This window comes from Helianthus annuus, chromosome 10, assembly GCF_002127325.2.
Source record: "Helianthus annuus cultivar XRQ/B chromosome 10, HanXRQr2.0-SUNRISE, whole genome shotgun sequence".
In the NCBI taxonomy this organism is placed as follows: domain Eukaryota; kingdom Viridiplantae; phylum Streptophyta; class Magnoliopsida; order Asterales; family Asteraceae; genus Helianthus; species Helianthus annuus.
The window spans coordinates 114,461,363-114,533,451 of NC_035442.2; the positions used below are offsets into that span (position 1 = coordinate 114,461,363).

General features: G+C 39.0%; 4 protein-coding genes across 4 annotated transcripts; 2 read left to right on the top strand and 2 right to left on the bottom strand.

Annotated features, from left to right (window-relative positions):
• Positions 1-18,465: 18,465 nt before the first annotated feature.
• LOC118482680 (serine/arginine-rich splicing factor 12-like) lies at positions 18,466-21,737 on the bottom strand. Its single transcript, XM_035978275.1, has 2 exons — positions 21,305-21,737; positions 18,466-18,530 (listed from the first exon to the last, which is right to left on the bottom strand). Exons 1-2 carry the CDS (start codon positions 21,735-21,737, stop codon positions 18,466-18,468), a joined length of 498 nt encoding a protein of 165 aa, XP_035834168.1.
• Positions 21,738-26,429: 4,692 nt separating this feature from the next.
• Positions 26,430-29,029, top strand: LOC118482872 (transmembrane emp24 domain-containing protein p24delta3-like). Its single transcript, XM_035978507.1, has 4 exons — positions 26,430-26,740; positions 27,575-27,784; positions 28,669-28,745; positions 28,820-29,029. Exons 1-4 carry the CDS (start codon positions 26,540-26,542, stop codon positions 28,962-28,964), a joined length of 633 nt encoding a protein of 210 aa, XP_035834400.1. The 5' UTR covers positions 26,430-26,539; the 3' UTR covers positions 28,965-29,029.
• An 806-nt stretch (positions 29,030-29,835) lies between these two features.
• On the bottom strand, positions 29,836-33,875 carry LOC118482871 (RHOMBOID-like protein 10, chloroplastic). The gene is made up of 9 exons (XM_035978506.1): positions 33,590-33,875; positions 32,002-32,255; positions 31,875-31,929; positions 31,722-31,802; positions 31,538-31,634; positions 31,396-31,463; positions 31,156-31,254; positions 31,001-31,042; positions 29,836-30,217 (listed from the first exon to the last, which is right to left on the bottom strand). The coding sequence occupies exons 1-9, from the start codon at positions 33,764-33,766 to the stop codon at positions 30,071-30,073; spliced, it is 1,020 nt and encodes a 339-aa protein (XP_035834399.1). The 5' UTR covers positions 33,767-33,875; the 3' UTR covers positions 29,836-30,070.
• A 1,538-nt stretch (positions 33,876-35,413) lies between these two features.
• Positions 35,414-36,447, top strand: LOC110884716 (elongation of fatty acids protein 3-like). Its single transcript, XM_022132432.2, has one exon. The coding sequence runs from the start codon at positions 35,544-35,546 to the stop codon at positions 36,345-36,347; it is 804 nt and encodes a 267-aa protein (XP_021988124.1). The 5' UTR covers positions 35,414-35,543; the 3' UTR covers positions 36,348-36,447.
• Positions 36,448-72,089: the final 35,642 nt, after the last annotated feature.

Genomic DNA, 72,089 nt, shown 5'->3' on the forward strand with positions numbered 1-72,089 from the left:
AATAACTGATTTCAATAATTCATATCAATAATTTTTTTATTATATATTTTATGTTTTCATCACTATTGCAAACATCCAATTAAAAAATGGCAGATCTACCAACATCCTCTTCTTCTTCTGAACCAAGTATCAAGCAGGTTTTGAAGAAAAGGATTCAGCAACAAATTCAAGAGGATCAATGTTGTCAAGAGATGTTGGAGGCCAACATTTCTCGTGTAACGAAAAACATGAAGAGAAGACAAGAAATTCTAAACTTGCTATCCCAGATGCAAGTGAGTAGTCTTAAAGAAATTGCAGTTATGTTTATGGTGGATTTGGGTGAGAGGGATGAGAAACAGTTGAAAGAGTTGGCCGGTGCAATAACTGTATTAAGATGCTCAATGAAGATGAAAATAGAGTTTGCATGTTTTGTTATGTAATGGACTTGTATTTCGCAAAATTTTATAATTCAATTCAAACATGCGATTTTCAAACAAAACACATGCGAAATAAAAACACCATTGCCAATTCAGAAACACCAATATATGCGAAATTAATAAGGGAACTAAAGCAGTTGAAATATGTAACATAAGTACATCATCAAATGAAGTTTAGTTTCCCCTTCCAAAATATGTACTCATCCTATTTGGGATTATCTCATCCAGATCTTTCAGATACTTCTCTTTGTCTGGCCTTTTGTCGAAAGCATTGGCCATTTTAATTATTTTTTGACGATGCATATTGTGTTCTGATAGAATGATTTTACTGAATATCTGTGCCTTAGGAGATGAAGTTGTGATTTCTGTCTGTTGTTTACTTCATCTTCTTTCACAAATCCAGTCACCCATGGTATTTGGTCTCCTTTGTACGTTTCCATGTGACGCATCGTAAACACTCCACAGTCTACGTCGTTATTCTTCGTCCTCCAATCCATCTTTTTTCTTTCTATCACTGAGGTTGCAAGTTCTTCTATAGCCGGTGTTGGTTTTAAAGCATTTTGTAGGTATAAAACCAATACCCTTCTCTGTAACATTGTGTTAGTAGCTTTTACATAATATATAACATGTATATGTATAAGTTTTTGTATTACCAGTGTGTCTGAAAGCCCCTTGTATCTTTCCTCAAACTCTTGTTCTGCTGCTGAATTGTCAATCAGCTCAATTTTGCCGGATTTAAAGTTGAAGCACAAGACATAGAAGTGGTCACCTTGAAGTACCGGAATAAACACCAGGTCAACCGATTCAAGTTTTTTAACCTCATATCTAAGTAACATGTCTTCAAAATTCAAGGCAAATATTTTGAGTCGTTGGTTGTCTGTGTATTTCTTCTTGTCGTAACATATATTCGGCTGTATGTTATGTAACTAGAGTCAAATCCATGCAAACAATGGTTTTTCTTTCACATGCAAAGAGTGTATGTACCAAATGCGAAATTACAACAGTATGAGAAATGCAAACAATGGATTTTTTTTTCACATGCGAATAGTATATATAACACATGCGAAATTACAACAGTATGAAAATGTTTCAAAAGCAAAATTTCTGCCATAATACATGCGATTTAGAGATAACTAGTTTTGCGAAATCATTTAATATGCATTTACTTTTAGAATTTCAAATGACAAAATGTATATGAAAACATACCATCATTGTGGAATACAAGAAGAATCTGCGTGGTGATGATTTTCTATCCCTTTTCTTCTCTTCAAGGTTTAGAATATCTACAAATGCATCTATTCCGTTCGATGCTACGTATTGTTCCCTGTAGAAGCTTTCAAACACAGCTTTGAATGTTGCAACCTCAGTTTTTGATCGGTAAAATTCTTCTCTGTAAGTCATAAAATAAATAATTAGTTTTTGTTTTGTGTATATTTTTTTAAATGTTTGTTTGTTGATATATGTTTTTTTACTTACTGCAAGCCTGCAAATGTAGCAAATGTGAAGCGGATCACACTCAATTCTTGGTTCAAGAGTGCTTCATGCATGTTTACCACTCTATTGCAGTAAGGGGAACAAAATTTGTCTCCAAGCTCTGCACATCTTTTCTCAGCTCTTATTTTTTCTTGTTCTATTGTCTTATAAAGCAGTTCATTTAACCCTTTTGGCATAACTTGTTTTGGAACTTGCTTTGTCCTTGAGGTTTTTCTCCCCTTAGTTTGCTTTTTTTCTTTATCTTCTCCCAACATGGGTCCTAGGCTCAAAACCAACTCAACTGAATGCAATTCTTCAGCAGTTACCTGAGGGCATTCAGGTTCCTTTTCCTTCTCAACTTCAATGTCCGTATCGAGTTGTTGAGGGTCTTTTTCTGGCACTTCTTCCTGGACTTTTTGTTGAATGTTATGTGTAGATTCTGCCAAGTTCACTGTTTCTTCGATAACAGTCTCATTTTCACCAGTTTCTGCATGCCCGAGTAATTTAAGATATACAATAATTTATGATGTTTAATTTTTCTCCTAAAATAAAGGTTTTCTTACCCTTGGCAGTTGTTTGGTAAGCATATACACCCGGTTCCACAGTTTGAATGTTTGCAATAAGGGTGTCTGTGACTCCTCCATCATCTGGTTGCAGTATACCTATAGATACAAAATATTTAACTTAATACAGTAGAATCAAAATCGCAGGGTTATACATGACATATTGTGCGAAATCAAACTTTGAAGTGTTTTTAACAAAATCGCATGTGTTTTTGTAGGGTTTCGCATGTGCATAAATGTAGTGAATTTTTACATGATATCGCATGTGTTAATATTGAGTTTGCATGTTTTACCTTCTGATGCCATTTGTACCAAAACAGTGGATATTACTTTTTGAGCTTCTTCATCCTCTCTACCTTCTTCGTTTGTAGTAACTTCATGATGAACTTCACAAGCTGGGTTTTCAGGTTCTTGATGAACAGGAGAGGTTGTAGTTTCATGCTCTTGAACCGAATCAGGTGGCACACATATAGGATTATTCTGAAGCGTCTGATCCCACTCCTTACAAGCATTCATAACCTCCGGATCCCAAAAACACTTAGTTTTAGCTTCTGAAACTAAGTTGTTCATCACTTGAACATCTTGAACCATTTTAAGGTATTTTTTGACATTTGCTTTCATTTTTTTCAACAGATTTTGTAATATTTTTCAAGTTAAGATACTATCAATCTAGAAGTTAAATATAATTGATTAAGTTAAATAAGTTAAATTAATATTTTTTACGCTTACCTTTTTGTTTGCTCTCGAAGCCTCTAGTTGTTGTTCGTGGGTTGTGTCATAGAATACCGATGGTGAAAGTTGAGCTGGAGTGTTGCAATAATCCATCATTTTCTGTGTCTGCGTTCCAACTTCAAACTCAAGGTTCAACTGAGACATTTCATGGATTTCAAAACTGAAATCCATGAAATCATCAATGTTCTCGTTATCTTTTGGCTCTGCCCCGGTTTCTTTGTTTTGTACTGCACGCGCAGTCCTTCTTTTGTAGCTTATCGTGGTGTCAACCGGTGGTCGTAGTGTATAATCATCCATCGAAGGACCCTCTTCTTCTTCATTTTTTTCTTCATTTTCTTCTTCATTTTCTTCTTCTTCTTCACTCTCACTTGATATCCATAGAGGTCCGTTATCCGAAATATGATCTTCGACTTTATCAATCTCCGAAGATGTTATATAACGAATAACCGGTATCTCCACGGCTTTCTCAAATAGGTTAAGCCTTTTGTTGTACTCATGCGTGTATAGAAGCTGTATAAATCGCAAGATCATCTAATTATATAAAAGAACAAACTGGTATTTTAAATATGTTATTAAATGTAGTAATGTATACCGTAAGAAAGGCAACAGGTCCCACGAACTGTATCTTATAGTTCTTCCAGCCCGCTCGTGTCCGAAGCAAGGTTTCGAGTAGATATGAGCACCAATCTAGATTTTTTATTTCCTCAACATCTTCTAAACCGAGCAAACATCTATCATTTGCAAGTGTTTCCTTTGTAATTTCTGCAAAGAAGGTCATCCAGTATACAAGGAAATTTAATTTAAACAGACTCCCTCCGTCTCTTTGATTTTCCATTGTATTTGCAATTAAGCCATGGGTAATTCTCGCGTTTTGCCCCCACTGGCGGATGAATGTATCCCGGACAGCGTTTCCCGGTTCTTGACTTTTTTCAATTTTCTCTTGCTTTTTGATTTTTCTCTTATTGGCTATTATTTCAACCTTCTTTGGACCCTTTGGTATTCCAAATACCTCGTAAACTGTGTCTGATGTTATTTTTATTTGGTGTTTTCCTACATTTAGCTTATCGAACTTCTCATCAAAGTTTCTCGCTAGCCAATATGCCAATCGTGTTGAAATATGGTTAATATTGATATCCAGAATAAATCCAAACCCCATATCCCTCACATCATCAATCTGTTTTTTTTTTTTTTTTTGAAAATCTTCTAACAGTATCCATATATGAGTTAGGTTGGCATCTCAGCAGTATTGCTTCATTGCTGTATTTGAAGAACTCCCTATGTTCTGTTTAGGTTGTTGCACCTTTTTTGAATGTTTTTTTGTCTTTATATTTGATTTCCTCTTATCTTCTTTCTTCTCAACTTTTTTCTTTTTGGGGGGTGGCTTAACAAAGTCATCATCTTCTGAACTTTCTTCAACCACCAGTCTCTTTCTATTCTTGCTAACTTTTATCAGAGTTGATATTGGTCCTTCAAAGTCATCATTAGATTCTATTTCTACAAAATCGCATGCTATAGTTAAAAACACTTACAAAATCGCATTTATTAGTTAATCATGTACAACAAGTCATCAATTCGCATGTGTTAGGTATCAATTCGCATGTGTTAGTTATCAATTCGCATATATGAGTTATGAATTCGCATTTGTTACATAAGCATTACCTAAACCAGTCAATCATTATAAATCATAAACACTACAACTAACTTATGATATAAAATCGCATGTTCCTTTATATCAATTCGCAAGTTTAATCTAACCTAAAACAAAAAACCTTCGACATAGTATTTTTTTTATCATATGAAATCGCAAATGTCATAAAAACCACCACAAAACCCTATATGATATCGCACATCTATCAGTTATCATTAAGAAAACTGCATAAAAAATGCAAAACCTAATAAATAACCATACCAGTAATAAACCCTAGCAAAATTAAAGTTGTTATCAATATGTAATGTTATAAAACTATACGTTTCAGTTAAAACGTTAATAAACAAACAAAATCGCATTTGACTTTAAAGCCCCTGTATATTCCACTATAAAATCGCAAATGTCAATCGATACCTGGATTCATCTTCTTCGCTTGTGGTCTGTCGTTGTTTGCTTTGCTTCTTTTCTCAATATTTATGAATCCTAGTTGAAATCGCAATGGAGAGTAGCAGAGAACGTTTGGAGAAGGAGAATGCAATGTTTTGATTTTGGGTTTACGGTATGATTGTGAGTTATTGTGTGCTGATTATCAGGGGTTTTGTTCTCGTTATGGACGATTTTAACCTTGGCGGTTTCTTTTATTAATTTTAATTTGATTAATTTAATTGTTAAACACGCGCTTTAAATGAGATGATCGGACGGTTGTTGTAGCGTACATAATGTACGATTAGTGTATTTGTATGTTAACCAGCCTCTATATATATATATATATATATATATATATATATATATATATATATATATATATACCCCCTCGGGCGCGCCGTTTGAACCCAAAATTTACACCCGGTCTTAAAATATACGGATCTAGGTGTAAAAAAAATTTCGTGGTCAACGGCCACCCGCGGGTCGCGGTTCTCGTGGTTTTTACAACTCGTGGTGGTTCTCATTCTAGCGGTCCCCTATATATATATATATATATATATATATATATATATATATATATATATATATATATATATAGTGGAGGGTTCAAATGAGAAGAAAATTTTTGTAAGAATAAAAAAGAACAAACTTCAACCAATAAGAATGTTTTATTTTTACTTCATTTAATTTTTGTATTTAATATGGGTGTAAGGGTATATTGGTAAAATTAGATAGGTCATTAATTGTTAGTCTTCCTTTTTAATAGCTAATTAATTAAATTTGTAACTTATTTTCAAAAAAATATATATTTTCAAAGAAGAAAAAAAATTAATTTAAGGTGTAGGATAAGTTATGAGGTGTGTAGGATGAATTACGAGTTGTGTAGGATAAATTTCAATATGTGTAGGATAAATTTCTCCCCACTTCCGTCTGCCTGAAAATTCTTTGCAATATTGTCTTCCCCATTTTCATCGATTGCATCATTATCAACTGGCCGGGTTTCATTATCCTCATCTACCATGTTTTCAACCGGAATATTAACAAACACCGATTCATCGTTTACAAATTTCGGTGACCAACTCCCCAGGACTTCTGATACCCAACACTTAAACATTGTTTCCTTATACTTAACTTTAATTTCGGTGTTGATCAGCTTGCTATTATTAACAATAATTCCTATGTGAGCAATAGACAAATTCCCATCTTCCTTGCTAACCTTTCCCACTTCTACCACCTTCCCAATTTGTCTTGCAATATTGTTGATGTTATGACTATTCCTTAAACTAACCGGCACCCTATAGATAGTAACCCATGTAATTCTTTCGTAATGATTCACGTCTTCCTTCCACATCCTCCCGTTACTAAAGAACTCTCCCCACTCTTTATTGTAATTCCTCAGAAAGTCTGTTGTCACCATTTGAGATCCAAAAGTAACTAAAATACTCAATCCCCCAAGGTATCTAATTTCCATCGTGTCTGGAAATAGATTACTAATTATCTCTTTTGCTCTACATAAGATCTTCACTGATTTTGCTTCCATCTTTACCGTCCTCTTGCACCATTCTGCTGTGTACTCCGACGTATGATCCGTTAAAATAACCATATCTCCCCTATCTCTGTTCCTTCCACCTGCAACGATTTCTGAATAAGACCAACCTCTCATGTCATTATCCCATCCGTCTTGTGGTTTAGATGCCTTTAGTTGTTCCTGTTCATTTTTCATGCTTACTTTCCTGCTATCTGTTCCTTCATACCTTCCCCCCAGTTTTCTGCCTTACTCGGTGTAACACCTCGAAAAAATTCGTCCAATAATGTCTTGACACGTGTCATAAGGTTCCGTTATGTGAAAACATACTTTAGAGGGACTAAAAGTGACAAACAGTGAAAACTATGGAACGTAAGGGTTCAAAGTGTCAACAATGGATAAATAGGCTCTATGATAACCCCACATAATGTTTATAACATTTAACGGATGGTTCATGGATCATACGACGCGGAAATTGCCCAAAAGTGAAGTATCGTAAACTATAGGGGCCAAAAGTGTCAACATGTTTAATTTATACCTCTGAGTGAACTTTTGGCAGACCCGAAGCTTGGTATAGCTAAAATATACTCACTAGAATATGTGGTAAAAATTTCATGAAGTTTCGTCAACGTATGAGAAAGTTATGGCCAAAACCGTACTTAAGGGACTAGAAGCGTCAACGTCGAATTTCAGGGCTTTTCGGTTGAGCGCAAAGTTATCCGAGGGCATTACCATGTTGGTAAAAGTCCTAAGGTTCTTAAAAACCAAGTTTGGGGGTTTACGGGTCGAGAAAAGTAGCCGAAACGGCACGTTCAAGCTCAGGGACCAATTCTGTCAATACACGAAAGTTGTTTGGCTGAACCAGAGGCCAGGCGACCCGCCTGGGAAAGCCCAAGCGGGCCGCATGGGGCTGCCAGCGACCAGATTGTGAGTTTGGGTCATTTTGAGTCCGATTCCAAGTGCATAACAGCTGGTCTTGCCTCCAATTAAGCCAATAAACTTTCATGCAAGCCTACCATCAACAGTAACCTCAAATCCCTGCTTTAAATCAGATTGAAGGGCCAATTCTTGATCATATTTCATAGTAACCAAAGTGCTCAAGAACACATTCTCTCAAGAACTCTCAAGGCAAGCTTTCTGGAGCATTTCTGAAGATCAAGGCCGACTCCTAGTTATCATATAACATCTATAGGACTATTGTAAGCCTTCAATTCGTTATTTAATCCATTCATGTTGTGTTAATTGCTAGAAGTCAAACTGGGGGTTCATAACCTTTGACTTTCTGATTAAACGAGTTTCTTTCAGTAATTTCTCGAATTGAAACTTGTTATAGATTGGTATTTATGTGGGAAACAAACCCTCTAAAGGGTACTAACTGATTCCCACTACATGCATGCTTAATGTCGAGTCAAATCTAATTTTAAAAAGTCAACAGAAGTGATTTTTGCGAAAAATGACATGATTAATGATATAGATGACATGCAACCTGATTGATCATTGAAAATAACTTGTAACATATATATGAATGTGTTTTAATCATCATCAACTCGACAATCTATAGTATAGCCACGAATCGGAACCGAAAGTCTTGTAAAACGATTAATTCGTGGACTATCGACTCGGATTCATACATGCATGTACAAGATCTGTATTGGGAAGTATTTTTGACTACTTTTATTATAGTTAAACTTTCTGGAATTTTCGTTGATTGAGTCTATGTTTAGCCTATTCGAATGCTTGTTTCCGGTTTATGCATAAAGTTGACTATTTTGCCCTTTTTGATTTAAAACGGGATTTTTGGAAAAGTGAAAGGATAGAAATCTTTATTTTTATTATATAAACTTGCACCGAAAGTTTCGGATCAGTTGGTGGTCCAGATTGTGAGTTATGGCCATTAGCGTAAACTATGTTATAAATTTACATAAACGGTCCTTTTTGCGTAGAACCCGTTTCTGGCCACGTTTTGGTACAAAACTTTTTACCAACTGATTATATATAATATTCTGGGAATTTTGATGATTTTTAAGTAATTTTTGGCTGAACGGATCCTCGATCACCTAGCCATTTCGGCTTATGTCGGTTTTGACCGTTTTCGCCATAAAATGAGTTTTACACATCCTTTTGACCCGAAACCTTTTTCTACTGATTTTGTATGATGAATAAATTATTATAAGACTTCTGGAAATATAAAAATCTCAGAATTACTGTGAAAACCCGAAAACGCCCTTAAATCGTATTTTTAGCGTTTTAAGCGCATAAGTAAGCGTTGTACTTGTTTTAAACCTATAAAACTTATGCCTACTGATGTAAATCACATATTTTCATATAATAACAGTAAGTATGATATTTTAAACTCAGGTTTCCAGTTTTGGCATTTTTAGCCCTTGTGAAATTACTAAATTGCCCCTACGGTGCATAGTTTGGTTTTAAATGATATATTTGGTATAAGGGTCATACCCTACTGATATAATAAGTTATATTAAGTATATTTACTGTATGAACCAGACCCGAAACTCAGATTTCTAATTTTATCCTTTTATTATCTTTTAAATGACCAAAATGCCCTTCTAAGGCATAAATTGAGTTTAAAATTATCCCGGGCAATATAGAACATAACTTACTGATATAATATCATATTCTAAGCATATTAATTCAGGGAACTTGCATTTGAATCTTTTGGCTACCCGTATCGCCCTTTTCGCGTTCGGTTCGGTTTACGTAACTAGTTTGCGTAAATTGACCGAAACAGGTCAAACGATATCGTTTTTGCTTCAAAATCCAGAATGTATTCAGTATACCCGTATTATACAAGTATTCAAACTTGTCGGGTCTAAATCACATTCTATCCGGTCTTTCGCTTAATCGTGCGTAAACCGTATCACTCCTAAAACTAACCGGTCAAAGCTTAAGCTTAAATAAAAGGCCGTTAGGAATCTAATAGGTTAATTATAAACCTTTGTTCCAGATTAGGAAGCCCGGTAAAAGCTACCACCACTTACCGTTTGTGACTTATACTTGCTCAGGTAAATACATTTTGACTTATTTTCCCTATACGGGCTTGGGGTACGGTATTTAAAATACCGCTTGATCGGGCGCACAAGTCCTGCTCCCTATGGGTGTTCAGTCTTGAATAGCTTGTGTGATTTCGTTTAAACAGTTTTGTCTTACTTAAAGGCTTTGGGGGGTTTTTGACCGTGTCCCGGATATCCTTGGCATTATCTTACGAGATGGCCACGACCAGAGCACGGGGTGTAGGCGTACACCCGTCGTGTATAACTCTTTGATGTGGTGTGTCAATTAAATCTCTAGCCCGGACAGTAGATCCCGGGCCACCAGAGATATAAGTGCATGTAAATCGTTCACAAGTTTATATTATATAATTATCCCAAGTTAATAAAATATTTATGCCTTGTGCATTTAAATAAATTTTAAATCATTTTCAAAATGAGTCGGTCGATTTGTATTTACCAGTGTAAACTGACGTATTTTTCCCAAAAGATTAAGTGCAGGTACTATACGGAAATAGGCTGGCTGTTTCCTAGAGAGCGTCCACAATAGTCTCGCAAACTCGGACGACATTTATCTGTTGAACTATTATTTTATCGTATTTTATTGATCCGCCTGTGGATCCATTTCAACGACTGTGATATTTATTATTGCACTTTAATTAAAGTTGAAATGTTTCTATTCTGCTTCCGCTGTGCATTATTATATTGTGTTGATTGTCTATGACGATGCCAACTACGTCACTGTACCCCACACCGGGCCCACCGGTGACACGTGGAATTTGGGGGTGTGACAGGTTGGTATCAGAGCCAACGTTGAGTGAATTAAACACTATCCTAATGTGTTTAATCTCAGTTACACAATTGCACATCCTCGATTTTCGAGTCTAGACAAAGAACTTAGGAAATGTTCAACATTTCGTTTAATTTATTTTTAATTATTATTGCATTGTCTTATATATATGTTGTGCAACTTGTTTGATTTTTGACAGGATCAGGATGCCGCCAAGGATGAGAGGTCGTGGAGGATTTCCTACATCGCACGATCATGAGGCTGGTCCCTCGCATAGGCGGGCCCCATCTGCTACACATCACACAGCCGCCAACGACCTTTGGAGGTCTATTGCCGAGCCTGCTAGGCATTCGGTTTCCGCGAGCACTTCTCCGTCATTACCCCACTCGTTTGGGCCCCATTCGGAGAACGGGCCCCATGATTCGCTTGGATCATACATACCGTTGCACCAGTCACCGCACCAACATCCAGCGTCAGCCTACCAGGGTTTGTATAACCCTAATGCTTATGTGGAGGAGCCAGTGGGCCATAACCCACTTGGACAGGAGGACCACTTTTCTGGTGGTCACGGGATGGACGTAGACGAGGAGACGGACCCCTCGCTACCACCATCAGGTACACCAAACCACCCGATTGAGATATCGGATGGGTCGCCATACACAGGATCACCATTTAATGGTGTGGACAGCTTCCAGGAGAGGTTCAAGCAGCATGATTGGTACTTCACCCCTAGCCACAATTCTCCTATGCTGCAATCACTCCATGGTACCCCGATGCTTCAATCGCTCCATGGTTCGCCGGTGCACTCACAGCACCACTCGCAGCAGCAGCAGCTCCAGCAGCAGCCGCCTCTACCGCAGGACCTATCTGAGGCCCTGTGGCGTGACGTGATCACTCCGTCACCACCGCCGCCACCAGTCTTACCTCCTCCGCCTCAGAGGCCGAGGAGGAATGCGCGCATGTCGACGCGCGGAGGGATTCGCATAGGCACCCCTCCACGTGTTAGTAGCAGCCGCTACACGTCCCTACCCGGGGAGTCTGAGACAGGGGAGTCTCAGCATCCCGTATCGGAGGTTACTTCTGTTCCGATTCCGCCTCTGCCGCCGCAGAATTTTGGAGAGCCGATTCCGGCTTATGCTAATGCCGCTCAGTTCAACCCGTTCGAGCAAGTATTCCCTCAGGGTTATGATTACACGGGAGACCCTTATTGGCAAGCTGTGAACTACAGCTCACTCCCACATAGTGGTCCACTTGGAGACCCTTGGGCTGCTGGCCCATCTACTTTTGGTTACCCTCCGGGTTACCAGCAGCCACCGCAGCCGCAGCCTTACCAGCCGCCGCAGCCGCAGCACTACCAGCCACCACCACCGGCGCCTATGATGTCGCCGCCGCAGGTTCAGGAGATCCTGCAGGGGATTGATAGTATGCGACGCGAGTTTCAGCACAATATGCGAGAGGATCGCCGACGCACCAGTGGCTTGTTTAAGAAGGTATTCGATTTACTCAAGGGTAAGAGCAAGAAGGATCGTTGATCCTTCGATTATTATTTCATGTACTCATGTCCCTGCGTGGACATTTATTCCAGTACTCTGCCCCTGCGTGGGTATATTTATCTATCTTTCTCTACCCCTGTGTGGGTATGTTATCCTGTTAACCCCTGCGTGGGTTTGTTTTATTTTATTTGGTTATTGTTGTACTTGTTTAGCCCCTGCGCGGGCATGTTATTCATGCTAGTTATGTTATTTCAAAGTCCCGTTTAGGGCAATTATGTACTAGTATTTTATTTGAAATTTGAAATGATTAATTTGAATTTCTCATTTTATTTATATGCATGAATATAATATTAAAATAATGGAAAATATCAATTTTTATTTGATTTGCCATTTTATAAGAATCTTAGTAAGGTATAACCTAGCCTGAATGCCTTATTAACAGGCCTGGCCCTGATGGTAAAACCTGGTTGAAAGGATTCAACTCCCTGTTAACATCTGAGAACATGTTAACATTCTGGGCTAAGCGTGATCTGTAAAATCACACGACCCACCTTTTTAATAAATTATCTACAGATTCTATCTGTATACAAGTCTATTAATGGCTTGATACCTACGGGTTATGACTAGGTCATATAGTGGCAGTTGTGGTCTATGACTCCCTGCCTAGTAAAGAAATATCTACAGATTTTATCTGTACACAAGTCTATTAATGACTTGATACCTACGGGTTATAACTATGTTATATAATGACAGTTGTGGTTTATGACTCCCTGTCTAGTAAAGGATTATTTGTTTAATTATACAATTTATAGTCCTATAAAAATCTAAATTTATAATTTAGTGATTGTCCTTGTGACTAGGCCTATGGTGCCAATATATATATTTTCATTCCTTGATTGCTAATAAGAGCCTGAATGGAATTTATTAAATTAACTGCTAAGGTTTTGATACCATGGTTAATAAATCGTCTAGAACGATAATACTGTTAGGTTCTAAATAAGACCTTGTCCTTTATTGTAGCTTAAAGCTACGATGGCCAAATCGGAAGAAACCAACAGTCATTCTGGGGAACGCTCAGATAATGCAAAGATTCACGTTACCGGTGCAGAATTGCAAGCACTGATTGATAATGCTGTCGCCAAGGCTATGGATAGGCAGTTCGGAGAATCTAGTGGTACTCAGAGTAGAACCCGCTCAGTGACGCATGTCAAAGCTAAGACTCATTCTGGGGCTCATAGTAAGCCGCCGTCTAAAAAGAGTGAGCCAAAGAAGGTTGAGGGTGATAATCATTCCTCCAACCACAGCAGCGTCCCAAAGCAGGAGATTGAGCTGAAGCATGACACGTACAGCAGGTCCTGTACGTACAAATACTTTGTATCTTGCAAGCCCAGGGATTTCACTGGGGAAAAAGGAGCCGTCGACTGCATGACATGGATCGACGAGATGGACACTGTAGTTGATATCAGCGGGTGTGCTGATAGGGACGTCGTTAAGTACGTGTCCCAATCATTCAAAGGAGATGCGTTAGCATGGTGGAGGTCACTCCTACAAGCTGCCGGTAAGGCCACACTGTACGGTTTGTCGTGGGAACAGTTTGTGGCCCTGATTAAAGAGAACTTCTGTCCGCAGCACGAGGTCGAGCGAATTGAATCGGATTTTGTATCCTTAGTCATGAAGAACCTCGATTGTCAAACGTATCTTACTACGTTCAACACGCTGTCTCGTTTAGTGCCTTACTTGGTGACCCCGGAGCCACGTAGGATTGCTCGATTCATTGGGGGTCTGGCACCGGAGATTAAAGCCAGCGTCAAAGCATCAAGACCCACTACATTTAGATCTGTAGCAGATCTATCCCTCTCCCTCACTCAGGATGCGGTTAGATTGAGAGCCATGAAGAGCTCTGAGGAGAACAAACGGAAACGTGAGGAGGACACCTCACGAAGATCTGAAAAGCGACATAGAGGGAACAACGACCACAGGAAAGGGTCGGGGTCTAGGAAAAGTGATCATCAGTCGGGTGAAAAACCCAGATGCAAGTTTTGTAGGAGACACCACTTTGGGAGGTGTCGGTTTGAAACAAAATCCCAGTCTTCGGAGAAGCGATGTGGAATCTGCAAGTCCACCGATCATAAGGCTGTGGATTGCAAGAAGATGAAGGATGCAACGTGTTTTGGTTGCAACGAGAAAGGGCACATTCGGCCCAACTGTCCGAAGTTTGCAAAGAAGGCCGAGGAAGGAAAGAAGACTAATGCGAGAGTCTTCAAGATGGACGCAAAGGAAGCAGTCCTGGACGATAACGTCATTACCGGTACGTTTCTTGTAAACGATGTTTTTGCTAGAGTCTTGTTTGATTCTGGAGCTGATAAGTCGTTTGTAGATAATAAGTTTTGTAAACTGTTGAACCTTCCTGTTAAAACCTTAAGCGTGAAATATGAGGTGGAATTAGCCGATGGAACCTTAGAAACCGCCTCGACTGTTCTAGATGGATGTGTTATATCCATTAGGAATCATTCCTTCCCGTTATCCTTGCTTCCCTTTAAGCTAGCTGGATTCGACATAGTAATAGGCATGGATTGGTTGTCGAGTAACCAAGCCCAGATTCTGTGCAACAGAAAGCAAGTAATAGTTAAGACTCCGTCCGGTGAGTCACTTACTATTCAAGGAGATACCCAGCATGGATTGCCGGAGCAAGTGTCCATGCTCAAGGCATCCAGATGCATGCAGAAGGGTTGTGTCATTTATATGGCACAAGTTACCATTGATGAACCAAAGCCGAAGATTGAAGATATTCCTGTTATCTCGGAATATCCTGAAGTGTTTCCTGAAGAACTACCCGGTTTGCCACCGGATAGACAAGTAGAGTTTCGGATAGATATCATCCCAGGCACTGCACCTGTAGCAAGAGCACCATACAGATTGGCACCAACGGAGATGAAGGAGTTGAGGACGCAGTTGGATGATCTATTAGCTAAAGGTTTTATTAGACCTAGCTCATCTCCTTGGGGAGCGCCAATCTTGTTCGTTAAAAAGAAAGATGGTTCGATGCGTCTGTGCATCGATTACCGTGAGCTTAATAAGGTCACTATCAAGAATCGGTATCCGTTACCCAGGATCGACGATCTGTTCGATCAGTTGCAAGGAGCAAGCTATTTCTCCAAGATTGACCTAAGGTCAGGATATCATCAGTTGAAGGTCAAGGAGGAAGACGTACACAAGACCGCGTTTAGGACTCGTTATGGACATTACGAGTTCCTAGTGATGCCGTTTGGGCTCACTAACGCACCAGCCGCGTTCATGGACCTCATGAACCGCGTCTGCAAACCTTATTTAGATAAGTTCGTCATAGTCTTTATTGATGATATTCTTATCTACTCGAAAAGCCAAGCTGATCATGAGAAACACCTTCGTTGTATTCTCAAACTTTTGAATCAAGAGAAGCTTTATGCCAAATTTTCGAAGTGTGAATTTTGGCTTCGAGAAGTCCAATTCCTTGGACATGTTGTAAGCGAGCGTGGTATCCAAGTAGATCCCGCTAAAGTCGAAGCAGTCATGAATTGGCAGGAGCCGAAGACGCCTACTGAGATTCGCAGTTTCCTCGGATTGGCAGGATACTATAGGCGATTTATCGAGAACTTTTCAAGAATTGCTGCGCCCCTAACCTCATTGACTCGCAAGAAGATTAAGTTTGATTGGGGCCCTAAGCAGCAGGAATCCTTTGACATTCTGAAGCAGAAACTGAGCAATGCGCCAGTATTGACATTGCCCGATGGTATAGATGAATTTGTGGTGTATTGTGATGCATCACATACTGGCATGGGTTGTGTACTCATGCAGAAAGGCAAAGTCATTGCCTATGCTTCTCGCCAGCTAAAGGTGCACGAGAAGAACTACACCACCCACGATTTGGAATTGGGTGCGGTTGTATTTGCTTTGAAGCTATGGAGACACTACTTGTATGGAACCAAGTGCATAATTTATTCGGATCACAAGAGTCTTCAGCATCTGTTCAATCAGAAAGAATTGAACATGCGTCAAAGGCGATGGATGGAAACTCTCAATGATTATGACTGTGAGATAAGATACCATCCAGGCAAGGCAAATGTGGTTGCCGACGCCTTAAGTAGAAAGGAAAGGGTTAAACCGATCAGAATCAATGCCAAGCGCATTGAAATAAGAAATAATTTGAATGAAAGGGTGTTAGCTGCACAGAAGGAAGCTGTGCTGGAAGCTAACTATTCTGCAGAAAAGTTGGGAGTAACTGAGGAGCAGTTGTCCCACGACAAAGATGGGATGTTACGCCTAAACGGACGGATATGGGTTCCAGTATATGGAGGACTTCGGGATGTTATCCTCCAGGAAGCCCACAGCTCTAGATACTCAGTTCATCCTGGAGCTGATAAGATGTACCAGGATTTGAAATCAAACTACTGGTGGATTGGTTTGAAAAAGTCCGTGGCCGAGTATGTGGCCAGATGTTTGACTTGTGCGCAAGTCAAGGCTGAGCATCAGAAGCCGTCAGGTTTGCTTCAACAACCTGAGATCCCCAAATGGAAATGGGAAATGGTGACGATGGATTTCATCACCAAGTTACCAAAAACGAAAAAGGGAAATGATACCATATGGGTCATAGTTGACAGACTGACTAAGTCAGCTCATTTTCTACCCATAAAGGAGACGTATAGCTCAGATATGTTAGCCCAATTATACGTCGATAAGATAGTAGCACTACATGGTATACCTATATCTATTATCTCTGATAGAGATACGAGGTATACGTCACATTTTTGGAAGAGTTTCCAACAATCGTTGGGCACTCGTTTGAATTTTAGTACGGCCTATCATCCTCAGACTGATGGTCAGAGTGAGCGTACTATTCAAACCCTGGAAGACATGCTTCGTGCATGTGCGATCGACTTAGGTGGTAGTTGGGATAAGCACCTACCACTGATTGAATTCTCCTACAACAATAGCTACCATTCCAGCATAAAGGCTGCGCCTTTTGAGGCCCTATACGGTAGAAAGTGTAGATCGCCCATTTGTTGGGCAGAAGTTGGAGATGTCCAGTTGTCTGGACCGGATATCGTCTTTGAGACGACAGACAAGATCGTTCAGATCCGTGATCGTTTGAAAGCTGCCAGGGATAGGCAGAAAAGTTATGCGGATCCTAAGCGCAAGGACTTTCACTTCGATGTAGGTGAAAAAGTGTTGCTTAAGGTATCACCTTGGAAAGGTGTAATGCGATTTGGAAAGAAAGGCAAGCTGAGCCCGAGATACATAGGACCTTTCGAGATAATCGAACGTGTCGGGGCAGTCGCTTACAAGTTAAACTTGCCTGAAGAGCTTAGTGCCATTCATAATGTGTTTCACATCTGTAATTTGAAGAAGTGTTTCGCTGACGATTCACTGGTTATACCGCATACAGATATACGCATAGACGAAAGTCTAAAGTTTGTTGAAAAACCTTTGTCGATTGAGGATCGACAGGTAAAGAAGCTTCGAAGGAAGCATGTGCCTATTGTAAAGGTCAAATGGGATGCCCGTAGAGGACCCGAATACACGTGGGAAGTGGAATCCACGATGAAAGAAAAATATCCCCAATTGTTTGAATAAATCTCGGGGTCGAGATTTCTTTTAAGGGGGTGAGGATGTAACACCTCGAAAAAATTCGTCCAATAATGTCTTGACACGTGTCATAAGGTTCCGTTATGTGAAAACATACTTTAGAGGGACTAAAAGTGACAAACAGTGAAAACTATGGAACGTAAGGGTTCAAAGTGTCAACAATGGATAAATAGGCTCTATGATAACCCCACATAATGTTTATAACATTTAACGGATGGTTCATGGATCATACGACGCGGAAATTGCCCAAAAGTGAAGTATCGTAAACTATAGGGGCCAAAAGTGTCAACATGTTTAATTTATACCTCTGAGTGAACTTTTGGCAGACCCGAAGCTTGGTATAGCTAAAATATACTCACTAGAATATGTGGTAAAAATTTCATGAAGTTTCGTCAACGTATGAGAAAGTTATGGCCAAAACCGTACTTAAGGGACTAGAAGCGTCAACGTCGAATTTCAGGGCTTTTCGGTTGAGCGCAAAGTTATCCGAGGGCATTACCATGTTGGTAAAAGTCCTAAGGTTCTTAAAAACCAAGTTTGGGGGTTTACGGGTCGAGAAAAGTAGCCGAAACGGCACGTTCAAGCTCAGGGACCAATTCTGTCAATACACGAAAGTTGTTTGGCTGAACCAGAGGCCAGGCGACCCGCCTGGGAAAGCCCAAGCGGGCCGCATGGGGCTGCCAGCGACCAGATTGTGAGTTTGGGTCATTTTGAGTCCGATTCCAAGTGCATAACAGCTGGTCTTGCCTCCAATTAAGCCAATAAACTTTCATGCAAGCCTACCATCAACAGTAACCTCAAATCCCTGCTTTAAATCAGATTGAAGGGCCAATTCTTGATCATATTTCATAGTAACCAAAGTGCTCAAGAACACATTCTCTCAAGAACTCTCAAGGCAAGCTTTCTGGAGCATTTCTGAAGATCAAGGCCGACTCCTAGTTATCATATAACATCTATAGGACTATTGTAAGCCTTCAATTCGTTATTTAATCCATTCATGTTGTGTTAATTGCTAGAAGTCAAACTGGGGGTTCATAACCTTTGACTTTCTGATTAAACGAGTTTCTTTCAGTAATTTCTCGAATTGAAACTTGTTATAGATTGGTATTTATGTGGGAAACAAACCCTCTAAAGGGTACTAACTGATTCCCACTACATGCATGCTTAATGTCGAGTCAAATCTAATTTTAAAAAGTCAACAGAAGTGATTTTTGCGAAAAATGACATGATTAATGATATAGATGACATGCAACCTGATTGATCATTGAAAATAACTTGTAACATATATATGAATGTGTTTTAATCATCATCAACTCGACAATCTATAGTATAGCCACGAATCGGAACCGAAAGTCTTGTAAAACGATTAATTCGTGGACTATCGACTCGGATTCATACATGCATGTACAAGATCTGTATTGGGAAGTATTTTTGACTACTTTTATTATAGTTAAACTTTCTGGAATTTTCGTTGATTGAGTCTATGTTTAGCCTATTCGAATGCTTGTTTCCGGTTTATGCATAAAGTTGACTATTTTGCCCTTTTTGATTTAAAACGGGATTTTTGGAAAAGTGAAAGGATAGAAATTTTTATTTTTATTATATAAACTTGCACCGAAAGTTTCGGATCAGTTGGTGGTCCAGATTGTGAGTTATGGCCATTAGCGTAAACTATGTTATAAATTTACATAAACGGTCCTTTTTGCGTAGAACCCGTTTCTGGCCACGTTTTGGTACAAAACTTTTTACCAACTGATTATATATAATATTCTGGGAATTTTGATGATTTTTAAGTAATTTTTGGCTGAACGGATCCTCGATCACCTAGCCATTTCGGCTTATGTCGGTTTTGACCGTTTTCGCCATAAAATGAGTTTTACACATCCTTTTGACCCGAAACCTTTTTCTACTGATTTTGTATGATGAATAAATTATTATAAGACTTCTGGAAATATAAAAATCTCAGAATTACTGTGAAAACCCGAAAACGCCCTTAAATCGTATTTTTAGCGTTTTAAGCGCATAAGTAAGCGTTGTACTTGTTTTAAACCTATAAAACTTATGCCTACTGATGTAAATCACATATTTTCATATAATAACAGTAAGTATGATATTTTAAACTCAGGTTTCCAGTTTTGGCATTTTTAGCCCTTGTGAAATTACTAAATTGCCCCTACGGTGCATAGTTTGGTTTTAAATGATATATTTGGTATAAGGGTCATACCCTACTGATATAATAAGTTATATTAAGTATATTTACTGTATGAACCAGACCCGAAACTCAGATTTCTAATTTTATCCTTTTATTATCTTTTAAATGACCAAAATGCCCTTCTAAGGCATAAATTGAGTTTAAAATTATCCCGGGCAATATAGAACATAACTTACTGATATAATATCATATTCTAAGCATATTAATTCAGGGAACTTGCATTTGAATCTTTTGGCTACCCGTATCGCCCTTTTCGCGTTCGGTTCGGTTTACGTAACTAGTTTGCGTAAATTGACCGAAACAGGTCAAACGATATCGTTTTTGCTTCAAAATCCAGAATGTATTCAGTATACCCGTATTATACAAGTATTCAAACTTGTCGGGTCTAAATCACATTCTATCCGGTCTTTCGCTTAATCGTGCGTAAACCGTATCACTCCTAAAACTAACCGGTCAAAGCTTAAGCTTAAATAAAAGGCCGTTAGGAATCTAATAGGTTAATTATAAACCTTTGTTCCAGATTAGGAAGCCCGGTAAAAGCTACCACCACTTACCGTTTGTGACTTATACTTGCTCAGGTAAATACATTTTGACTTATTTTCCCTATACGGGCTTGGGGTACGGTATTTAAAATACCGCTTGATCGGGCGCACAAGTCCTGCTCCCTATGGGTGTTCAGTCTTGAATAGCTTGTGTGATTTCGTTTAAACAGTTTTGTCTTACTTAAAGGCTTTGGGGGGTTTTTGACCGTGTCCCGGATATCCTTGGCATTATCTTACGAGATGGCCACGACCAGAGCACGGGGTGTAGGCGTACACCCGTCGTGTATAACTCTTTGATGTGGTGTGTCAATTAAATCTCTAGCCCGGACAGTAGATCCCGGGCCACCAGAGATATAAGTGCATGTAAATCGTTCACAAGTTTATATTATATAATTATCCCAAGTTAATAAAATATTTATGCCTTGTGCATTTAAATAAATTTTAAATCATTTTCAAAATGAGTCGGTCGATTTGTATTTACCAGTGTAAACTGACGTATTTTTCCCAAAAGATTAAGTGCAGGTACTATACGGAAATAGGCTGGCTGTTTCCTAGAGAGCGTCCACAATAGTCTCGCAAACTCGGACGACATTTATCTGTTGAACTATTATTTTATCGTATTTTATTGATCCGCCTGTGGATCCATTTCAACGACTGTGATATTTATTATTGCACTTTAATTAAAGTTGAAATGTTTCTATTCTGCTTCCGCTGTGCATTATTATATTGTGTTGATTGTCTATGACGATGCCAACTACGTCACTGTACCCCACACCGGGCCCACCGGTGACACGTGGAATTTGGGGGTGTGACACTCGGTCTCTCCCGGTTCACCATCGTTGGCCGCCACTGACCTCCATAATGCTTCTTGTTTCCCCCTACCCCCTTATCTTCTTCTCTCTGGAACTTGGACACATTTGCCTTGACCCTCTTATCCCCGAACCAGACGTTGTTTAAAGCTTGGACCAATTTACTGATATCTCTTATCTTTTTGAATCTTGCGAATGCAAATCTTTTGCCTTTTAAGTCTCTTTTCCTAGGAAAGTACACATCTGACAAGTATCCACATCTTTTGATTTCCAGCCATATTTCCTTGTCAGATACTTCATCTGGTAGATTTGCTAAGAATATAGTAGTGCTTGGGTCCTCAACCTCTATCTCCTTTCCTTTCTTCCTTATCACCGTCTCCCATTCCTCATCTTCCATATTTCTGTCCCTCGTCTCCGGTGATTTTTCTTTAATCTTCCATCTCCATGACTCTTGCCCTCCCCTCTGTCTTCTTTCCATGCTTGAATAAAATACCTCCAGGGAATACAATCCCAGTGGCGAATGGAGTCGCTGGAGAGTCAAGATAGAATGCAAGGTAAAGTTAGAGCCCCAACCGATATGTGACTCAGGTCAAACCTCACACCCTATCCCAATATCCACCTTCTCGTCGGGCCACCAACGATTTGCTCCCGGCACACTCGGTGATTTTTCCCTGTCCCAGTCGGCGAATGGGAGGAACGATAAACAGTTTAGGATTAAAGGTCGAGCCAGGTATCGGCGACCTCGAACACTAAACCAGATTATCACCACTCCGTCAAGCCACCGGCGACGGTCAGTTTAAGAATCCGGCGTCTTTTGGTCTTACGATTATAGGTATTGTTATCCCCTGTATTAATTTATAAATTTACTCTTCCTCACGTTATTACTGTTCAATTTTATTTCTTTTAATTAGTTATAGTTATAATATTATTATAATTATAATTAGAGTAAATTACGTTTTTGGCCCCTGTGGTAATGTCAGTTTTACTATATTAGCCCAAAATAAGAATTTTTAACGTATCTGCCCCCATGGTCCCTATATCTAACCATTTTGGCCCCTAATTCTAACCAAACCCCAACTCTGGTTAGCTTCTTGGTCACATGGGTTGCACATGATGGGTAAAATTGTAATTCCCCTCCCCTTTTATGATTTTATAAATAAAACCCAAATGTAACCCAGATCTTCATCATTATCTTCAACCATCATCATCCCCAGATCTTCGTCTTCAATTAAATCTAACCCATCTTCATCATCTTCAACCATCATCATCCCTAAAACTTCATCTTCAATTAAATCTAACCCAGATCTTCATCATCTTCAACCATCATCATCATCATCCCCACATAATGGGCTGCCCCACCAAGATTTGGCTCCACAAATCAACAAATATCACAAAAATGAGCCATAAATCTATAAAGAAACATCAAGTTTACAACTTTATTAAAATCAAAAGTGGGTTAATCATGATTAACTATATATCACTATCCAAAACAGTAACTAAATTGGTAAAATTAACAGTGTCGGCTGGGATGCAATTAGAAGTTTAGAACCCACATTTTTTCAAACAATTCACCTAATAAAAATTTAAAAGCACAAAGAAAATCACAAATATTTAAAAATTTCACAATAATTAACACAAATACCTGGTTAAACTTAAAGTCTTAAATCCCACAAAATTGTTATAAAAAAGATGAAATCTTAACAATTTTTGTCACCATAAATCTGGGCAGACAGATCACGGTATAAATCGCAACATCTACTCCGCCATCACTGCTACACCGACAACCATCCTCCACCTTCGATTTCACCTACCACTGTCGCACAACATCATCATCAACCACCACTATTCATCACCTCCCTCCGATTCACCACCACCGTTCACCTGAAACCCCCATCAACAACATCTACTACTGGTTTCTCCTCCAGTTGCGGATTCGATGTTTCGGATCTCGGAGATAGGTTTTGTACGGAAGATTGATTCGGCATCTTTTGCCGGTAATGTGGACAGAGATGACGGTTGTGGTGGCACTCTCATGGTGGTGGTTGCCGGTGGTAGATCTTGAAAGAGATGCAGATGATGATGATTTGTTGACAATCAAACATCATAACTGAATTTTCTTATGGATTTTGTTTGTCCGTGATGGTTGGGTCAAAGATTGGTTCAAGAAAGAGATGCAGAGATGATGATTTGTTCAAGATTTGGGTTTTATTTATAAAATCATAAAAGGGGAGGGGAAATTACAATTTTACCCATCATGTGCAACCCATGTGACCAAGAAGTTAACCAGAGTTGGGGTTTGGTTAGAATTAGGGGCCAAAATGGTTAGATATAGGGACCATGGGGGCAGATACGTTAAAAATTCTTATTTTAGGCTAATATAGTAAAATTGACATTACCACAGGGGCCAAAAACGTAATTTACTCTTATAATTATAAGGTGATGTACATTGGGGCCATGCTACTCCACCATCTTCTCTCTCTACCATTTACCAATTAAAATCTTAATTTACTTATGTGAAAAAAAAAGTTTAAAATCTGCTAAAGAAATAAAAAGAGTAAAAATCGAATATATTGATTACGAGTAATATTGTTTGGCATTTGTTTATTTTTTATTGTTTTACTTAGGTTATTCTACTCCCGTACAAATAAAAGTGGTGGGTACATTTTGCGAGTTTGACATACGGTAACGCACGTACATGGTATAATGCTTTAACGTCTATTTTTTGTTTGGTTTAACGGTCTCACCGCAACGCATGAGTCCTAGATAATCATTAAGATTAAGATTATGTGTTTATTTACTTTTTTATATCTACCTACTTAATCATACCAACTCATCCTTTCAAGTTTATAGGCGAATACATAAAACTAACGAGTCAAGTTAAACCAGTGTATAAGTGTGTAAAAACTAGGATGCGACAAAAGTGTCCAATTGACCGTTTGAGCTAATAAACGAATACACCGCTTATATATTTTGCATACCAGACGTTAAATTAAAGTTGAATATATATCTATAAAGTCAAAAAGTGTGGCAAGTTGTAAAAGGGTTGGCAACTTGGCAAACAAGCCATAAATGGTTGTAGACAGATTGTAATAAATGAGTTAAACGATCATAATGAGTTGATAGATTGACCTAATGATATATATTTTCTAAACTTTTATTCTAATTTTAAAGGGGTTGATGGGCAATGTCTTAGCAAATGAACTCCTTAATTAGACAACATATCAACTTGAACGACTTGTTTATCAAATGAGTTTGATATAACAAACCCAAAACTTGATTATCATTCAGATGTCACTTTCCCAAAACAACACGTGTTGGGGGGTGGGGTGGGGTGGGGTGGGGTGGGGGGGGGGGGAGAGTGCACGGTCCTCCCAACCGTCAGAGTGATCTCAATCCAGGAGCCGCTACCCGACCAAGCTAGCTCCGCGGTGACTTCCCCATGCCGAGTTCTTACCCTGGGCGACATATGCCACTCCCAAGACTCGAACCCGGTACCTCTGGGAAGAGGTGGGTGTCGGTGGCCAACTGGGTTACCCCAATCGGTTCCAAAACAAAACGTGTTAGCATCATCGATATCGGTTTTTCACCGATAGTGATGGTTGGCGGTGGTTGCAACTTTGGTGATGGTTATGAACTTACGAGGATGAAAATTCATTCTTTAAGCTTACAATACTGAATTATGGGATAAGTTATGCTAAAAAGGAGATTTTGTCTAAAAATTTATAAAAAAAACATAACATAGCCTATTAGATAATATATATATAACATGTGAACGCTATTTTCTCAAGGACACATGGCATCTCCCCCTACACTTTTTAAGCAAAAAAATAAAATAAAAAAAATAGTCGAACCCAAACCTTCAATCAATGTGAACATGAAAGTAGAAAATTACCAAAATAGGCAAAGAACAAAATTACTTGCGAAAATAGCCCGCTCATGCCCCTTTAGAACAGGGCGTCATGTGTGGGATGAGTCTTTCAAACGAAACCAAATAAAAAATGAACACATGGCCACGGGATGCGTCCTTGGAGCAAGGCATCATGCACGGGATGCGTCCGGAGAATTTTTGAAGCGTCCAACAAGTTGCAGGTTTCCGTTGATGAAATCTAAAGTCGGGCCAACGGAAAGATTATGCAGGTTTCTTGGTGAATGGGTCGTTGAGGTCATCAAGGAAGAGGTATTTGAAGAAATCATCAAGGGTGAAAGAGTAGAGAGTAAAGTTAGGTCAGAATCGTTGAAGAACTAGCTCCATCAACTGCTTAAAGTCGTCGATTGTGGTATCAGGGGCGGACCCAATGTAGTAATAGGGGTAGCACGGCCTACGGCTCAACCCCGTATAGTGTATTTTTCAGCTTTATACAAAGGATACCCCTAAATAAATACGAAGATACCCCTGGCAAAAATATAGGATAGTTGATGTTATTAAAATCCCATTTTTTATAAGCCTGAACCATTTATGACCCAAAAGTTGTAGAATAAATTAAGCCCAAATTGTAGTAAGCCCAAATTAACAATAATATAATTGGAAGGAGCCCAATTAGTAAATGCCAAAGTTTAGCCCAAGACCCAAAACATTAAAATAAACCTATTGGAAAGTGGAAACAAACTTCGAACCTGGACTATCAAAAATAATTTTTTTCATTATGGGTGGCAAATTTTTTTTGGGGATACCTCTAAATTAATGGGCTAGTTCCGCCACTGTGTGGTGTGTTCTTGTCGCTGAAACTCGATTAAAAACCGTCGGAAGTGATCCGACAACATCTGGGAGTCACCGTCGGTGCAGGAACTGAAGGCGTCAGTGACGTCCGACGGTGGCTTACATTCGGTGATCTTGAACTTCCGGTTGAAGACGATCATCTTGTAGTAATGATAATTATCTTCCATTGTTCTAGTTCTTCGCTTTCTTGTCTAACAGTGTCTTCAGATTTCATCGCCGGAAACCTGCAACTCGTCGGACGCTTCAGAAATTCTTCGGACACATCCCGTGCATGATGCCTCACTTGAAAGACTCATATCCCTTGAAAACTCATCCCATGCTTGAAAGACTTATCCCACACATACATGATGCCCCATTCTAAAAAGGCATGAGTTGGCTATTTTCGTAAGTGATTTTGATCTTTTGCCATTTTAGTAATTTTCCCATATGAAAATCCGTATCATTTAATGGGATTTTTTTATTTTATTTTTTACATAAAAACAACACTATTTTGTTAAGACAGACAGAAAAGGAGCGAACGATCCAAAAACCTCGAACACTTGTTGGATCTCATTCGGGTGAAAATGGGGAAGAAATTAGGTAGGGTACAGTTGCTGTTGATGTTAATATTATTGGTTGAAAATGGCGATTGCATATGGTTGAATTTACCCAAATCGGGAAGGAAATGCGTCACGGAAGAAATCCACAACAACGTCGTCGTTTTGGCTGATTACGTCGTCATCTCCGATGTTCATATTCACCCCACCCCCTCCATCACCACCAAGGTTATTATTATTATTTTATATTTGTCGGTGCATGTGCATGTGCATGCATTAATTCATTCATAAATAAGAATTGAAGGTATATGTCTGTGTGCAATTGCTGTTGTTATTAGGGTTCAGGGGACAAATATCTATGAATGATATCTAAAAGGTTAACAAGAGCTAGCTAGGGTTTATTAGAATTGGGTGAAGGATGTGATTTAGCAACTATTAAATGATATGTGATAAATGGTATGTTATATTTGTGTAACAAAATACAGGATTGCACTTCTATATATCTTTTTAGAGCGTTTCAACGATTGATTAATGGTGTATACCAGAAGTGTTTGCCCTTCTCGCTGCGGGAGTTTGGGCCACTGAGTCCATGATAAGGTGAAACAAGTGACATAAGTAGAACAGAATAGCTAGTCCTCACAATTCACAAGGACACCGCACGGTTGTGACATATAGTTGATTGAAAATACACATACATTTGCAAACATCATATTGATATGATCTTAGATTATTTGATACAACTCAAGTTTGGACTTCAATGGTTGAGTTGAATTAAGAACCTAATTGAGAAGGGTTCTTCATTAAGAATTAGTTAACAGTTTCGCTGGCCAAACTAACCCAACTAACTCCCTTAACCCTTTGACTTACACTAATACAGTCAACTATCTCCGAAACATACTCTCTTCTATAGAGAGCATTTGAACTTTCTGAATTATAATGCTAATACTGTCAACTAGTTCACGGGTCACAATAGATGAAATGTCAAACTACAAGAAAGTGATGACCTGTTAAACAAAAATTTAGACGACTTTATGTAAATGATGAGTTTTGTTACATTCTTAGGTCACATCACCTTATGGAAACATCCTTCACCATAAGGAAAACGCGACTCATGGACAATTTGCATTCACTACAAATGAGGCCGGGCAGTATCTGGTGTGTTTCTGGGCAGATGACCCTAATCAAGGTGGAGCTTTAAGTGTTAATATTGACTGGAGAACTGGAATAGCAGCAAAAGACTGGGAGTCAGTTGCAAGAAAAGAAAAAATTGAGGTCAGAAATCTATATCTTCTTAATTTCTGCATTACCAGTTACTACGACCCGAATCTTTAAAATCTGACCCGCTGTTGTGGCGCACATGGTGAATGCGTGGCATTCAGCCAAGCAAGGTTTTATTCACCTTTTTAATATGAGGAGAGTGGTATGTGTGTTAATGAAGGTAGGTCAGCCTTCAAACGGCTTTGTTTGAGGTGGAAGATGGTGTGCCCGGGCTATTGTTGATTGATAAAGATTCAAAGTTATAGCTTTAGAATATCTTTATATATAAATAGTTACACTGTAGATACAATGATCCATAAGAAAACACTAATGGCCCGAGTCAAAACTATGTATAGATGAATGTCCTAAAGCGTGTAAAAGTTCTGGCACAGTGACAAGTAAATTATGGGCCCATAACTCGAGGTCACGGCTGATACCGCGAAACTTGTGGAAATCCAATGAGATATTCTATATTATTGACCGGTATAAATACTTACAAGGTTACACAAAAACCATGATGGGTTGAGCCAACTATATCGTTGGATCAAACTCATACACATACCCATAGTCCACAGAAACCGTAAAGCGATGATATTATGGTTATTATTGGTTTGATTGGGTTAAGGTTATCTCTTATGTGTCAGATTGGTTAAGCTAAAAAAATTAGAAAAAACAAAACAGGTCAGCTGGGCCGAGCTGGGTTTAAACTCTAATGAATTAAACCTCTTAAAATCACTTTGTTAAAAGAGATAAGACTGGTATTGTAATGATATAATTTTGTCAATCTTATTTAGCACATAAATTATTTGTAAGAACTAGAAGAAAACACATTTTTGCGGGTCGACACGACCCTTTTGACTTTCTTAACACCTTGATGTTAATCTCTAATTGCTTCATAGGGGGTTGAGCTCGAGTTGAGAAAGCTTGAAGCAGCTGTGGAGGCCATTCATGATAATCTTCTCTACCTCAAGAGCAGGTGCTTTTTTGCAATCTTCTTCCCGTATATATAATTGTTTGTTTGTCATAATGATTTGTGGTTTGGTTATGCAGAGAGGCAGAAATAAGAGAAGTGAGTGAGACTACAAATTCTAGAGTGGCCTTGTACAGTATATTGTCATTAAGCATTTGCATTGCTGCTTCTATTGCACAACTATGGTACTTGACTCGCTTCTTCCAAAAGAAGAAACTAATCTAGAATCAGGATTAGCTTGTGTTTAATTTTTCTGACAATTATGATAAATTTAAAATTTCTTTACACCACCAGATTCCCTCTTTTACTTCTTTCAAGACACAGGAGATAGTAACATTGTGTTTTAGTCGTCAGCCCGTTATTGCACGCCTTAAAACGTACATTGTAGATTCATAACCTTTGTTCCCTCTTGTAACATACATTGTAGATTCATAATCTTTGTTTTGTTAGCCGATAAATTCAGGGGCGGACCTAACATGTAGTAAGGGGTAGCGGAGGCTACCCCTTAACGCTCCGGTGGTAGTGTAAATTTTGGAAAATTTTGACGTTTTTTCGATTTTGTTACCCCTTTTCTTTGAAATGTTGCCCCTATACGAACTTTCTAGATCCACCACTGCCGATAATGTATTAATAAATCGCTGAAACCATCCAACCGAAGCAAGTCAGCTACGGTTTACTCTGCAATGGTTTTGGCAGTTTGTCAATCTAACGATTCGCCTGGCGGTTTAGATTCATAATCTTTGTTTCCCCTTGTAACATACATTGTAGATTCATTATCTTTGTTTTGTTAGCCAATAATGTATCAATAAATCATGAAACCACCCAAACCGAAGCAAGTCAGCTATGGTTTACTTTACAATGTTTTTGGCGGTTTGTCAATCTAACGATTCAACTGGCAGGTTTGGAACTTGAAACCGGTCGTGTACACTGAACTTGTTTAACCTTTATTGTTTTTTTTCCCCTCATTTATGGCGCTTATGCAGACATATATGTAACATATTCATAAACCATGTTTATCATTTTAAAGTTTATAATACAGACTAACGGTTTTATTTCATTTATTTGTAAATAAAAACCATACACGAAATCATCTAACTGCAAAAATAGACAGGACATAATCATATTGACATAAAAGTTGAATCTTTTGTTCAGTAGCAATGCAACATCTTTAACATGAACTATACAGTAAGATCGAAGTAGGTATTTCGTACATGAGTAAAACTCCAACATGATCTGTAACGATGAACTGTACTATTGTTCAAGTGGATAAATACGTAAAGAAGATGGTTTGCACTTGCAAATAATGTGCTAATATGAACGGTTGTGATTAATTAATGAGATGCTCGTTTTGTGCCTGGAAGAGAGAATATAGGTGCTTTATCTACAAGTACTTTTCTTCCAAGACGAGTTGTTGATTTCACCTCCCATGCGGGACCAATAAGCCACGATGTAGCAATTCCGCCCATTAACCCTCCAAGCTGCAACAATGGTTATATTTGTAGTTAGAGTAAAATGCCATTTTCGTCCCTGAGGTTTGGCCACTTTTGCGACTTTCGTCCAAAGGTTTGTTTTTCCATAGCTGGATCCAAAAGATTTGAAATCTTGCCCTTTTCATCCGACTCGTTAACTCTATGTATTTTCCTCCATTGAATGAGGAGCATTTCCGTCTTTTTAGACATATTTTTATTATAATAAAAAACACCATAAGAAATAAAGATCCACATCTGTTGATTTTCTCCCTGCCCAAACCCTTTAATTATCACAAAAAATGCTAAAAAGACGAAAATACCCCTGACTTCACGTTAAAAAAGGATGGAGTTAACGTATCGGATGAAAATGACAAGATTTCAAACCTTTTGGATCCAGATGCGGGAAAACAAACCTTTGGACGAAAGTCGCAAAAGTAGCCAAACCTCAGGGACGAAAATGGCATTTTACTCTTGTAGTTATGAATGGGCCATGCAAACTATAATGGAAACCAGTTGAACGGGTCGAAAGTTTCCCAAGATGTGTTTATGCATAAAACTCCTTAACCGTTTTAATAAAAAATATCAGATTATAATCGAAACAATTGAATATGTATGCGTGACACTAAAAAATTGTTTTGCGTCAACAATCCCTCCAAAAATTAAAAAAATTAAAAAATTCACCACTTACAAAAAGAAGTTACCCATTTTAACTTGTTACCTGACCCACCCATTTTGCCACTTAAAATAATGGAAAACCACAGGAATGTCAAACTAAAGTGATCAAAGACTCACATGTCCCCAGTTGTCGATACCTTGTGACAACAGCCCGATAGCCTGCGCGAGGATGAATCACATAAGTTGATGTGTATAGATTAAGAAAATAAATCTATAAGATCACATCTTATCAAATGATATGATCTTCAACTGCAGAAAGCAAAGGTTTGTACCATATTTAAGGCGATCACACGAGCAACATGATTCAAGTCTCCTACACCACCTTTAACCATCTTATTGTGTCTCAACACAAAAATGGCAAAAGATCCAACCTGATACATATATAACCTTGTAATATAAATAAATCTTTGAAAAAAGTAAAATAAAGATATTGGCTTCATATGTATATTTATTAAGGTAATATAGAAATTAAAAGTTTAAAACAGATGTTAATTCAACGGTCAAAACCTTACCAGTCCGAAAATTGCCCCAGAAGCGCCAACTGCTGGTGCTTTACTGAACCAATAACTCATTGCAGAACCTATAGTTGTAAAATACCACACATACATATATGAAAATTGCAATTAAAATAATATACACAATTAAAAATATTACTTGTGACGGCAGAGGTCATATATATTGCGAGGTATCTTCTGGGCCCACTTAGATGCTCCATGGTGGGGCCAATGGAGTTTAGAGAATAACAGTTAATCTGAAAAGGGTAAGAATTAATTTAGTTTGCTGAGATTTATATATTATTGAAAATAAAATGCTTGATGCAGAAAAACTCAAACCTGACCATAAGGTGTCCGACATTTGCGTGTAGAAAGGCAGATGTGACCAGCCTCCACAGTTCTCCTTTGTCAATCAGACTATTAATCTAACCACAATTATCTATAAGTTATAAAAGTGTCATGACATATAGAATTAAATATTCTTTAATAGATCTAACCTTTGCTCCCCACATTAACACCTGCCCTCGTGATGCTATTTGTGCAACGTACACCCTGAAATGAAAAATTACTAATATTTTTCCACCATTAGTGTAAACATATAATAAGTGACAAGTATATACTTACAACACATTAATGGCAAGTAATATATTCGTCAATCTCCTGTTATTAACCGGGCCTCTCGTGGGAGCCCTTAAGTATGCATTTCCTTGGTCTCCATAGTTGGTTTTGTTTTCTTCTCCGCTAAACAACAATAAGCATCTAGAGAAAGTGGTGGCCCACGCATCATGAGGCCATTGCCCAAGCTTAAACCATTCAAACTGGTGTGATCCTTCATAAGGCACTCCATTTAACCGATAAACATGGCCCAGATGAGGAATCTATTTGACAAGAAACATCATATTCGTAAATTTTCATGAACCGGAGAAAACATTATGGTGATGCTTTCACCCTGATTGCCAAACATGGAATTAATCATGGTGCTAATATTTTTGAGTTCACTTATTTCATGTAACGGGTCAAAACGGGCCTTGGTTATAACAAGCCAGGCTGTGTCAGGTTTAAATCAAGGTGTTATTTGTGACTATAAGAGCAATAATATTATTATAATACTCTAAATCTTTGAATAAATTATAAAACAATTTTGGAGCTCATGTGCTTTTAAAATAAGCTTTGGCTTACTTTCAATCTGTTTGACCAATTCCCATTTAGCTAATTTCTTTCTTGTTTGACACGTTTGAGATAGAACTCAACCCAAACCAGTCCATAAAGGTTGAAATTGACACCTCTAGCTTCCGGTTAACAAGTATTGTAAGAAAATTCAAGCTAAGGACTTGGTTTTGAAAAGCAAGAAGCGCCAAGGCGACAGGGTCTAAAACGGAGGCACAAAAGAGCTCACTTCTCATATGCAAGGCACAAATTATCATATAAAGTTTTTATATCCCTCCTATAGGTTTCTACTTTCTAGCATCATTTACCCAAAATTAGACACAAATAAGCTTTATATATGTTTTGGTACATAAATAACCAACATGTACAACCTGAAATGCATGGTGTACAACACCCTGCTGCACAAAAATATGCCATGTACTAACATGAGGCGCACGCCTCCCGGTCAATTTTTGCCAAAAAAAAAAAAAAATGCCTCATGTGAGCTTTTAGTAAAACTTGCGTCTTATGTAGGCTGAAGCGAAGACCCCTGCGCCTGAGGTCGCCTTGCTACGTTTAGCTCTTAAACCAAAGCTAAGAATAACTCTTATAAATTCAGTTGAACACAAAATCCCCAATTCTTCATAATAATGAGCCTTAAGAATCACATCACCAACAAACCAAAATTGATATTACTCCACACTACCCACTTATTTTTTTGGATTGCCTTTTTAAAATTACCAAGCATCAACATTGTAATCCAAAACCTCTTCCAAACATCAACCTACTAGATAGCATAGATCAATGTACATACAATACACATTCAATTCTAATATAAGCAAACACAAAGAAATGAACTTTGACTTCAAAAGTCAAACAATTTACCTTACAAAATTCAACTTCAAAACACATCATGATGTGTCACAAATTCATCAAGTCGAAACCCTAAAAATCAAATCAAGTGCTAACATCGCATTGGAACCCTTAGAAACGCACAAATTAATCTAAGATTCATGAACCTAAGTCAATTAGCTCTCTAATATATCTAATAAGAAGATGATAATACCGTTACAGGTGACTGTAGAATCGAGCGCAGGTGGTGGCGATGGGTGAGGAAACTGTGGCGGAGGAAATGACCGAGGCGGAGAGCGGCGGCGTTGGTGATGAGATGGAACGGTCTGGGAACGGTTCCATGACCGGAAACCGAGAACTCCGGTGGTTGAGGTGCGAATGAACCAACCATCGCTGTGAAGAAAAGGTTTTGTTATCTGATTACAGGTTTGATCCGGTGAAATTGGAGTGCAAAGTGTAAACGACGTGAAGAAATGTTGCAAAGATAAAATTGGTTTCTTCCAAACAAATAATCAAATAGTATTCTTATCTCAATATTAAAAATAAATAAAAAAATTCTAAATAAATATTTATATATTTCAAATTTTCAAGGGGTGCGTAGGCGGGATTTGCCACGTAAAATACACTGAAGTTTCTTTTTCAAGCGATGCACCAGCCCACCCACCCCTTACTAGGTCCGCCCCTACCCATGAGCTAGTCTTTTGGTCTTGTTTAGTCATGATAAAAACTACTACATTACACATAAAGAAGAGCTCGTATAGAAAACTTATTGTGTAAATAATAAAATTTATATATGAAAACGGTTCAATCCTCGTCAAATGAAATGACATTTCATTTCATTACGGTCTTTACTATCAAACATGTAAAACTTGAACAATCAACTCTAAAACCAACGTTCAACTTTCAATGAGAGCGTCCATCATCACTCCATTGTCCAACTCTTGTGTTTAACTTAGAGTTTTCAACTTACTTTTGAATGCTATCCCCTAGGTATATAATTTTCATTCATTTCTTATAATTCTATATCTAATGCTTTTTTTTAAAAAACAAACTAACTTTAAAACTAATCAAGAGAGAGTTATGTTTAAAGAGAGAGTTATGTTTAACTATTAAAAGTCATAAATAAAACAACTATGATTGAATTAAAAAGAGAAAATTATCATTTTAGTACTTGAGGTTTGATTAAAATTGTCACTTTAGTACAATTTTTTTTTTTGCCATTTTAGTTCAAACAATTTTGTTTTCTGTCATTTTTGTCCCAGACTTTTGTCATTTTTATTCAACCCACTAACTCCATTCAAAATATTTAGTTAACTTAGGTGAATTTTGGTCAAACCACGTTTTCTTTCTTTTTTTGCAGGTCCAATAGTATGGGGATGGTGTTGTGCTGGTTTACAGTGAAGATGATGGCGGTGGTTGTTGGTTTTACGATGATTGCGGTGGTGTTGGTTGATGACGTGGGTGGCGGAAAAGTGGCTGGTGACGGTGCAGACAGGTTGTGGCGATGATAGAAAGTTGTGATGGGGTGGGTGGTGGTCGATGAAAATGACAAAACATCAGGAACTAAAATGGCAGAGAACAAAACTATTTTGACTAGAATGACAAAAAAAATTATTTGGACTGAAGTATCAATTTTGATCAGTAAACTAAAATAGCAATTTACTCAACTAAAAATAAATTTTATAACCAAGATAATAATTTATTAGTGATTTTCCCACTTAAAGCGTCAATGATCTCTAAATCAAGTGGTGGAAGTGTTGCATTTCTCTTGAGAGATGCAAGTTCAACTTTCACTTGGTGCAGAGTGAGACATTGGTGGGCAATGATAGGAGACCCAGAGAAACATGAGTTCGATCCTTGAGCCAAACGGGTTTTACTGGTAATTTCACCGTCGTGCCTACGTGCGGGTGGGTTACCGGATTATCTCCGGAATTTGTGGTGGACTCAAGTTATTCTTGGAGTATTCCATTTGGTCCAGTGGATGCCTCGAAAATGCTAGCAGTTAAAAAAAAAAATTTGCCCACTTAAAGCAAGTACGGTGAATTGGCCTGTGAAACCTAATCCTTTCCTGGTATGGTAAGCAGGTATATAACTTAACCAGCAACACCTACACCACCTTATCCCCTCACCTTTCACTCACCAATCCCCACCCTTACGGCGGCGCGTGCATGGCCACCTCCCGCTCCACACTCCACTACTATCTAGTCGACCACCCAACAATCACCAACTTCGAGTGGAAACCAAACCAAACATGGGGCGCCTCCCCTCTCTTCCTCTCCACAACCCTCTTCACCTACCTCCTCCTCACCTTCACCCTCCGGCGCGTGCCCCTCACCCCAGTCTCCCCCACCGTCCTCCGCCTCATCTCCGCCGCCCACAACCTTTTTCTCCTCATCCTTTCCCTCATCATGGCCGTCGGATGCTCCCTCTCCACCCTCTCTCAAATGCCCAACCACCGTTGGATCTTCTGCTTCCCACCCAATCACACCCCGCCACATGGCCCTGTCTTCTTCTGGGCCCACATCTTTTACTTCTCCAAACTTGTTGAATTCATTGACACTTTTCTCATCATAATTTCCGGAAGTAATAGACGGCTGTCGTTCCTCCACGTGTACCATCATTCAATAGTGGTTGTCATGTGTTATGTGTGGCTTGCAACATCCCAGTCACTGTTCCCTGTGGCGCTTGTTACCAATGCCAGTGTTCATGTGCTAATGTACGCCTATTATTTGTTGTGTGCTATCGGGTACCGGCCGTGGTGGAAGGTTATGGTTACAAACTGTCAGATTGTTCAGTTTGTGTTTAGCTTCTTGGTGTCGGGTTTGATGTTGTTTTACCATTTTACCGGGTCGGGTTGTTCTGGGTTTTATGGTTGGTGTTTTAATGCGGTTTTTAATGCTTCTCTTTTGGCTCTTTTTGTTAACTTTCATTTTAAGAATTATGCTAGAAAGGATAAGGCGAAAGCGTTGTGATTTTATGGAATAAGAGTTGTAAAAGATATTGTACGCCGGCTAATGTGAAGGCACCCGGATGAGGAAACTATTAATAAATTTTTCATGATTGGTTATAGAATTTTTATATTTTTATGCTTTTGATGTTCGAAGTTCTGTTATGATTTGAGGATGTGTTTGATGGTATGGTATATTGGTATGTACTGATGAGGTGTTTGTGCGTCGGCTACTAAGAGTGGAGGGTGTGGTATAAAGTCCCTAGAGGCTTTATCACGCCACCTCAGTGTCATCTCACCGTCACGTCACACAGGGGGCTTTAAAGTCTCTTCCTTTAACTTGTAAGGTGTGGTATAAAGCCCCTCTAAACTATAGCGCCCCTTCCTTTTGACCATTCCATCATCTTTCAACTCAAAATCAGCTCGTTACCATGCTGGCAAGAAGAGGATGGCTCCCCCCCCTTTTACTTCGGCGGTGTGGACGATGGCGAACCGGAGGCGCTATGGTGGCTGAGGTGTCGGGGTGGCATTAAGCCACATCCACCGGCCTAAGAGCAGCCCCAATAGGGCATTTTTACCCGTTTTTAGGGCTGATGTGGCAGAAAATGTGTTTTTAGCTATTGGGGACTCATATTTAGCTTCCATTTTTTAGATCCATTTTGTAGACAAACTACAAAAAATAATAAAAGGTGGGGGATGGTGTGAGTTGGTGGGTCCGGGTGGGAGGTTTGGGTATAATATTAAAAAAGCAATTTTTTTTTTTTGATTTAAATTGGTGATACTGTGGCATTATTATTAGGTGTTTTTAAGGTTTTGTTATTGAGTGGGTTTTCAGTGTTTTTTATGATTTGACGCTAACTAAACACGTTTTTTGGTGTTTTTTCGGTTATTGTGGATGCTCTAAAAAGTTTAACTGCTCATATCTAGACAGAGCATTGGTGCATTGTAAAGATGTAATAAAGTGTGTTTTTATACATGATTTACAACTTGTGATTCTTGTGTATTACAAATATTTAGCTAGTGTTTGGTATAAAGGAATAAAAAATGGAATGGAATGGATCATTACAGGGAATGAAGAAAGCGGTGTTTGGTTGGTCAATAGAATCACCTCATGTTTTTTTTCATTTCAACCACTCTTGCCCCGTTTATCACCAAAACCACAACCCGCCATCTTCGCCACCACCACCGCCGACGCCATCGTCGCCTCCACCCGCAACCCGTCACCGCCTCGCCACCTCGACAGCCACCTCCGCCTACCAAACAATACATAATAATAATTCATTTTATTTTCACATGGTAACCAAACATGACAGTGAATGGTAATAATCCATTCCATTCTCTCGTCCATTTCATTACCCCATACCAAACACACTTAGGTACTTGTTGTAAAGTGAATAATATATGCCATCGAATAATCATAATTATTTTTAAATAAATAACCGATTAACTGTTATTAAACAATAGAAGTTAGTGTTTGACTACAAAACAAGTAAAACTAATAAATAAAATGAGGAAAGGCATATTATCTTCAAATTTTGTTAATCAGAAGATCCAAAACGAATCAAATAATGCAGATCCAAACACCCCCAAAGATGGTTGTCAGAATTCTTGCTAGAAGTAGATTCATTTATTATACTGAAAGATTTAGGGAATGGTGAAGGAGTTTTTAAGAATTTTGATTGCATCTTTTTAATATTCAAATTGATAGTTTGTGGACTTACAATTGGTATCAGAGCCTAAGAAGTCTTTCGAAGACTCGGTTTGTTGGATATTACATCGAAGAACAAGAAAAAGTGTTTGCAGGTTCAAAGAACGTCAAACAGATTCGAAGAACACGAAGAACAGCTTGAAGATTGAAAAAAGTTTAAAAATTCTCTGTTTTTGATCTGTTTTGGGACGAATTGAGTGGTATTTGCATGTTTTTCAGGATTATTCATGGAAAGAATCAACAGAAATTGAATTTCGAAACAATTCCTTAGTTTTCGGGATTTAGTTTGATCGATTTTTCTACAAAAATAGTTGTGTACGGGTTAAAGATTGTTAGTGTGCGACATGGAGTGTAAAGATTGGTAGTGTGCGATCTGGAGTGTACAGATTGTTAGTGTGCGACCCAGGCCCAACAGTCAGTGTGCGGCCCAGCAGTTAGTGTGCGGTCCAGTAGCAAGTGTGCGCATCAGAATCTAAGGGTGCGGCCCAACAATTAGTGTGCGGTCCAATTATCAGTGTGTGGCCCAAGAAATAGAGTGTGCGGTCCAATATACCAGTGTGCAGTCCAATATACTAGTGTGCGCAGAGGTGGAATTTTAACCAGCTGACGTGTTCGGTTTTAAACATTTTTAAGTGCAGAATTTGATCTGCAAACAATCTTGGCAAACCAACTGCACGGTTGATCTTTTATGACCATACCATTTAGACATGAAGTCAAGTCGTGATCGTATAGCTCATAGTAACTACACGCCTGAAATGGTGTTGACCTTCATGGCAATACTTAAGACACTAGAAATAAAATACAATATTGACCTTTGTGACAATACATATATTTGAGACTATTAGGGTTCACGGGTAAATTGGTATTTTGAAATATGTGACATTTTGGGACTTTTGGAATTTAAAAATATATGATATTTTGAAAACAATGGATACTTTGAACCGTGTGACATTCTGAAACAATTGTTATTTTCGATACTTTTGGCTTTCTGGAACTTTTTGGTATTTTGAAACTCTTGTTATTTGTGAAAGACTCACTTTGAAACACATAAACCTGTGAACTCACCAACTTTATAGTTGACGTTTTTACACATGTTTTTCTCAGGCTTTATCTTTAGCAACGACGCGGTTGAAATAGGTGGAACATTAGGATTGGGAATCATTGAAGACACTTAGTTTGAAAGGCGTTCATTCTTTAAAGGTCTTAGTTTATTTTTCTATTGCAATGTATTGATACAAGTCGTTTCACACCGCCCCGGTTTGTAGGTGTGACATTAACTTACAAACTCCTTATAGTTCATACTCCATAATGACACATGTATAAAGTTAGGGGGATAAATATGTTTTCTTAATGTTTTCATTAATTAAACGCTAACAATGGATGGATTAACATTGTTTGAAACCATACAATTATAATGTGTAGTAAATGTAAAGCATTTAAAGGTTATACGGGTTTATAAAGGTTCAAGTGAATGTTAACTAATCCCCTCTACGTCCTCTCCCAGATTCTCCAATCATGAGTTGATACACTATGCATTTATCTTTAACTCAAGAAATCATCGGTACAAAGCATTTCACTAATCAAGGTAGTAGTCACTTTACAATATTTCACTAATCCAAGATAGTGACTACCTTCTTTGTTTTACTAATATAAAGGTTGTGATCACCTTCTACATCTCACTAATATCAAGAGGTAGTGATCACCTCTATCCTAACCTACTGACTATAGTGGTTTCCCTTTACAAACTTCTAACTTTTTTCTCTTGGTATTTGATCTTCGATCTCTACTTAATTAGATGTATGAATATCAGGGGAACTAGAGAGATAATAATTCAATGTGTATACTAAAATGTTATGAGCAAAATGGGTAAGTGAATAAAGCTGGGGATGGCTTGTATTTATATGCAACATAAAGGACAATGAAAAGCTCACTGGTCATATGACGGCCAAATGTGGATCGCCTAATTTTTTCTTTTTGTTGCTTTTGAACTATTGAACGTTGTGTAACGTCTATAACATGCCTCCAACACCTTTTCGACACCCATGTATATGATTTACAGGTTTCAAAGCATTCAATTGACCTTAAATGATAGTGAAAAGCTCACTGGTCATATGACGACCAACTGTGGATCGCCTAATTTTTTCTTTTTCTTAAGAAGTGAGATACGAGGAAACGATGACGGGAAGTTACCTTTATTGTCTAAGAATGTGTATTCTAAGCCTTTTGGAAGTTCCTTGAGTTCTAAAGAACGTGGGTCTTCAATAGATAGCTTAGTCTTTGGTTCGTCATCGCAGTCGATGGCCGAAACAATTTGGTTGGTAGCGGCTTCTTCTTCAACGAATTGGTCTTTTTGTTCCTCCTATCAGGTGGCTCAACTTCATCCTCCAACAAGGAGTCGTCATTGCCGGTTGGATATTTCATTGATTTGTTTATATTAAAATTTTGTTTGTCGGCCTCAAGTTTAGTAGGAAGATCTTGATGTTTTTGGTTGAGCAAAGCTTGATGGGTTTTAATGAAAGGTTGTCCCAATACAAGTGGAGCATCATCTAGGATGACGAATTCAGTTGGTACAATCGTTTGGTTTGTTTGAATGAGAACGTCTTCAACCACTCTCGTGGCATGTTTAATTTTCGATTAGCCAAGAGGATAGGAATTTTGATTGGAAGAAAATCACCAATACCTAACCTTTCGAATATGTAGCTAAGCATTATGTTAACACAAAGCTCTTTATCTATTGAGATGTAAAATATCCATTTCTTCCATATCTACGGGGTCAAAATGTTGAAGGTCATTTAATTCAAAGGATAAGTTGTTAGAAACTTGGTTTTCCCCAGTTGCTGCAAAAGCATAATTGGGTGAGTAAGAATCAGATTTGAATGCTCCACTAGATGTTATGTTAATGAAATGATCATAACTCTGATCCTTACTACCACCAGAGGTTTCTTCCTAACCAAAAAGTGTTGTGCTACCAAAAGCATAGTCATCAACCACTTTTCCTGACTCTTGTAGCTTCTTTTTCTGGTTTAGCTCTCTCTCATAACTGAGGAGCCTACGATGAAGCTGAGTCAAACTCATCTCCTTGAAACCAACAGAGTTTCTGGTTATAAAGGCTACAGTATCCCATTTTTTCTGGTAGTGCTATAAGGAATTTACTATTCAAGGTTGAATTAGCATACTCAACGTTTACCAGTTTTAATTCACTAATCAGACAGCTAAACCTCTCAAACTGTTGGGTTAATGATTCCCCTTTCACATGATGAAACGTTTCATATTGTTGGTTCAAAACATCTCTATTGTTTTCAATAACCTCCTCTATACCACTAATTGCTCTTTTAGTGCATCCCATAACTCCTTAGCATTGTTACAATGTAACAGGCCAACATAGATGTCATTAGGTAGTGTCGTAGCAACGATGCTAAATGCTTTGGCATCTAACTCAATTTTCAGTAAATCTTGCTCGAAGTAATTTTCAAGTCTCTTAGGTACTTGGACATTGGGATCTTCAGCAATCGGCACCATCGTAACATGTGGTCCGAAGATAACCGATTTCCAGCAACATGTGTTATGTTGTGCAAGTACATGACCCATACGACATTGCCAGATATTATACTCCGATCTGACAAGCATCAAGGGTTTGTACATGGTACCAATGTAATACGGATCTTGTGTGTTTTGAGACATTTTGATTGCTTTACAAAGTTTTTGTTTAAACTACTTTGAACATGAATAAACTTTTTACTCTATTTTTCAGTTCCTACGAACAAATGATATCAGTGGAATGAGCTAATCTTTTATATCAAATTGATTGTTAAATCGAATTTGATTAACCAAGCTCCGGTGCCAATTGTTAGGATCCGAGTTTGATTTGTTGTGAATGTTTAAGATGAACAATATATGAAGATAGATAAATATGGAAATAATGCAACGGAAGAATAAACTTTAAATCACAACAAAGGAATATTTGCTTTCATCGTGATACTTTAACAGAAAGATTGTAAAATACAATAGTTTACGTATGCATGAATTACAAACTCCCCGTCAGCCTAAGATCACTCTGATTTGCTCGTACAAAATGTCAAGAAGAAGTAATAATAGAACATTACATGCCTCTATTTATAGTACAATCAAACATCTGCGGAATCTAGGCTGAGGTCACCTAGACAGTGACATCTAACAACTTCTAACAACATCTAACATCTGCTAGGACTAAAACACTGTTACATTGGAAACTCTGATATACAACATCTGTTGATTCATCATCAATTGAGCTTTATCCTTTGTTGAGCCTTAGCAGACCTTGCTTCATCAGACTTTGTCTTCTTCAGCAGAGGGTGATCAGGCCTTTGCTATCAGCAGACTTTGTCTTCAACGAACTTTATGTAACACCCCGTGTTACGAAAGTCAAAGACAAAGTCAAGATTAAAGTCAAAGGAAGAAAAGATTGCTAATTGCGATCTGTCACTCCTCGCTTAATTGCCGATTTGACTTCTGGACTTGTGATCGAATCTTTTCTTTTATTCGCATTAGTTGTATTATGTGGAGTATCTATTAATAATCGAGGTTTAATCGATGTTCATCGCATGTGTTATCGCTTTATCGCTAATCACATCGCGATCGCGCTCGCACCTTGATTGGTAGATTCTGAATATTGTTTTACGTGTGTGTGTTACTTGTGCATGTTTACTTACTATTTGGTGGTGATCAATCGAAACGCAATCGCAACTCTATCGCAAGTGAATCGCAAACGCTAAACGCAAGTTAATTAGGATGATTGTATGTTAGATATAGTTTTTGTGTGGTTATTATTAATCTATCGCATCGCATAATCGACCCTCGCTTAACCGCATCGCAACGCTCAATGCATGAAACGAAATGCCAAAATACAACTTGTCGGGGCCACTCAATCGAATGGCCAATCGACCGAATGGCCGTCCGATTGGATTGCCATCCGATCGAGGGGCTATCCGATCGAGGTGCCATCCTATTCGACACATTGTGCACCTTTTCCCTTTTTGGCAACCTATAAATACCCCCCAGTCACATCACTTATGATGTGACAGCTCTCTCACTCGACCAACGCACTCCAACCATCTTTTCTCTCTTTTCTCTCGATTTCTCGCGATTCTTGTACTTCTACGATCTACACACACTTCTTCATCATTCTCACCTTTGAATCTTAACTTTTAACTGTGAAATCAACGGATTTGAGGTGTTCTAGGGTGACGTCATCATGAAGTTCTTATGAACTTCAAGTCTTGACCTCATTCCACCAAGAATAACTCAGATCTGAAGGATTTCTACAGGATTAAACATGATTTTCGCATAGATCTAAACGTTTCCATGGATAAAAGGATTGAAAGATGGTTTCTAACCTTCTTTCAACTCTTTTACACTCAATGCACTCAAAACCGATAGAGTTGGAGCTTATACAGATCTTCTGCTCAATTCATAGTGAAGTGTTAGTCTGAGATCTGAGTTCTATATAAGAGACAACCGATTTCAGATTAAACATGAACAACCGTCAAGAACAGTTGACTGGTCGGATTTGGGTGATTCCTGTTCGATCGGACGACTTGGGACTCGACGAGGTTCCGTTGTTTAGTACGTTGTCATATCGTCTCGAGCAAACCGCAAAAACTTTTCAATCTTTTTCAAAATAATCAAGTTCAAAGACAATCAGATTCGTTGGGACGGATTATCATCCGATCGGATTGCACTTGCTCCACACTTAAACATGTTCTTCAAATTTTCTAAGTTCTGAACGTCGAACGGATTGCCGTCTGGTCGGATTGCTATCCGATCAAAGACCATCCGACCCTTTGACATTTGGACTTCAACACATAATCATTTTCATAATATTAAAAGATCATCAGTTTCCAAGGGATTGCTACCCGATCGGATAGTTATCCGATCGCGTGACCATCCTGCTGTGAACTTGTTCTCACTAAGTGTCCTGCCAATCGGATCGCTATCCGATCGTACGACCGTTCGATCGACGACCTGAAAGGTAGAGACACTTCTTTGTTTTCAAAATGCTAAAATGAAAACTTCAAAGCCATCATACACAAACTCATCCATCCCAAACGAATGGCCATCCGATAGGATGACCATCCAAACGGATTGACGTCTGATCGAATGGCCAACCGATCGGATAGCCATCCGATCGGATTACCATCCGACACTTAGTCACTTTTCACCGTTTATCGCACCGATCTTCGCTTATGCTATCGTTAACCGTTCAGGCTAATCTCCCAGCGCTCCCTTCAATCCAAGGCAGTGTTTATTAACTTAAACGCTATCTGTGAGTATACTCGAACCTTTTTTTTTGTTTTACGCACTTTTGGGTGTTACAAAAGTTACTTATTCAAAACACAATTGACACAAAACGCGAACACTATTTACACGCTAACCGTTATTGTATGTTACGTGTTATTCGATGAATGCTTGTATGTTATGTTAACACAGTGATTGTTGCCTGACACCTTAGCAACGATAGTACTATAGTTTGGACTCAGCACCTGTCGTGGACAGGGGCTGTTAAGTGCTTTATTCACGTGTCCCAGTGGGGATATGTGTTGCGCATTCTACAACTCGCAGTCACGTCTGTGCATATTTCTCTGTCGATAACCTACTTGCCTTCATTTTTTACATGTTACATGCTGGTTATGCGTAAACGATTTCGAACTCTATTATAGTATCAAACTTGTATGCTCACCTTTACACTATGTGTATTGACCTTTATTTTAACGTATGTGGCAGGTGCTTAGGATGCTGTGCTTTATCTGCTTTTGCGGAATCAAGTAGGATGGAGTCTAGAAACAAACCAAAAACAATTTAAATCTGAGTTGTCGGAACATGTTATTTGTCTTTGAGATATTTGGTCTGTAATAATTATTTACTTCGGTATGTTATGGTATGGGACATAATATTCAAATATCTGGTAAATTAGTTGTTATGAATTTCTCCTGGACAATCTGTTTCGCTCAGTGTCGCGCCCCGATGTTTCCGTCATCGGTTGGGGTGTGACAGATTGGTATTCGAGCCATAACTGTAGGGAATAGGGCAAGACTCAACCTAGTCCGGGTCGATGTCTTAGAAACGACCTAGTCTATAGTCTAAGTACCAATGGACCGACTTTTGCATACCCTGTCATACCCCCAAAATCCACACGCGGAGTACCACCGCTTGGAGGCCTGACTGACCAGGATCAAGCCACCAATCATATTGAACATAACAAGTAAAAAGTAAAATTCAACCACACAATATGAAAGGTGTTTCAAATCAAAAACTTAGTTAAGTGTTTAGCGGAAGCATAATTGTAAAACCCATTGTAAGTATTAAGTACGAAATAAAGAAATGCCTTTAGCATGGCACACACTGCCATGTCCCACAACGATCGCGCCTCCCTGTGCAAGCTCCATGAGTACCTAACGACCTGCAAGGCATGTAACAGAGAGTCAACAACAAAGTTGAGCGAGTTCACAGTTGGTTGTTTAGTTATGGTATTTGTTTCGTAAATCATATATTCGTTTTGTAAACCGTGTATCGTGTTAATTCGTATCGCGGTCTCCCAGACATGTTTGCGAAGATCAGTGGGGGCTTCCCATGTGTTACCAGACCGAGTGTATCGACTGCTACGAAAATGTAAGAGGTGCCCTAAGTCAATGTCTATCAGCATTGACCCTTTGCCCATAGTCCATTAGTACACGCCCGTTCGAACGACACGGTGTGAGGTTTGTTAAACCTAATAGCGCTATTAACTAATGACCCGCCCCCCATAGGCCTCGGCGATTAAGTCGATATAATGAGGGACTTCAATGATAGAGGTTTGGTCCAGTGTGTATTCTTGGCATCCTACCCACGGAGGATGGTCGTAATTGCTGTTTAGTTCATTTACCCATTCCCAACCCTTGGGAATCCCATGCCTTGGAAGGAGTGTGAACTCACCTTGGTTTGCTCGGTATGCTAAAGTACGTGCTCACAGATAATCAGTCAAGTCCTAAAGTAAGCACGTGTACATAATCAGTTTATATTCACGAAGTTCGTGTATAAGTACAATCACGATTGGTATTAAATCATTGATCACCAAATAGCATACGTATTCAAGCTCATACAAGTCATGCTCAACATTTAACAGCAGTTAACTGACCCAATTAACCCTTAACAGAAAGAAACCAAGTTACTGTATAGTTTACCCACTCGACGAAACACCCTTGTTTCGTCGAGACTCCCCTTCGATGAAACACCCTTTGTTTCATCGAGATGTCCTCGGCAAAACACATTCTGATTCGTCGTGTTCACCCATGACGAAACACATCCGTTTCGTCGTGACAGGCGATTCGTTTGCTCAGTTACGTCGTTAACAGTTACATAGAAAACACTAATCATCTTGAACAGCCGTTACCCAATGATCACCCACAATCACACAGCAACATACAATCATTCAGAAATCATTGTTACCATTTATCATACCAAACCATCATGGCACATAATATCTAGCATGTATCCTAATTCACCGAACAACCTTATACGATCTGGATTTCAACCCGTATGTATTTCCATAATAAGATCTATTTACCACAATACAATATAGACAGAATCATGAGCAGTGAATGTAACCAATTAATCATAACGACAAAGTTATCAAACTTTCATATGATCCATATCACATACCATCATTGGATTATCGGCACAACGATTCTAGACTCAATAATATTTGTGAAAACCCTAATCTTACACACAAAATCATCACATAACTATTTACATCAAATCATAGAGTTTTACACTAACCGAGGTAGAAGGGACGATGGTTTGATTGCTAAAGAGGGCTTGGTAGACACAAGCTGCCGTCACACAGAAGAGGAGAGAGTTCTAGGGTTTCTAAACTGCCAACAGAATGTCGAGTGTAACAGTTTCACGCAACAAATACACGTAAAAACGTACTGGGCCCTTAATGGGCTTCGGCGAACTAGTGGGCCGGCGAAACGGCTTGTTTCGTCGAGATGTTGTGACGAAACGCTCTCTGTTTTGTCGCTAAGGCTTATGACGAATCACTCAGTTTCGTCGAGTGTGGGTTATGGCGAAACACTTTTGTTTCGTCGGGCCTTTTCATGGTTTAAGTAGTTTAAGTTTTTCAAACAGGTTTCATGTTATATCACCAAACATATACACGCAACAATCACAATACGTTTTATCATAGCACAAACGTGTACGGTTACAAAGCAAACAAGCAAACAACTAAACAATCAACGTGCAATTAATGCGAAGAGGGAATCTTGGAAACTCGAGTTGTCACATTATCCCCAACTTGAAAGAAATTTCATCCCGAAATTTAGCATGCGGTTACTGAGGAAGCTAGTTGTGTGGTGTAGTTTACTGGTTTTCCTGGGGTGTCACATCATCCCCCCGTTGATTTGGAATTTCGTCCCGAAATTCTGTAGTAGCTTCAGCCTCAGTAGTAGTTGCATTGTTCCCGAACAACTGGGGATACTTGAGTTTCATTTGATCTTCTCGTTCCCAGGTGAACTCTGGGCCATGACGGGAGTTCCAACGAACTCGAACAAGAGGTATTTTAGTGTGCTTGAGGACCTTAACATCCTGGTCCATGATTTCAACAGGTTCCTCGACGAATCGCAACTGATCGTCGATAGTGAGCTCCTTCAAAGGAACTATGAGGGTCTCATCTGACAGACACTTCTTCAGATTCGACACGTGAAATACGTTGTGAACTCCACCAAATTCTGCTGGTAGGTTCAGTTTGTAGGCCACCTTGCCTATTTTCTCTATGATTTCGAATGGTCCGATATACCGCGGATTGAGCTTGCCGCGTTTACCAAAACGAACTACACCTTTCCAAGGTGAGACTTTGAGTAGCACTCGATCCCCAACCTGGAACTCGAGTGGTTTCCTGCGCTTATCAGCGTAGTTTTTCTGACGGTCACGAGTTACCGCCATTCGTTGTCGTATCTGAGCAATTCTTTCCGTTGCGTCCACTACAAGTTCTGGACCTGTGATCTGACTATCACCCACCTCTGCCCAACAAAGAGGTGATCGGCATTTACGCCCGTACAATGCCTCAAATGGAGCGGCTTGAATGCTGGTGTGGTAACTGTTATTGTATGAAAACTCCACCAAAGGGAGATGTTTTTCCCAACCATTGCCGAAATCAATAACACATGCCCGAAGGATGTCTTCTAGAGTCTGGATAGTGCGTTCAGACTGCCCATTCGTCTGAGGGTGATAAGCTATGCTCATGTCTAACCGTGAGCCGAAAGATTTGTGCATTACTTGCCACAGCTCAGAAGTAAAGCGTGTATCACGATCGGAAATAATAGAGGTTGGCACCCCGTGCCTCGAAACCACTTCTTTCAAGTAGATGTCTGCTAAGGTAGAGAATTTGTCTGTTTCCTTGATAGCCAAGAAGTGTGCAGACTTAGTGAGTCGATCCACGATCACCCAGATAGTATCATTCCCACGCTGAGATCTAGGCAGGCCAGTAACAAAATCCATGGAAATTTCCTCCCATTTCCATTGTGGTATCTTTGGTTGCTGGAGTAGGCCCGATGGTTTCTGATATTCGGTCTTGACTCTCGCACAAGTTATAACGACCCTCGGTAAAACCGACACCCTCATTATATTTCTGACACCCTAATATCTTTAAAAATATCAATATGTCTTTATATGCACCCCGTATGTGAAAACCGAGCCCAAATTAGAATATAATATATAAAATAAATTAAAAACAAAAATTATTAAGCTGAGGCGGGCCGCGTAGGGCCTCACCTCAACTTAACGCGGGCCGTGTAAGGGTATAACCAGACTTCGCCAAAATCTTAAGTTCATGCGGGCCGCGTACAAGATTGCTTAAGTTAAAGCGGGCCGCGAGCGTTTTAAAATCTGGCAAAGCCCTGGGCCGCCACGTGGCCCAACACACGGCGAACCTAGGTGGTGACCGGGACAAGCTACGCGTTGACCCAGCATTGACGCGGGCCGCGTGAGCTTAGCCCATTATTAACGCGGGCCGCGAGGGGACGAGATTACAACCCTATAAATAGAAGGCAACGGCCTTCAGTCCGTCTCGCTCACAACTTTCTTTCTTTCTTAAATTTCTATAGTGGCGTTACTATACCCGGGCATTATACCCCCTAAAATAGCGAGGTTCTGCTACGATGTAAGTATTATAACCCCTGGAGACGTATTAGATTCGCTGCCCGATTGATCTAGGGTTCCGTAACGGCTGTCGTGGTTCTGCCCGACGTAGTCGTTGGAATGCCGTCTCGGGGAGGGTATTACTAATGTTAAAATGGGTTATTATACTAACACACGTGCATTTGTGTAAATTATAGATATTCACCAGGAAACCCTAAAGAATAACCTAAAACAGCAATGTGAGTAATCTCCTTTTTGCAAACTGTTTTTACAAAACCTTAAATACCTTTCCATGCGAATGACAGTTATTGAGTATTTGTAAGAATACAATTATCGTGGGTATGTTGGGGTTTTGTATACAAAATTGGTTACAACCTGGTTAAGGAGTAACATTTCCACAAGTCGGGTGTCGACAGTACCAACGGGTGATAATTGATATAACTTGGAAACAAATGTAATTGCGGGATCGCCCTCAATACTGTTCACTGTGAATTTTTATTTAAACTTGATTAAACTGGGATTCACTCACCAGTATTTCCCACTGACAAAATGTTTTTAAAACGCGTTTTAGGTAACAAAATGTGAAAGCCAAATAGAAGCCAGCTGGACAGCACTGGAGGCTTGGAAAAGTGGCAATAAAGTTACCTAATAATAAAATGGATGTTTTTATTCAATAAATAGGATTTATTCCTATGAAACGTGTGTATTGAAAAAAACTTGGGTTTTTACCCATATGTCTAATGTTATAAAACATGGTGGTTTACTCTGATTAAATATTTCCTAACTACGGTCCTGATGAAAATTTCCGCTGCTAAATTGGATAAATAAATGTGATACCACCGAAACTGGTTCACGGCCGCCCGTTCCCGGGAACTAGGGACCGGGGGTTGTGACACAAGTCAAACATTTGCCGACGTAAGTTGTGTAAAACCCGAGAGGATCTTTCAATGATATCAATGTTAACTTGTGTAAGTGCGGAATCCAAACACAAGCGGATTCAAGAAAACAACAAAGTAACATAAACACAATAATCAAATAAAAATACTATCTTGCATTCACCTTAGAACCGATGACTGATACAAGACACACCAAAGATCTCGAGTGGCCTCTAACTTTCTACCAAGCGATCAACCCTCTAAACATGACAAGGGTTTGTTTATATAATACTTATGATGGACCGAAACCATTCTAAGCCCACTTGAGATCTCACAAAACCCATTACTAACATTCGACCCAAAACATATTAGTTAAACATTACAAGATCAACCCTATACTTTAGTATTTCTCTATGAATAAACCTCAAGGTTCCAACAATCTCCCCCTAGGTTTATGCATAGAGAGTCTTGAGACTTCAACCATCACGAGCACCACCCAGACGATCTTTGAGCCCACCAAAACCTTTTGTTCGAATGTGAATGGCTGAAGCAACAGCTGCAGTCCATCCTTTAGCAATTTCTTCATATTTTTCAGTAGCTCTAATTTGATTCTGAGCTAACACCTCTAGATCTTCATAGGCAAGATTCAGTAAATCAACTTGATCCACCAAGCGAAAATTCACATCATCATCACAAACAATCACTGCCTGCCCTAAACGCTCATCATAGGCCCAAAAATGCAAAGACTTCAAAGCGCCTTTTGGAATTTTTCTTACCATAGGAATCACCTTCTCCTTGTCAATTGCAGGCCAGTGTACAATCTTCATTCGCTTGTTTGTGTAAGGATCTCGAATGCCTTTGGCCGGTTTAACAAGAGATTCTGCAGTATGCATAGAAGGAAAACCATGAAGAACCTCCCTCTTCAATCTCTCGTAAAACAAATAACCACGACCTCCAGGCTTATCATCCACATAAGATGCATTCGACAAGTTTGTCAAATCAACCTTTGTAAATGTCTGAAACTGCGCTGGAGTCTTGTACCATTCAACAGGACCCAACCTTTCTCTTAATCTGCCATCTCCTACGATCATGATCATATCCCCAGCTAACCACACCAGATCGATTTCCAACCTTATCGTAGAGAGTTTCACCAACATCCATTAGATGATGAGTTGCTTGAGCATCATCATCATCATCATCAGGATTAAGATTCTTGTTCTTCAATATAACAAACTCTCTTTTCTTCTTAATTCTCTCAGCCTTTTCTTTTTCTGCAACAGGATCAATCACCCTTTCAAAATATTTTTCCATTGCAGCACTTCGCTCAGCACTGGAGGCTTGGAAAAGTGGCAATAAAGTTACCTAATAATAAAATGGATGTTTTTATTCAATAAATAGGATTTATTCCTATGAAACGTGTGTATTGAAAAAACTTGGGTTTTTTACCCATATGTCTAATGTTATAAAACATGGTGGTTTACTCTGATTAAATATTTCCTAACTACGGTCCTGATGAAAGTTTCCGCTGCTAAATTGGATAAATAAATGTGATACCACTGAAACTGGTTCACGGCCGCCCGTTCCCGGGAACTAGGGACCCGGGGTGTGACAGAAGGTGGTATTAGAGCTATGCCACTGATTCAGCCACAGAAGTGTTCTGCTGACATCAAAATTCAAATTGTTAGGAAATAAATTATGGAAATACGTGTATAATTGTATTTCTTGCTATGTGTTATCTGACTATTTGTTAGTTTACAGTATGAGCGACCAAGGACCTTCTGACGCCTATCGTCAACTGTCTGGTTCGCCTAGGAGCGAAGGCACCTCCTCTTCTCAGCCTGCCCTCTCGGGGTATTCTGCTGACACAGAAGAAGGAATCTTTGTGTTTAAGGCTCAGTCTGAAGAGCCATTTCCTCAGAAAAAAGAGGGGATGGTTCAGTAGGGGAGCGCACGAGCGTAGGAAAAGAATGAAAAAGTTGCAGGAACAGCGAGTGTTAGCCGCAGCAAAAAGAGAAACTGATGCTTATAATCAGGACATGCTCAATAGGGGTATCGCTAATATCCATATTTTAGCAACCACTGCTGCTGACCCAAACCTGGAACAAATGCTAGCACCCCAACCACAAAATCCTGACCAACCCATGGAAGTAGAAAACCAGATAGAAATGCCTGATTACAACCCGGAGGAGATACCTAGGGTACCTGCACCAGATCCTCTAGACCCAAACAATTACGACCCCTGGTGGGACGATGTTAGGGACTACGTGCAACAAAACCCAATACAGGAAAATGTGCCAATGCCCAACTTAGGAGCTTACCCAGGGTTAGATCCTCAAGATCCCTACAATATTAGTGATGCATATGTTAGGGAAATTTTAGAGAATCCATACCCGTACCAAGCCCCGATGCCTCCATATCAGGAACCCGTACCCCAGTTTCCAAACCCAGTCCTAGAACCTGCACCCCCAATGAGTGCAGAAAATTTCCAAGAACTTAGGACTTTTGGGGAGGAAATTTTAGAAAGCAGTGATCGAATGCGACAGGTGGGAGAACGCCTCGTATGGAAATACGATGAGCGTAATATGGATTTTTGGATGAATCCATATCAGTGAAGGTGATGGCAGAAACGGTAGTAGTAATAATAATAATAATAAAATAAATGTGTGTATGTGTTAAAAAAAAAAACTACGGATGCCTACTATTAGTATTGTAGCTTTACATTTCAGTCAATATTGTAATTTAAATTTCAGTACTAGTGTGTAATGATGCATACTATATAAATAGAGTAAAAGTCGCAATGCTCGACGTTTTTGGTTAAACGTGCGTGTCATGTGATTGGCTATATTCAAATATTAATTGTGATATTAATATTTGATAAATTGTTTAAAATTCAGATGGCCGACGAGGAAAATCAGGATAATCTGAATAACGATAACCAGAGTAACATTAACGTGGTTAATGAGAATCCGGACAACAATAACAATGGAAACCAAATGGATAATAGTGCCGTTCAACATATAGTGGCACAAGGAATTATTGATGCAATGCCATTTATTATTCAAACGGTTCAAGAAGCGAATAATAAAAGTAAGCATAGCAGTAAACGACCAAGTGAACTGGAAAACAGCGTGAACAATGGACCCGTACTTCAAGCGCCCATTCCCAAAAGAAGAAGAACCATGCCATATGGTTGTTCTTACAAAGAATTCTGGTCCTGTAAACCAATAGAATTCTCGGGCAATGAAGGACCCATTGCAGCCCTACGCTGGATAGAGAAAACTGAGGCCGTTCTGAAAATAAGCAAATGTGCTGAAGAAGATAAGATAATGTTTGCTTCAAATCTATCTAAAAACGCAGCCTTAGAATGGTGGAACACTATCCTCCAGTCAAGAGGAAGTGATAAAATTTATAACATGGAATGGGAGGAATTTAAAAATATGGTAGAAAGGAAATTCTGCCCTCCTAATGAAAAGGAACAGATAGCAAATAAGTTTCTAAATCTTAGAATGACCGGGGTAGACAGTAAGGGTTACACTACCACATTCTTTGAATATGCTAGCATAGTACCAACCCTTGCATCACCTGAACCGGTATTAATCTCCCGTTATATCTGGGGATTAATTGGAGAGATTAGACATGTAGTCAAGGCAGCTAGAGCCCAAACTATAGAAGAAGCTATGGAACTAGCCAATACCTTGACAGATGAGTTAATCCGTACTAGAGAAGAAGACCAGAGGAAAAACCTAACCCAAAGGCTTACCCAAGAATTCCGTTCTGGGAATTCCAACCATAGAAACATAGGTTCTACCTCTGCACTATACTGCAGGAACTGCAAGAAGAAGCATTCTGGAAAATGCTCTACTTACTGCAATTACTGTAAGGCGCCAGGACACAAGGAAGAAAATTGTAGAAGAAAAGCCAGTAATGGAATGTGCTACAACTGTGGAGAAAAAGGTCATATTAAAACCAACTGCCCAAAATTGACTCCAGCTGCAAACAACAAGAATACTAAAAATGCTAGAGCATTCGTTTTAACTGCGGATGAAGCCAGGATGATTCCAGACGTAATTGCTAGTACGTTTTTAGTTAATGATATTTTTGCGAAAGTATTATTTGACTCTGGTGCAAACCAAAGTTTTATTAATACTTCATTTTGCAAACTCCTAAATCAATAATTAACTAAACTACCACAAGAATGTTTAGTAGAAACCGCAAATGGAGAAACCGTTAGAATTTCTGAAATCTTGCAGGGAGCAAGAATAGAAATTTTTAATCAAAAATTTATTGCAAACCTTTACCCAATGAATCTGGTAGGATTTGATGTCGTGTTAGGAATGGATTGGTTAATAGCCAATAAAGCCAATATCCTATGTGATCAAAAGTCAATTCAGGTAAAATCACCAAGAGGTGAAAAGATCACAAGTAAAGGAGATAAGCCATCTAGATCCACTAAATTCATCTCTGTAATGAAAACTGCAAGTTGTATAAGGAAAGGATCTATAGTGTATTTGATTTCTATAATCACTAACACTAAGGGAAAAGAGTTAAAAGACATTCTAGTAGTGTCCCAATTTTCAGATGTCTTTCCAGAAGAATTGCCAGGACTACCACCAGACAGGGAAGTTGAATTCAGAATTCACCTGTTACCAGGGACAGCACCGATTGCCAAAGCACCTTACCGTTTAGCACCCGCTGAAATGCAAGAACTGAAGAAACAACTAGATGAATTGTTGGAGAAAGGATTTATACAGCCAAGCTCATCGCCGTGGGGAGCACCAATTTTATTTGTCAAGAAGAAGGACGGATCAATGCGTATGTGCATTGACTACCGTGAATTGAACAAAGTCACGATTAAGAATCGGTATCCATTACCGAGAATCGATGATTTGTTTGATCAACTTCAAGGAGCTCGATTTTTCTCTAAAATCGATTTAAGATCAGGATATCATCAATTAAAGGTACAGGAAGAGGACATTCCTAAAACCGCATTCAGAACAAGGTATGGTCATTATGAATTTACTGTCATGCCATTTGGTTTAACCAATGCCCCAGCCGCATTTATGGACATGATGAACCGAATATGTAAGCCATATTTGGATAAATTCATAATTGTTTTCATAGATGATATTCTAATTTACTCTAAAAGTAAAGAAGAGCATGCAAAGCATTTGCACTTACTTCTAAATTTATTGAGAAAGGAAAAGCTTTATGCAAAATTTTCAAAATGTGAGTTTTGGTTAGAACAAGTACAATTTCTCGGACATTTAGTTAACCATGAAGGAATTCATGTAGACCCAACAAAGATCGAGGCAATTACCAAATGGAAAACCCCAGAGTCACCAACTGAAGTTAGAAGTTTCTTAGGATTGGCCGGTTATTATAGAAGATTTATCCGAGATTTTTCTAGAATAACCATTCCTTTAACTAAGTTAACCTGTAAATCTGTTAAGTTTGAATGGGGACCAAAGCAAGAAGAAGCCTTTAGAATTCTTAAGCAAAGATTAACCCATACACCCATACTAGCGTTACCAGAAGGAACTGAAGACTTTGTAGTCTTTTGTGACGCTTCTAAGTTAGGTTATGGATGCGTATTAATGCAACGCCAAAAGGTTATAGCTTATGCATCTAGACAGCTTAAGAGTCATGAAGAAAATTATTCAACCCATGATTTGGAATTAGGAGCCATAATTTTTGCCCTTAAGATTTGGAGACATTATCTCTATGGTAGTAAGTTTACCATATTCACGGATCATAAGAGTTTAAGATATGTCTTCGGGCAAAAAGAGTTGAATATGAGACAGAGACGCTGGATGGAGTTACTTAGTGATTATGATTGTGATATCCAGTATCATGCAGGAAAAGCCAATGTGGTGGCTGATGCTTTAAGTCGAAAGTATCATGAAAAGCCAAAAAGGGTACGTTCTCTTAAATTAAATCTACAAGTAGATTTAAACAATCAGATTAGAAAAGCACAAGAATCAGTAATCAAGGAGGATACTGAAAAATTAAAAGGAATGATTAAGGAATTAGAACAAGGAACAGATGGAATTTGGAGGTTCCATAAAAAGAGAATGTGGATACCTAAATTAGGAAATTTACGTCACCGTATATTAGAAGAAGCCCATAAGTCTAAATATACGATGCATCCAGGAAGTGATAAAATGTACCAGGATTTAAGGAAAAATTTCTGGTGGATAGGAATGAAAAAGGATGTAGCAGCTTATGTTTCTAAATGTTTAACTTGCTCACAAATTAAAGCTGAACATCAGAAACCCTCAGGTTTGTTACAACAATTAGAAATACCAGTTTGGAAATGGGAATTGATAACAATGGATTTTGTTACCAAATTGCCTAAGACAAAGAAAGGTAATGATACAATCTGGGTGATTGTAGATAGATTAACCAAGTCAGCTCATTTCTTACCAATGAAGGAAACCTTTAGTATGGAACAATTAGCCAAATTGTATGTAAATGAAATCGTTTCTTTACATGGCATTCCTTTATCAATTGTTTCTGATAGGGATAGCCGTTTTACCTCTCATTTTTGGTCAAGTTTCCAAAAAGCAATGGGAACCAGGTTAAATCTAAGCACAGCTTATCATCCTCAAACAGACGGGCAAAGCGAAAGAACAATTCAGACAATGGAGGATATGCTTAGAGCTTGTGTAATTGATTTTGGAGGTAATTGGGACGAACACTTACCTTTAATAGAATTTTCTTATAATAACAGTTATCACACAAGTATCAATGCTGCACCATTCGAAGCACTTTATGGACGAAAGTGCAGAACCCCAGTCTGTTGGGCAGAAATTGGGGAAAAACAATTATCTGGACCCGAGATAGTACAGGAAACAACTGATAAAATCATTCAAGTCAAGGAACGACTGAAAACAACACGTGATCGACAAAAGAGCTATGCCGATAACAGACGCAAACCATTAGAATTTCAAGTAGCGGATAGAGTATTATTAAAAGTCTCTCTCTGGAAAGGAGTGGTACGATTCATCAAAAGAGGAAAGCTTAGTCCTAGGTATATTGGACCTTTCAAAATTCTTAAAAGAATAGGACCTGTAGCCTATCAGCTACAACTGCCAGAGGAGATGGCAGGAATACATGATGTATTTCATGTATCTAATCTCAAAAAGTGTCTAACTGATGAATCACTCGTAGTACCTCTCAAGGATATAAAGGTCAATGAACAACTCAAATTTGTAGAGAAGCCTCTACAGATTGAAGATAGAAAAATTAAGAATCTCAAGCATAAGAGACTAGTTCTGGTCAAAGTGAAATGGAACTCTAAAAGAGGACCTGAATACACATGGGAACTTGAATCAGAAATGCAAAAGAAATATCCACACTTGTTCCAGTAGATCTCGAGGACGAGCTCTAAAACAAGGTGGGGAGGATATAACGACCCTCGGTAAAACCGACACCCTCATAATATTTCTGACACCCTAATATCTTTAAAAATATCAATATGTCTTTATATGCACCCCGTATGTGAAAACCGAGCCCAAATTAGAATATAATAAATAAAATAAATTAAAAACAAAAATTATTAAGTTGAGGCGGGCCGCGTAGGGCCTCACCTCAACTTAACGCGGGCCGTGTAAGGGTATAACCAGACTTCGCCAAAATCTTAAGTTCATGCGGGCCGCGTACAAGATTGCTTAAGTTAAAGCGGGCCGCGAGCGTTTTAAAATCTGGCAAAGCCCTGGGCTGCCACGTGGCCCAACACACGGCGAACCTAGGTGGTGACCGGGCCAAGCTACGCGTTGACCCAACATTGACACGGGCCGCGTGAGCTTAGCCCATTATTAACGCGGGCCGCGAGGGGACGAGATTACAGCCCTATAAATAGAAGGCAACGGCCTTCAGTCCGTCTCGGTCACAACTTTCTTTCTTTCTTAAATTTCTATAGGCGTTACTATACCCGGGCATTATACCCCCTAAAATAGCGAGGTTCTGCTACGATGTAAGTATTATAACCCCTGGAGACGTATTAGATACGCTGCCCGATTGATCTAGGGTTCCGTAACGGCTGTCGTGGTTCTGCCCGACGTAGTCGTTGGAATGCCGTCTCGGGGAGGGTATTACTAATGTTAAAATGGGTTATTATACTAACACACGTGCATTTGTGTAAATTATAGATATTCACCAGGAAACCCTAAAGAATAACCTAAAACAGCAATGTGAGTAATCTCCTTTTTGCAAACTGTTTTTACAAAACCTTAAATACCTTTCCATGCGAATGACAGTTATTGAGTATTTGTAAGAATACAATTATCGTGGGTATGTTGGGGTTTTGTATACAAAATTGGTTACAACCTGGTTAAGGAGTAACATTTCCACAAGTCGGGTGTCGACAGTACCAACGGGTGATAATTGATATAACTTGGAAACAAATGTAATTGCGGGATCGCCCTCAATACTGTTCACTGTGAATTTTTATTTAAACTTGATTAAACTGGGATTCACTCACCAGTATTTCCCACTGACAAAATGTTTTTAAAACGCGTTTCAGGTAACAAAATGTGAAAGCCAAATAGAAGCCAGCTGGACAGCACTGGAGGCTTGGAAAAGTGGCAATAAAGTTACCTAATAATAAAATGGATGTTTTTATTCAATAAATAGGATTTATTCCTATGAAACGTGTGTATTGAAAAAAACTTGGGTTTTTACCCATATGTCTAATGTTATAAAACATGGTGGTTTACTCTGATTAAATATTTCCTAACTACGGTCCTGATGAAAATTTTCGCTGCTAAATTGGATAAATAAATGTGATACCACCGAAACTGGTTCACGGCCACCCGTTCCCGGGAACTAGGGACCGGGGGTTGTGACACAAGTCAAACATTTGCCGACGTAAGTTGTGTAAAACCCGAGAGGATCTTTCAATGATATCAATGTTAACTTGTGTAAGTGCGGAATCCAAACACAAGCGGATTCAAGAAAACAACAAAGTAACATAAACACAATAATCAAATAAAAATACTATCTTGCATTCACCTTAGAACCGATGACTGATACAAGACACACCAAAGATCTCGAGTGGCCTCTAACTTTCTACCAAGCGATCAACCCTCTAAACATGACAAGGGTTTGTTTATATAATACTTATGATGGACCGAAACCATTCTAAGCCCACTCGAGATCTCACAAAACCCATTACTAACATTCGACCCAAAACATATTAGTTAAACATTACAAGATCAACCCTATACTTTAGTATTTCTCTATGAATAAACCTCAAGGTTCCAACAATCTCCCCCTAGGTTTATGCATAGAGAGTCTTGAGACTTCAACCATCACGAGCACCACCCAGACGATCTTTGAGCCCACCAAAACCTTTTGTTCGAATGTGAATGGCTGAAGCAACAGCTGCAGTCCATCCTTTAGCAATTTCTTCATATTTTTCAGTAGCTCTAATTTGATTCTGAGCTAACACCTCTAGATCTTCATAGGCAAGATTCAGTAAATCAACTTGATCCACCAAGCGAAAATTCACAACATCATCACAAACAATCACTGCCTGCCCTAAACGCTCATCATAGGCCAAAAATGCAAAGACTTCAAAGCGCCTTTTGGAATTTTTCTTACCATAGGAATCACCTTCTCCTTGTCAATTGCAGGCCAGTGTACAATCTTCATTCGCTTGTTTGTGTAAGGATCTCGAATGCCTTTGGCCGGTTTAACAAGAGATTCTGCAGTATGCATAGAAGGAAAACCACGAAGAACCTCCCTCTTCAATCTCTCGTAAAACAAATAACCACGACCTCCAGGCTTATCATCCACATAAGATGCATTCGACAAGTTTGTCAAATCAACCTTTGTAAATGTCTGAAACTGCGCTGGAGTCTTGTACCATTCAACAGGACCAACCTTTCTCTTAATCTGCCATCTCCTACGATCATGATCATATCCCCAGCTAACCACACCAGATCGATTTCCAACCTTATCGTAGAGAGTTTCACCAACATCCATTAGATGATGAGTTGCTTGAGCATCATCATCATCATCATCATCATCAGGATTAAGATTCTTGTTCTTCAATATAACAAACTCTCTTTTCTTCTTAATTCTCTCAGCCTTTTCTTTTTCTGCAACAGGATCAATCACCCTTTCAAAATATTTTTCCATTGCAGCACTTCGCTCAGCATCATCTCTATCAAAGGCTTTTCTTCTGTTCTCTACATCTGTTGGATCAGAAAATTCATTCCCAAATTTCTTCTCCAACTTTCCACATAAATCATATACCATGTTGAACAACAAGCTGACATCTCTTTGAAGCTGCTCAATCTGTTGATCTTTCTTCACTATAGTATCTTCAAGTTGGATGATCTTGGCGTCTTTATGAATTGAATCTTGCTCAACCACAATTAACCGTTTCTTCATTTCTCTCATACTAATGAAATCATCATCATCGCTTGAATCATCATCAAATGGCATTCTAAACGGCTCTTCAGATCGCTTACCACTTGAACTGCTAGGCACATCAAGAATGACTCTAGAAGGACCTGCAGATTCAGAAATACCAAGTGGCATTGTCTCAACAACAGTATCAGTATCAACATTTGTAACCTGAACATCTGTAGTGGCGGTCTCCAAAACATTTCTTTGAGTGTCAGTGTTGAACTAAAAGATATCTTCAGTAGTGGTGGTGGTGTAAGTGACATTCTTCTCAAAATCGAAATCATACAATCCATCATCATCTTCGGCAGCGCACACAGATTGATCTTTATTTTGTTCAACATACATTCCAAGTCGAGGATCCCTCCTTTTCCGTTTCAAAGGCAATGAATCAGGATCCTTTGGGTTCTCACTAGGCTCTTCATTTGATACTGTAAGATTGGAAGGAGGATTTCCCATCTTATCAGTCACAGACTTTAACAATAAAGCCAAATTCTCAGCAGTAATCACATATGGAACAGTAGAAACAGCAATATCAGCTTCATTTTCAGGAGGAAGCTCTTCATCATCTCCTGAATCACACATAATCTCTATGCCCTCATCGTCAGAGTTGATTGTTAAGATCTCTGTCTCAGGCTCATCATCAACAGCACCCTGAACATCATGCTCTTCAGCAACCATTGCATTTACAGGAACGGGTTGAACTATTATTGGATCAGCAACTACATCCTCAGTCTCAGCAAACTGACCAAATTTCTCCAGAGGAATTAATCCTTCAAACTTCTTCTCAGTACCCTTCTTCGGAGTAAGAGCTCCAAAGCAAGCAGGACCCATAGGCTTCAACTCCAAAGTATCTCTAGATCTCACCAAATCTGGATACCGAGCATTTAGAATCATCTGCAAAAATCTTGGATACATCAGAAACTTGTCCTTTCGAACTCCTGTCACATTTCTCTTCATGCCTTCGAATATGTACTTTGAATAATTGAAAGGTTCATTAGTTATTAAACAGGTAAAAGCAGCAGACTGAGTGATGTTCAATTGATCAGTGCCTCCTCTATTTTCTGTCACGCAAAGAATGAACATGTGCACCAACAGACGCCAATAGGGATGCACAAATTTCTTTACTAACGGTGGGTACTTTCCTTCATAACTCAATCTCGGCAGAATCGCTTCCACAGTTCCGGCTGGCAGCTCAATAGGATCCGTTTCCTGGTCGTTGAACTGCAGTACCTCCCTTATCATCTGTTCAGTCACAATAATGGATTTCTTTTGAATCTCAACAATTAAAGCTCCCTTTCCTTCAGCTCCAAGAGCGTCAAAACTAGCAGTCTTCCAAAAATCTTGAATTAGATTCTCGTAGACAACGGGATTCTCTCTCAATGCATGAACGAGTCTACAACTATTCAACCCTTTAATCAGCGACGTATATAATCCCCTGTGCTTTGCTGGAGGAGCAGCCAAGTATCCAGCTTGATTATGCGTAGAAATAAACTTTAAATCCATATCTACACAACAGAAACATTAATCCCATGAGAATTTCTTACTTGACAAAGTTGATTAACAAGAAAAATCTGGTCAACAGTCAACAGGCTGGTCATTGATCAACAACTCAGATTGCAAAAGTCAGCAATGATATTTTAAGTCACTCGAGACCATAATGTTTCAAGTCGAGACCATAAGGTTTCGAGTCGAGACCTAAGTCGAGACAAAAAAATCACTCGAGACAACTGAGTTTTTGACTCGAGACCAATATAACATCGACTCGAGACCTCAGTCGAGACAGAAGTGATTGCGACTCGCAAACACAGATCTCGAGTCCCTAAAAATTTTTCTTCAATCTGAGTCGATCTCCCAAACACCTTTTGATCTGTTAAAATTTGGATCAAAATCCAAAAACACTTTCAAAATCATTTGAAGACCAAAACATGTCCAAATTTAGGGTTCATGAGCATCTTCAAACATTCATATGATGTTCAGACTATCTTATCAAATCTTCAATAAAACCTGCAAAAACTTCAACTAAAACATCATCAAGTTCATCAGATTACCTTTTACCACAAGTCGAGACCGGAGTTATTGTCAGAAAAAACAAAGAAGTCGCTGGAGAGTGAGAGAGAATTTTGAAAGTGACAATGATTTGTTTCGAGTGCACAGTGGGGTCTCGAGTCGAGATCCCTTTAAATATCCCAAATCTGTGGGCCGGCCTTTAATGATTGGGCCGAGACCATAGTCTCGATTCGAGACCACTCATCAGTTTGAAACTTGGATTAAATAAATATATTTTTCAATTATTTCAGCAATCCAATTTAAAAATCAATATTTTTTTATACAACCCTTCAACTTCCTGAGCATGTTTTATTAGACCATAACCTACAAACATAAAGTTAAATGATATCGAAATATTATTTACAAAAATAAAATAAGGAAATATCATAATTTGCTCAGGGATCAAATCACGGGTTTCGGGCTTGACTACACTTATCAACACTGATCTACTACTGAATGATCTAGACGATTGCCAGTATATTTGTCCACCTAAACTCATCTCCCTAGACCTTTTCATATAACTACCTGTAAGAAATTTTATCATGTTTTGATTTCTTAACAATGAACACCCAAACAAATACTAATCAAATCCCGGAAATATAAACAACACACTCTATCATGCAAGTAGCTTCCCTACCACATATTTCACAAGTCCAATCCAGATCTCTGAAATTTTAACTGGGAACAGAACAGATCTTAAGCAGAGATGGTATAATATACAAATCAAATGAGATTTTCTCAGTTTGATATAGGTTTCTTGGGTTTCTTTTGGGCACTTGAGGGCCTCTTTCGGGTGTATGAATGATCTACAGAGCGACAACGTACAGCTAGGTCAGCATGTATCTGGATGCAGCAAAAGCTGACGTTGCCTAGCACCTCCAGGTCAGCATATATCTGGATGCAGCAGAGGAGATACACGACTTTTTCAGAGAAAATTTCAGAGTCAGACCAAAATTGTGTGTATCGGGACAACATACAAACATTCAAATAGAAATGAGCTAATCCCAAGTGATTTTCTTTCCTGAGGTCATGTACTAATTTAGTTCTGAACAGAACAGCCGATGTTTCCAGTCTTTAAGGATAGAGCCTACCAACACATCGTTATAGAGTCAAAAACTATTTCGATACTGATCTTACATGAGTCAGCCCTCGACCATAATGTGAAAATTCATTTCATTTCCCAGTCATGCAATGTTTCTTTTTGGATTTTTAAATTTTTTAATGTTTTTGTATTTTTTTAGAATTTTTCAATATTTTTGTATTTTTCAAATTTTCTCCCCCTAAATTTGTGCATAAATAAAAACTACCTAAGAATAGAAAACTTTATGAACAAATTTACGTAAACACAAACAACCATGCTCAATCGGTATACCGGATCATTTTCAGAAAATCAACAAGCACTTTGAATTTTGAGCTGCTGACAGGTTTGGTAAACAAATCGGCAGCATTTGCATCTGTGTCGATTTGCTCGAGTTTAATAAGACCTCTGTCAAAGCAGTCTCTAATGAAATGAACTTTTATGTCTATGTGCTTGGTTTTGGAGTGAAAAACAGGATTTTTAACAATTTGTATTGCAGCATCATTATCGCAGTAAATAGTAGTATTGAGATAAGTCAAACCGTAGTCCTGCAATTGATGTTGCATCCACACCACTTGAGAGCAAGATGCAGAGGCGGCAACGTACTCAGCTTCAGCTGTAGAAATCGCCACCGTTTGTTGTTTCTTGCATTGCCAAGAGATGAGCCTGTCACCCAGAAATTGGCATCCAGCTGATGTAGATTTCCTGTCACTATCAGTACCTCCAAAGTTGCTATCAGAAAATGCAAACAAGTCAAAATTGGAATCCCTCGGATACCACAGACCAAACCGAGGCCGGCCTTTAAGGTACCGAAAGATTCGTTTAACAGCAGTAAGATGAGAAGTTTTAGGATTAGCCTGATATCTTGCGCAGTTGCAGACAGCAAACATGATATACGGACGGCTAGCTGTCAGATACATCAACGACCCGATCATAGACCTATAAGGACGTTGATCAACAGAAGATCCTTCTTCATCTTCAGTTAATAACGGTCTCTCTGCCATTGGTGTTTCAACTGATTTTGCGTCTGAAAACTTGAATTTTTCTAGCACATCATCTACATACTTCCCTTGATGAATAAGAATGCCTTGAGAATTCTGTTTGACTTGTAGACCCAAAAACAGTGTCATTTCTCCGAGAGCACTCATCTCAAACTTCTTTTTCATAACTCTCTCAAACTCCTTGCAAAGCTCCTCACTTGTAGATCCGAAGATAATATCATCGACATAAATTTGAACCAAGATCTGATCCTTGCCCACTTTCTTGATAAACAGAGTCTGGCCTATCGTGCCACGTGTGTGCCCATGAGCCAAAAGATGTTCAGTTAGTGTAGCATACCAAGCTCGTGGTGCTTGGTGTAATCCATACAATGCCTTGTCTAGCTTGTAGGCATATTCTGGATGATCTTGTAGGTATCGCCATGTCAAGTACGGTCTCGTCTTCAGTAGAAGCATTTTGATTATCAGCAGTGGTGTTGCTAGATTCCCCCTCATTTGATGCTGCAGTATGATGAACTAATGGAGTTGTAACGATGCAATCTTCAGGAATGGATTCAGGAAATAGTGCAGATCCTGAACCACTAGGTACAGCACCACTTGATGAAGCACCTTCAGGGGATTGATGGGACGTTTGCTGAGGCGTAGGATACCGAGTGAAAACCATTCCCGGTGGGTCAATGGTATGATTTCTTGATCTTCCTTGAGCTTGTTCTTCTTCTTCAGTGTCACCAAATGACAGCGGTTGTTTTGGAGTAGACACACCTGCAATTGTAGGGACACTTGACAACACGTTAAACGATTTAAATAATGTAGCATAATCATATAGCCAATCTGGTCCAACTCTAGCGTCCGTAGCATTTTCTTCTAGCCATTCAATGTTGCACGACTCAACGACCTTTTTAGTTACCTTGTTGTATACTCTATAGGCCGAACCTTTAACGTATCCAACAAAGTAACACTCGTCCCCTTTGACTGCAAACTTTCCATTGGCGTCCATAAGTAGTAACACACATGGGCAACTAAAGATGCGAAAGTGTGAAACCGAAGGTTTACGTCCTTCCAGAATCTCATAAGGAGTTTTCATATGACGTTTGTTTACTAAAGCATGATTCTGGACGTAACAGGCCGTGCTAACAACTTCAGCCTAGAAGAAACTAGGAAGCTTTGAATCGGCCAGCATAGTACGCGCAGCCTCTATAAGAGTACGATTCCGTCTTTCAGCCACTCCATTTTGTTGTGGAGTTCGTGGTGCATTGTACTGCTGATCAATTCCCTTTTCTGCACAGAATGTATCCATGGTAACATTTTTGAATTCCGTCCCATTGTCTGATCGAATAGCCTTCACTTTCGTACTGGCTTGATTTTCCACCAAAGTAATAAATTGTTTGATCAAACCCGCAGCCTCACTCTTGTGACTTAGAAAGTACACCCAGGTGTAGCGTGAATAGTCATCGACTATCACGAGACAATAAGCCTTCTTGCTAATACTTAACACATTCACTGGACCAAACAGATCCATATGAAGTAATTCAAGCACAGCCTTGGTTAAGGGTGTAGGCTTGGATTTATGAGGCTTCCGATGAGCTTTTCCCTTTGCACAAGCAACACACTTTTCTACCAACATAAAATCTTTGATTGGTAGATCACGGACCAGTTGACCTTTGGCAAGACGATTCAAGTTCTTCATATTCACATGTCCAAGGCGACGATGCCACAACAGACCATCATGTTCTGAAATCTTTGAAAATAGACAAGTAATTTCTTCACACGGCTTTTTGTTCATATCAATGACATAAGCATTTCCCCATCTCTCAGCTGTCATCAAAAACCAATCTTCAAGAATGAAAATCCCTAGTTTCAATACGTAGCATCCTTTCTTTGTAAAATGAACTGAATTTCCTTGGTCACAAATTTGTGAAATGCTCAGCAGATTGTGTTTCAGTTCTGGGACATAATTCACATTTTCGAAGCTTAAAACGCCGTTTTTCACTGTTCCCTTCAACGTGATTCTTCCAGATTCTCCTCCCGCAAAAGAGACATATCCACCGTCAAATTCTTTTACATTGACCAGTTGAGACAAGTCTCCTGTCATATGCGTGGAACAGCCACTATCCATGTACCAGAGGCGCACGGTAGTCCTCCACAGTTGTTCCTGCACGATTAGCGGGATCGATTAGATTTAGGAACCCAGCCCATAGTGGATCTGGGTTTCCCTTGTGCATCAAAGTAAGTCACTCTCTGCCACATCAAATTATCTTTATTTAAAAATTTTGAAGGATTTTTAATGGCAGAATTTTGATGAGATGTATGAGACGAATTGGATTGCGTGGCCTTAGCTTTAGGTTTCCAATGCTTATTTGACCATTTAGAATTATAGTTACCAAACGCTTTATATTGATTTTTCGAAAAATCCTTTTGTTGATTTTGATTTCTACGTTTGGCTGCATTCCAATCGTGATCAAAAGGCTTAACCTTACGATAGTTATTCCTCGTTGTCTTAGACTTTTCAGTCGTCACTGACTCTGAATAACGATATCGGTTTGGCTTGGCTTTCTGATTTTGTGCATGTTTATTTTTAGACTGCACACTTGGGAGATGAACACAATTTCTAGCGATGTGTCCAGCAATTCCACAATTGAAACAAGTTTGTCGTTTCAGTGTGTGGAAGTTTTGATGCTTCACAGCAGATGCGGGTCTCTTGGGTCTCGAGGATTGAGCTTTCTTGTTTTGTTTTGTTTGACTAGCTTGTGCCTTTTCTGAGCATTTAGATACCTGTTGGTCAGAACTAGCACTGGCACAAGTATGAGATTTAGATGGATTAGATTTATCTTTGTTTATAATTTCATCAGAACCATTTTGAAAGGATGTTTCAGATTCCGTTTTAATTTTCTCTTCAGAAAACTTTTCTTGCAATTTATCATCTAAAACAACCTCTTTTTCCTATTGAAAATCAATTTCAGTTTTAATCTCAGAAGATGTTGAAACTTCATCAACACATGCATCATCTGAGTTTGATAATGGTTCTTTTTCAACCTCGGTTTCTAATGGGGTCCCACTAGGTTCAACATTAGGGACATCCACTGAGATCGATTCAGAAGAAGAATCAGAACACTGTTGATTTTCTTAAGAAGGAGTTTCAGTGGTTTCACTGAATGCGTCCTGAGGGACCTCACCTGTCACACTATCATCAGCTGAAGAGTTAGAAACATTTAAATCACAATTTTCAGCTACTGGAAAACATCCATCATCACACACATTATTCAAAGTTTCATCACAAGCATTCACAGTTTTGCCCGAAACATCAGGCCCAAAAGAAGACGAAACATAGCTATGAAACGAGTTCAAAAACGATTGTCCAAACACACAACTAGAATCAGTTTTATCAAAAGTAGATTTAGAGAAATCAGAATCTAAAGTTTGTTCATTCCCAAACATATCTCCCCACCTCACTTTAGGTACTTCATCTGCACATGATGAAGAAACGTTAGGATCAAAAGTACCCTTGGACACAAAACAAGCTGGTTGAACCACCTATTTTTCAACAGGTCTGACATTAACTGATAACTTATTGTTTTTGGGACCATAAGTCATTTTGCTTTCATTCATCATCTCCTCCTCAGTCATAGGTAAGTAAGTATAATTGTCATTATAAGGAGGAGGAGCCTGATTATAACCCAATCCTCAGTCATAGGTAAGTAAGTATAATTGTCATCCTTGAGTTGGATGATGTCTTTTCGCTGAGCTTCGATTTTCTCCTTAAAAAGTTTTTCATTATTAGTCAAAGTGAAATTTTTCCTTTTAATGTCATTATAATCTTCGATTAGCTCAGCGTTGTGTATTCTATAGGCTTCAACTCATTCTCTACATTCAGGGGTACAGAAAACAGAAATTACCTCTTCTTTGGTGAGACCCTTGACTGGAGCTGAAAGAATTTGAGTCATGAAAGTAAGATTTTCAGCTGAAATCTCCTCCTCAGGTCCTGAAGTCTCATCCTTAGGCACTGAAACTTGATCATCTATGGCCATGAAAGCAATGTTGCTTGAATCAGCTTGATTTTCTGGAGCTGAGATGTTCAGTCGTTCAATTTCCGAATTCCAATCAAAGGGCGAATCAGGCTGAACCACCAAGGCTTGAGCTAATCCCAGAGGTTGAGGACTTCCACTGGCAGCAGCATCAGCAGTCATACTCGATCTGGTCACAAGAGCTCTCTCTCGATTAGGTGTAGCAGGCGCAGCAGGTTGGGCTGGAGTTTGTTCACTATTGACCCTAGGTTTGGTACAGTTTCTTGCCAAATGACCTTGTTCATGACAATTGTAGCAACGAAACTCAAATGGCATTTTTGTGGGTCCAGTAAAGGTAAGACCTTGCCATTTGTTTCTCCCGGTTTTCTTCACAAAATTTTTGGCTCTAAATGTTGCCATAGCCATCTGCCAAGTTATATCCATTTCTTCTACATCTTCGGGATGAATTTGATCTAAGTCATCCATAGAAAACTCAGGAGGATTAAGTTTACCAGCAGCAAAAGCATTCAAGAAATTTATGACAGAAGCAGCTATATCAAGGTTTTCCTTTGACTGTTGCGAGAAGAAAGCAATCATCTCGTTGTTAGCAGTGGAAGTTGACGATGCAGCAGCAGTAGCATTAGCAGAAGGTGGTGCAGCAGCAGCAGCAGGTGCTGGAGTTCCAGAGTAGTAAAGATTTGGTGAGGTAGGAGCAGCTTTAGCAGAAGCAGAGTTGCTGAACATTTGAAAACCAGCGTGAGACACAAAAGCAGTATTATTGCTTGATGTCGAGGGTGTTGTAGTGAATCCAGCAGCTAACATGCTATTCTTGTAATTTGTTTCTCTTTGTTTATCATCTAGCTCACAAGCCTTAATGTGAGAAATCATTTCAGATAAGCTACATCTTGCTAGATCCTTGGTTTTCTTGATCATTGTGACGTGATGATCCCAACTTTTTGGTAAAGCATTTAGAAGCTACCTATTAGATGAGGCATTTGACGTGTGCATTTCCTCCATCTGCATTTGAGTAACCAACTTAACGAATCTCTGAATTTGATTATCAACAGTCTCTCCATATATATGATTAAAATTATTGAAACTTTGACTCAGCAGATTTCTACGACTCTCTTTCATATCTTCATTGCCTTCATAGACATCTATCAATGATTCCCACAATTCCTTAGCAGATTTGCAAGTGCGAAAACCAATAGCAATGTCTGGTCCCAATGCCATGGTCGGGTAAGAAAATGCCATATCATCTTCCTCAACAATTTTAAAATCTTCTTCAATATACCGATCAACAGGCTTTTTTACTTTCACACCAGCATCAGTAGGACTATCCATCTTAATTTCTCTTGGGCCTCTTAGAATACTTCGCCAGATTTTTGCATCTTTGACCTTAACATGTTTTTCAAAACGCCACTTCCACTTAGGGAATTCATTTCCATCTAACAACCGGGGAACACGAGTGGTGGTTCCAATGATGGAATCCAATTCTTGATGCTTAGTCATAGCTGCCAGGTCAACACTTTGATTACTTGAAGTCATTGTTACTCAATTACTTAATTAATTTACTGATTAAATAATTATTTAAGTTCAAGAGTCCAAGAGTCCAAAGTTCACAATGAAGTGCAGAATACAAGTAAAGTGCAGAATACAAGTAAAGTGCAGATTGAGAGTGAAGTGAAGATGCTGTTATCAAAATGAAGTGCAGAATACAAGTAAAGTGCAGATTGAGAGTGAAGTGAAGATGTGTGAAGATGCATGGTAGGATCCTTCTACTACATTGCAGACAGAGAAAGAGAGAGACTTGAAGATACTTGCTTAACCAAAGATTGCTAGTTCACTGATATACAACGAATGAAAGTTTTGGAGATTGGAAGCATCAGCTAAGGGGGAGTTTGTTGATGTCAGAAACTGTGTAGCTGACGCTATCCAAAGACCAAAAGACTGCAAGATGTTTGAAGACCAAGTTACACTATGAAGCTATTGTCAAGGGGGAGTTTGTTGGTGCATGTTTTGTGACAACAGCTTAATAGTTTGTTTATTTAGTCCTTGGATATTTTGTATTGGGCTTAGCAGTATTGGTTAGGGAGTTATTTAGTGTTATGGGCTTGGAGAATGGCCTGGCCCAGACCAAAGCCCATATGCAAACCTTGTCCTATAAATACAAGGCTTGGCATTAGGGTTCAGGTTACACATCTAGAGGAATAGAGAGAGAGAGAGAGAGTTAGAGAAATCTACAGAGAGTGGCTGAGAGATTTCTTGTGGTCTTGAATTGATTGTAAACGTTCGTGTTGGATAATCAATAGAAGACCGGATTGAAAGTGCATCGTGTTCTTGATTCTTGTTCTACTCGTTTTCTGTGAAATCTGATCTGGGGGATTCCGCACTCTAGGTTAGATCGACGATTCTGTTATGATCCGCACGGTTTAGGGGACCTACAATTGGTATCAGAGCATTCGGCTCTTGATCGGCTTGGTTCAGAATCGTTTCTGCAGAAAAATCGGCGTTTTTGGACGTTTTTGAAGGATGTGTTCGTGTTTTACTGTTGATTTCGGATAAAATACCAGGATTTCGGATCATTTCTGATAGGAATCAAGGATTTCGGATCAATTACGGACCAGAAACAAGCAATTTCGGACCAGAAACAAGCATTACGGATCATTTCGGATCCATTTCTGATCAAACAGCTGCATTTCGGACTGAAGGGTTGCATTTCGGACCAAAATTCAACCATTTCGGACAAAACTGTTGAATTTCGGACCAGATCTGTTTCATTTCGGATCATTAAGTACCATTTCGGATCAGAAAGTGATTGATTTCGGACCAGAGTGTTTCATTTCGGATCTGACTAGTGCATTTCGGACAAAAAGGTGTTCATTTCGGAAAATCATCTCCATTTCGGATCATTCCGGATAACCATCAACATTCCTGACCATTTCGGACCTTTTCTGATCATTACGAACGAGGTGGAATTTTTCTTGGCTTGCGTAAGAAAAATTTCACTGTTTCATGATTAGGAAATTTACCGTAGCTCATCTCAGGAAACCGTTTGCACCGTTGGGATCCTTGGATTTTTAGGACAAAAAAAAAAACCTCTGGAAAATCCCGAAAAAGGTTTTCGACATTATATATCACTGGAATCGTAATCTCGAGACGAATCTAACGGTATAATTTGGTAAAAACAGTTTTCGGAAAAATCTTTGTACGGTTTTATTAGTTCGCTTACGGTAAAAGCTCAACAAGGACCAGTAGAGAAGTTAGATTTGGATTTTGACACAGATTACCAAAATTCATTTAAACTTTTACGCTGCGAGATGGCTAAGATGAATAATGATGTTGTTAAAAACTGGCCTAAGCTTAAAAACGTCAAAGAATATGCTGACTGGAAAGAGCAGTTTGAGGCATTTGTGAAGAGTGAAGATACAAGAATGTGGAGCTGTATGATTGATGGATATGTTGCTCCTACACGTCGTGTTGAAGGAAGAGTTAAG

Excerpts from the sequence above, each read along its gene's own strand:
- LOC118482680 (XM_035978275.1), bottom strand. The coding sequence starts at position 21,737 with ATGGAAAGAAGACAGAGGGGAGGGCAAGAGTCATGGAGATGGAAGATT. Across the intron at positions 18,531-21,304 it reads AAACAAGAAGCATTATGGAG|AATTGGCCCTTCAATCTGAT; the intron begins GTCAGTGGCGGC and ends AATATGATCAAG.
- LOC118482872 (XM_035978507.1), top strand. The coding sequence starts at position 26,540 with ATGGGGAAGAAATTAGGTAGGGTACAGTTGCTGTTGATGTTAATATTA. Across the intron at positions 26,741-27,574 it reads CCCCCTCCATCACCACCAAG|GTCACATCACCTTATGGAAA; the intron begins GTTATTATTATT and ends TTACATTCTTAG. Across the intron at positions 27,785-28,668 it reads CAAGAAAAGAAAAAATTGAG|GGGGTTGAGCTCGAGTTGAG; the intron begins GTCAGAAATCTA and ends ATTGCTTCATAG.
- LOC118482871 (XM_035978506.1), bottom strand. The coding sequence starts at position 33,766 with ATGGTTGGTTCATTCGCACCTCAACCACCGGAGTTCTCGGTTTCCGGT. Across the intron at positions 31,930-32,001 it reads TTACTTGCCATTAATGTGTT|GGTGTACGTTGCACAAATAG; the intron begins GTAAGTATATAC and ends TTTTCATTTCAG. Across the intron at positions 31,803-31,874 it reads TGTTAATGTGGGGAGCAAAG|ATTAATAGTCTGATTGACAA; the intron begins GTTAGATCTATT and ends AATTGTGGTTAG.
- LOC110884716 (XM_022132432.2), top strand. The coding sequence starts at position 35,544 with ATGGCCACCTCCCGCTCCACACTCCACTACTATCTAGTCGACCACCCA.